The sequence below is a fragment of the Nymphaea colorata genome, chromosome 12 (assembly GCF_008831285.2).
Source record: "Nymphaea colorata isolate Beijing-Zhang1983 chromosome 12, ASM883128v2, whole genome shotgun sequence".
NCBI lineage: Eukaryota > Viridiplantae > Streptophyta > Magnoliopsida > Nymphaeales > Nymphaeaceae > Nymphaea > Nymphaea colorata.
The window spans coordinates 12,777,970-12,850,058 of record NC_045149.1 but is presented as its reverse complement, the minus strand read 5'-3'; the positions used below and the strand labels follow the sequence as shown (position 1 = coordinate 12,850,058).

Sequence of the window (72,089 nt, the reverse complement as noted above, 5' to 3'; positions counted from 1 at the left end):
TTTATGATAAGCTGAGAGTTGTCGAAGGCATGCACCCTTTTAACTTGAAAACTCTATAAAGAACGAAGTCCTTGTATGACAGCTTTATATTTAGTCATGTTATGAGTACATGAAAAGTCGAGTTTCAAAGAATATGAGATCATTTCATCTTCTAGAGTGATAAGTAGGATGCCTATGCTTACTCCTATCACATTCCTGGATTCATCAAAGTACATCTTCCATATTGGAACTGTTTCCAATCTTAGTACATGTTCGTTTGAAAACTCATCATTCATTTTGATTTCTTCGTATTGGGGAAAGTCTGTTAACTGATCTGCAATTGCTTGTCCTTTGATTGACTTCTGAGACACATATTCAAGATCATATTGCATTAGCAGAACTTGCTATTTGGCGATGTGTCCACTAAGGAAGGGCTGTTCCAAGATGTATTTAAGAGGATTTAGCTTGGAGAGTATCTTGACCTCGCAAGTTAATAAATAATGTCTCAGCTTCTGACACATCCAAACCAATGCTAGACATGTTTTTTCTATTGGAGAGTACTTCTTTTCGTACTGAACAAAAGTTTTGCTAATGTAATGAACTGCATGCTCGATGTGAATTCCTTCTTCATATTGTGCTAAAAAGCCGCCACATGCTAATTTATTTACTGTAATGTAAAGCAGCAATGGTCTACCTAGCTTCGGGGGTCTTAAGATTGGTGGATTTAGAAGGTATCTCTTGATCTTTTCAAATGATTATTGGCATTCAAAACCCCATTCAAATTTGACACATTTTCTCAATAGTTGGTTGAACGGTTCGCATCTCATGGCCAGATTGGAAATGAATCGTTTGATGGACTGGATTCGCCCTTGCAAACTTCGCAGCTCTTTGATATTGGTAGGTGGTGCCATATCGATGATAGCTTTAGCGTTGGTAAGATCCATCTCGATCTCCCTTTTACTGACCATGAAACCCAAAAATTTGCCTGATCCAATCCCAAACACGCATTTGTGAGGATTCAAATGAAGCTTGTACTGTAAGAGCCTCTCAAACACTTGAGAGAGGGTCTCAATATGGTCTTCTCTTGTCTTAGACTTAATCAATATGTCATCGATATATGCATCCATGATTTTGTGCATCTGATCATGGAAGATAGCAGCCATGACTCATTGATAAGTTGCTCCAGCATTTTTCAACCCAAACGGCATTACCGTACAATAGAAAGTGCCCCAAGGTGTAGTAAAAGCGGTCTTATGTTGATCATTGACTGCTAATTTGATTTGGTTATATCCCGAATATCCATCCATAAAAGAGAACATGGCATTGTTGTACTGTCCACCAACAAATCAATGTTCGGAAGTGGATAATCATCTTTTGGCGTGGTTTTGTTCAAGTCTCGAAAGTCGATGCATAATCTGACTTTGCCATTTTTCTTGGAAACCACCACGATATTAGCCAACCACTCTAGATAATCGATGACATGAATGAATTTTGCCCTTAGTAGCTCTTCTAATCCTTCTTTTATAGGCCCTTCTAGTCGATGATCAAGCTTGCGTACCTTTCGCTTAACTGGCTTGCAACTAGGACTTAAGGGCAGATAATGTTAAACTAACTTGGAGGTCTAATCCTGACATATCTTCATAGGTCCATGTGAAAGCTTCTTGGTTACTCATAAGAAAGTCCACCAATCTTTTCTTCTCATCCACTGACAAACTGGTGCCAATTTGAAGGATTTTAGGATTCTCACTAGTTCCAATATTAATTTCTTCAATTGGATCATTAACCAAGGACGATGGATGTTCTTGTTTCTGAATCTGAGTGAATTCTGGTAATTCTGACTCGGGTACTGCCATAGATTCCATTTCACCGACTGCTTGTTTGATAAATGCTTTCTAGGGAGACTTCCGAGGAAAAAGATAAATTGAGACATGTTGAGTTCTGATATCATGCAAAGAAGATAAAGGAAAGAACTAAACGAAATTAAAATTGACAACAAAAGATTACTTGCATTGCATATAAAAAAAAAGTTCTTAGTTCATAAAAGGGGGTCCTCTCATGAGACCAGACAAAAACAAGTTTAAGATTACAAAATTCATGTGAGGATTTGAAACAAAAGTGAATACTATCAGCCCACAAGATCTTCTTCAAATTTATTCATGACATCCCTCCCAGTCCTCTGGTTTTCATCTCAAAAGGGATACTGATCGGCTGCAAGATGCCATCCTCATTCTTTCCGAGGCCAGTGAATGGACGATAGCTACATTTCAGAAGCAACTGAAATCCCTTAGAGTTTTTCATGAAATGAACATACAAGGGTGTTTTTGGTAACTTACACGATTGGTTAAAATAGTATGGACATTCATCGATGATTCATCTATCTTCATTTTCTGCATCAATTCTTCCAAAGGTCTGTCCTTTGTTGTTCTTATGCTAGGTACATCCACTGAATCAATTGGCCTAGGGAGCATTAGTTGCACTAACCTTTCGGCCAGATCCTCAGCATGTATGGTGATGACTGATTGGTCAAAATTCCATTTGAGGCATTGATAAAGAGTGGACGGGATTCCTCGTACTTGGTGGATCCAAGGTCGTCTCAAAAGCAAGTTATACGATGGTGGAACATCCACCACATGGAATACGATGCAATGACTGGTGTTTTCAATGTTCATGTTCATGTCGAGGGTACCTTTGCTGTTCATGCCTCGGCCATCGTATCCGTAGATTTTGATATCATTAGAGTGGTATTTGTCTTCATGAAACCCCAATGCTTTGGCCGTGAGATCAGGACAAATGTTTAAGCCACTTCCTCCATCGATCAATACATATGACACAGTCATCCGATTGACTGGCCCTTAAAGGCTTGAATCCATCCTCCTTCAGCCATACGTTCTTCCAAAGGGAGGATCTCTCCCAAGTAGCACGAATCTTCGTCTGGAGAGTCGTTTGAAGATTCGTCATCACCGTCTTGGTGGATAAAAGTCTTTGGGATTATGAAAAGTTTTTTGGGTGAACTTTCTTTCTTACCATTCATCATAGTAATAAAATCCAGAGGTTTCATACCTCGATATGTCATCATGACTTTGTGTGAACTGCTTCCATCACAAGGTCGGATGTGCTCCTACGAATGATATGGAGGTGGAATGCTTGTGGTGATCATGGCCACTGCCGCCTTCCTGTGGTCAGGAAATAGATTCCTCAACACTTCAGGGATGCTTTCATCACCAATCTTGAGATCCTTGTTGATGAAATCTTGGATAATGTTTTTGAGGACAAAGCAATCCTCAGTGTCATGATAAGGGGCACGATGAAACTTACATAGTTTTTCTTTATCTCCTCCCAATAATTTCAGAGGCTCTGATACTTTTGGCAAGGCGATAGTTCCTTTGGCAAGTAGGTATTCCAGGATCTTCTCACGGGATTGACTGAGAGGAGTGAATTTCTTGTCATAACCCCAGCGTGAGTGTTTGTTTTCCCTTTCATCATTGCCTTTGAGAAACTGCGTATTCTTCTTGAGACTGACTTCCTTGTCATGCTTGTAGTTGTTACTGTTGTCCTTTCGAATGCCGACATTAGCTATAAAGTGTACAGGCAACTGTGTTCCTCCTCCTTTCTTACCCTCTTCCTTGTACTTAGGAACAATGATTTTATCCAAATCACCTTCCTCAATTCCTTCCTCTATTGAATTTGCTTGTTCAATCAATTCAACAAAGGTCTTGATCGGGGCATTGCGGATGAGACTTTTGAAGGGCTGGGCATGATTTTTCTTGATGAGTGACAATGCTTGTGTTTCAGAAATGGGCTCCTTCATTTTGTTACATTGAATTCTCCATTTTCGGATGAACTCTCGAGCCTTTTCTCCTTGTTTCTAATGGATACTGCAAATGGTACTGAGGGTTGGAGCCATGGGAGCATTTTGCTCAAATCCTTTGACAAACATGTTAATCAATTTGTCAAATTCCTTTAGTTCGATCGGGTTGACATTTTCTTTGTACCATTGTGTGGTGATGCCTTCAAGACTTCTTAGAAAATAGCAAAACAAAGCTCTGTTGTTTGTCTGGATTTTGTAGTAATAATTGAAGAAGGTTGAAAGATGAACGTGTAGGTACGTGGTTCCATCATATCTGACAAACTCTTTCGACAAACCTTTCACATCTTTGTCCCCTTCAATACCAAGATAGTAGTCCTCACATGAGTATGAGTGTTTTCCTTTTCCTCTAAGTTTAAGATTATTCATTATTTTCTCCATTTCATAAAACCTGTGTTTAGTCGAACTTTCATCATCACTTGATTTGACTAATTCCGGCTTTGTCTTTTTCTTCTTACCCTTGATCTCCTTTACTTTCTCCTAAGAACTCTCATTGTTAGAGCTACTGCTGGGGATATGCTTCTTTCTCTTTTTGCGTTTTCTGGTAGGCTTTCTATTTCTTTTGAATTTCTCTTCTGAACTTCAAGTGGTGATAGGGCTAGGTGAGCTGCTTTCCACCATAATTTCTTTTCCCTTCTTGTTTCTCTTTGTTGTCTTTTTCTTTTTTATAGGAAGCAGTTGGGGTTTTTCCACCTCACTAGTTGCTGAATCTGAACCCAGATGATCTTCATCCCGATCTGTAGGAGAAGATTTGTTGTTTTTCTTCTTTCTCTTTTGCTTGGTAGCTTTTTCAATTTTTGATTCTAGAGTAACTATCAGGGCCCTTGTTCTTCTTGTTCCATCAAGAATCGCTCCATGAATAACTGGAACATATGGTAGCCTTCTGGCTCGATTGCTGATAGGCCAATTGTTTCTGGCCTATGTTCAAAAGATGAAGCTTCATTCTGAGCAGCTTGCTTAGTTTGTGCTTTGGTCTCAACCATCTTGTTGGCTTTCAAGTATTCACCTTATGAGATAGGAAAATGAAGAGTCATTGGAAGGAAATGGTGACAAAATGAAAGTTTATATTGCATGAAGAGTTTTAAAAGTTACAACCAAAGAAAACAAAGATGACAACGACTGAAGACGACATAAGGAGTACAAAGTTGACAACATAAACTTTTAAGGAATGATGGATGATGGTCGGTTGGCATCCTACCACCCGGCATATTCCTTCTTGACCACTGGGTCTGAGAACCAAGTGTATGATATCTACATCTTATATTCTTGTCAAGCTACTGCAAATAATGCCGCCCATTGAGAAAAACTGAGGTCGAATTTTGGAATATCTCTGATTGGTGCTTGCAAAGAAACTATCTTCTATCTTTGAGAGAATTGTCTCATGCATCTATTAGCACAATAATCAACTATGAAATAAGGGCCCAAGAGTGTGGCACACCCATGATGATAGTGAGTGTATCGTGGCGGGCCCTGACGACGATCACAATAGTCCCAAATGATCTCATCTCCATCCAACTGCTCGATCCGACGACGGTATTGTTTTAAGATTGTCAATGCTCCATCAGTGTTTTTAAATAGACTGGCTTGGGATCCCGCGTGCTTAAGAAACCACAATTCCAAAGCATATGTGCATCCTTCTATGAAGTAGGTATCTCGAATGGTGAAGCGGGTGAGTCTTCGGTAGAGAAAGATTAAGGCTGTCATTGCTACTGACAAGTGTCGGGTCCCACTATCTCCCCATATTCGGAAAAGTTGAGCAATATGAACAGCTAGGAGGTCACCTTTATCAATGAAAAGGGTCACTCCTACTGTGCAAAGCATCATACAATGTTTAATTCTTCCTATGGCTTTTCGAGGTAAAGTGGAATGTTCAACATATGCTCCAAATTCTTCATATAAGTTTTTCAAGTTGATGCTTTAGCTCTCATGGTTTCCTACTAGAGGCCAATTTTTTCGTCCAGTAAAGTGAGCTCTAAGGTCATTTGCATCAACCTTGGTCGGGTTCATGTGAAATTGTTTCTCTAATGGTTCATTTGGGGTCACAAGTTGGGGTGGGGAGGTCTAGTATTTCAGCAAATTCATTTTATAATACCATCATTTCTCCCCATGAAAACCAAAAGGAGGAGGTCCTTGGGTTTCATCGCTCGGTAATTGCATGCACCAAATTTCCATCTACTGATTACATTTCTCCGGCTGCCACTGTCTCTAGCCCGCATTCTTCAAAGTTGGAAGGAAACATCTGAGAGAAGGTGAGATGCCAAGACTGATACCATTCGGGAGCCAAAGGTTTAGACTCAAGAGAGATGCAAGTAGACCGTTTGGGTCCTTCCCCAAAGAAGATGTGATCATAAGGAAGGTAACACCACGTTGGAAAGAATACATCTTGAATGATGACTCTAAAGGGTAGATATTAGATTAGAAAAATATTGACTAGGTTGACAAGGAAAAAATGACATAGAGGTACATAATGAGGTTGTAAAACATCACACAAGGTTTTATGCACATCCACATGTCATTTGAAATGATTTTTGTAGAAAAATGGGTATAGGGACCTAATTGAGATAATTTTGTGTCACAATAATCCAATGTCAAGTTATGCTTATGTACTTTAGCCAAATGGCTTAGTACTAGCATAGATTCTTCATTAAGCAACTAAGTGTAGGGTTCATCAACTTCTTCTTGATCGCTTGTCGAAATACCACAAATTACCACTCATGGTACTAACGAATGGGCTTTTCCGCCTAAGGTGTGGTCCAGTTGTAAGGCTTAGTCTTATGCTACCGCCTAAGACCAAGCCCTGCAACATGATGACCGAGACAAATAGGTCTTGGAGGTTTTGAAATATGAGAAATCATACAAAATCAGTTGTCTCTAATGCAATGTTGCTTAAGATGATGATTAAAATAAATAGAAGAGCAAACATTGTCTTCAAACAAATCTTAAATTGAGGAGAGTTGTATTTGATCCTAGATTTAAGTGAACATGATTTATCCTCTTCAATTAGTCTTATATGCAAGAAAGTCAATACAATCACCAAGAAATGTAATGAAATGTCGATGGGGTTAAGGCCAAAGTAGGGGACATGCTTTATCATTGGCAATATATGAGATGTTCAAGTTAGAGGAAATACATCAACTATAATCATAGCCAAACGATGATGGGTCCCATAACGGTCGCCATCGCTTCGCATCCCCAAAATTTTTGGTATTTGGAGTGCTCTAGAAAATTGAGTTTTTATTTTGAAAATGAAAGAAAGGGACTCACCCGCTGGTATGAGGATCGACCGCTCCCGGCACTTTTACCGGGGGTAATCAACCCAAGGGCTATGTTTATTATTGATGTATTTCACTTTGGCTTGAATATCTTTCTCATTCTATATGCGGTATAGAATAATATTAGAAGTTTAATGTTTCAAACTTTTGAAAAGGTTCTTGAGGAATCATTTTGAGAATGTGAAATATCTTAGGGAAAACTAGAATTGGAAAATCTTTGTAAATACCATTTGGAAAGCTTGAGAAATCATTTGAAATTACTTTAGTGTTCTCTTAAGATTTTAAGTAGGTTTGAGATTTTGCTTTAATTCGGTTACTACCTAGTTAGAGCTCCATCTCATCTTGCTTAAATTCTTTTAGAGAGGTGCTTGTGATCATAGGTGATATTAAGCGATTGTGGATGCATAAATGCATTGATCCTACATGATTGGAATAAAACATTCCTACCACAACATTCATTTAAAACATTCATACCATAACATACATTTAAGATTTTTGTTTTAATAACTATCATATATAAAAAGATTTTTTTTTATAAAATGGATTGGGTTGTAGACCATCAAGCATGAATCCAATATTGGTTCATTACTTGATTTTTGGTCTTAGTGAAGTCGGTAAATGAAAATGATCTTAAACCATGGGAGAAAATATTTGAAAGGATGGAGAAAATGAACTATTCCCATAGGAAGAAAGAGTGATAGAGAAAGAGATTTCAAAGATCTTTAAATGGCCTTTGAAATAGGAGGAGATAAATATTCTCTATACGTATGTATACATATTTGTATAAGCCTTTGAAAATGAAGTCTTAACTTAAGTAGAAGGGAAAAAGGAAGCTTTTAAAAGAAAGAAAAAAAGAAAGGGAGACAGAAAGAGATGCACATACATGTGTACATACCATCACATATATACATACATTGAAGTTTGTAAAAACGACATTGATTTGAATAGAAAGAGAGATTTTAGAAGAAAAGAAATGGATATATATATATATATATATATATATATATATATATATATATATATATATATATATATATATATATATATATATATATATATATAAGAGATTTGTAGATGAAGGCATTTGAATTGAAAAGAAAAATAGAAGATTCTAGAGAGAGAAAGTAGGACATTGATATATATATATATATATATGCAAAGAGCCTGAGCTAAGTCTCCAAAGCCATATTAGAGATGGTATTTGCTTTCAAAATTTTTTTGTAAAATATGATTTATATATAAACATAGAATGTTATTACTTAGTTTGTTACAAGGGAATATGCTTCTTCCACCGTTGAGTATGGAAAAAGATCGAACCACACGATAAGATGCTCAATAGGGTTCTTAATAAGATGATTAATAGGAAAACTAACGCCAAATGACATGAAATTGCACATTAACATGTATATATTCGTGAGGATTTTTCCTAGGTTGGACAAGTTCTAACCTCAAAAATTAATATGAAGATAAAATAAAGAACCCCAAACCACACTTTCATTCTCACCATTCATTCATGTATAAATGAAAAACCAGACAACTATGTATGAATAATATATAGACAATATGTAAGAAAGGAGAGAGAGAGAGAGAGAGAGAGAGAGAGAGAGAGAGAAAGGTACAATTAGGAGTAAGGGCATGATGTAACTATGAAATGACATACCATCTCATCTTCCCATGCTCTCGGTGCACTTGAGCTTGTCCTCTTGGCTCTAAACTAGAGATTGAGGGTTATCTCATATGCCCATGGGGAAATGAAGAAGAAGGAAGAATGAAGAAGCAAAACAAGACTATTTTCGAGAAATGAAATAACATGATTCAAGCATGAAAATAAAAGTTCATCTCATCTTTTTAAGCTCCCGGTGCACTCGAGCATAGTCTCTTGACTATAAAATAGAGAATGAGTGCTATCTCCTTTAGCCATAGGGAGAGGAAGAAGAGAGAAAAATATGAGGAATCAAAAGAACAACAAGAATGTATTCAAGAAATGAAATAACATAATTCATGCATGAAAATAAAAGATCATCTCATCTTCTCATGCTCCCGGTGTACTCGAGCATAGCCTCTTGACTCTAAAATAGAAATTGAAGGTTATCTCCTTTGGCCATGAAGAGAGGAATATAGGAGGAAAATAACAACAACAAGAATATATTTAAGAAAAGAAAGAACACGATTTATCAAGAAATGAAAGAACATCTCATACTCCCGGTGCACTCGAGCATAGGCTCTTGACTCTAAAATAGAGAATGAGAGCTATCTCATATGGCCATGGGGAGATGAAGAAGAGAGGAAAGAAAGTAATAAAAATAAGACTATATTCAAGAAAAGAAAGAGCATGATTTAATCATAAAATGAAATATTATTTCACCATTTCATGCTCCCGGTGCACTTAAGAACAGCTTCTTGATTCTAAAATTGAGATTGAAGGCTAGCTTTTATGGTCATGGGGAGATGAAGAAGCGAGATAACAATGACAACAAGAATATATTCATGAAAAAAAGAACAACAACAACAAGAATATGTTCAAGAAAGGAAAGGGGAATAACAACAAGAATATATTCATGAAGAGAAAGAACAACAATAAGAAGAATATATTCAAGAAAAAAAAGAACAATAATAACAAGAATATATTCATGAAGAGAAAGAACAACAACAACAAAATTATATTCAGGAAAGGAAAGAACATGACTTAATCATAAAATAAAATATCATCTCATCTTCTCATGCTTCTGGTGCACTCGAGCATAACCTCTTGAATTTAAAATAGAGAGTGGGAGCTATCTCATATGGCCATAGGGAGATGAAGAAGAGAGAAAAGAAAATATGAGAGAAATGAGAGGGAAGATGATTACATACCAATAATGAGAAATGACTTAGGGAACATAAACTACCATGCTTGAAATGATCTTAGACTCACCTTGAATGAATCTCCAAGATGATGAAGAGGAGGCCTCCAAGAAATCTTTGGTGCTCCCTTGAAGAGTTGTGGCTTGCTCCAAGTTGGAGAAGAAGAGAGAAATGAAAAGAGGAAGAGAGAGAAGGGGAGAGAGAGAGAGAGAGAGCTAAGGGAAAAACTCTAAGTCTACAAGTGAGAATATATTAAGGTTTCTCCAAGGACTAGCTCATGCCCAAGAGGGGGGTTGTGGGGGTATTGATAGGGAGTTTTGGAGCCAAAACTCAAAATTTGATTTTTTTTGAATTTCACAACATTTTCATCCGAATTTCACATAATTTTGAATTATTTTGATTTTTTTTAGAAAAGAAATAGGAATTGACTTAATATGATTGGCCATTAGGCCTGCAAATCACTTTTTGAGGTGTAGGCAGGGCTAATGCCCACCTAAAATGGTAAAAAATGCCCTTAACGGACCAAATTTTGAAGAAAACTGGGGCGTGCACAGAAAGCAAGCCCCGGCCACACGTGCCAATGGTCGCTCGCATGACCGCACGGTCGGGCACCACAGGCACGCCGTCCGACCGTGCTGTCACGCGCGGTTGCGCGGTGGAGCAACGCGCGCAGGCGCGCGCTGTCGTGAGCGATCGCGACTGCGACTGCGTGATGCTTGGGTTTTTTAATAAAATTTAATAAAATCTAATAGAATAAGAATATTGTTTAAACATTCATTTTTTTTATTTAAAATATGTAAAATAAAAGTTGTTTGTTAAAAATGGGCAGTCGACTCCATTTTGAGTGTCACACCCTGACATTTTGACACTCAAACATTTTTTTTTTCTAAACATCAAACATTGAGGTGCGACTACACAACAGTTCAAAAGAGATGAGCCAAACAATTCAAAACAATGGGGCGAACTTTCATTTACATAATCATTTCAATTCATACAAAATCACATCTATGTATAACAAAAATGCCCCAGACTATATAATTGATGCCTAACAAAAATAAGACATCAATAAAACCAAAATAAGACGCGCCAGCACTACAAAAGACATATCCCAAAACCTCCCCGGTAGGACGTGAGTTAAGCCATCTGCTCAACCTGCTGCCTCGGATCTACCAAAACCTGAAAAAGAAACAACTGAAGGCTTAGCCTTCGCAGTATGGCAACAAGCCAGGAAAATACCAAACCCTCTTTGATAGGGCTCAAATCAGAAAACAATTATCAAAATCATTCATAATCGTGTCGTGTCAGAGCACGACACGTACAAGCCACTCAATGGCCACAGTACACAGTTTCAATCACATGCTTTCACATCAATCACATGCACATCAGTCACGTACAATCATATACATTACATTTTCATTGACTTTAGTGAATTGATAGTTCCTGTGGTGCAACACAGGCACGTGCACACCATGGGCGGCCTACAGCCGAGAGACAACCCCCGTGGTGGCCCATAACAGTATGGATCCAGTTCATCCACTGCAGCGGTAGAGCACTCATCCATGGATGTGTGAAGTCCAAGGAGAGATACTCAGCCTTCCCTAGGACACCCAGGTTGGGAAGGCGGGAGCCCAACGCTCCAGGCACAACACACAACAGTACCCTGGGGCCTTGCACCGCCTGCGCTCCGACAGGCGAGACCAGTGGCGAGAACGGGACGTCTCCCAAACACGCAGCCACATCCCACTGGCCTCTCATCTCTTAATCATTCATTATTATCATTAGAAGAATGTATTCACAGATTGACTAGCTAGCTCATGAGGTTGGTACACTTCACGAGTGCACCCACACCTCCAAATGCCTCCACACGAGGTCTACTCATAACACTAACAGTCATAGCTAGCCATCATACAATATGGGTACAATTACCCTTCAATCCATTCATTTGCATTATTGCCCACAACAATGAATATGCAACAAAACACAACATTCGTATCAATTATCACATCAATCATATCTTTGAAAAACTTAGCCAAACCACAGAGAGTAGTCTCGATCTGCGATTGACTCGTAGCTGTCATATGCAGTTATCATTCTATGATGCTTTCTAATGCATAATTGGGGTCGAGGAGACACTCGACTCGATACCCCGCCTCATCTGTCCTAAACAGATATCAATTCTAGCATGCACATGCAAATGCGTAACCTTTTCAATACAACTACTAATAACCTTTCAAAACAATTCATATCGTATATCAACGCATGAACAAACATACATATACTCATTCACAAGACAATCAATCAAGTCAATTCACAATCCTAGGATCCCATGATCCTAGGAGCACACAATCACCCATTTGCCTAAGCATGGATTTGCCTGGAATGTCGCCATACCTGTGGCGCGCTCACAAAACTCTTCAAAATTCCTCGAGCTGCGAACTCAAGGTCGATGGGACGATCCCGGTATACCTGCAAACATAAACAAAAGGTAAGGCTTCTACTAGATACCTAACCAATTCAAACAAATACAAAACAAAATCCTTGTGGCACGTGTCATTGCCTCAAGAGGGTGTCGACGGGTAGTGTCGACCAACAAGCTCTCCAAAAGACCTCCTCCTTACGTCTCGACGTTGCCACCAACATCAATACCCAAAGTCATCAATCCATCCACCACTAATGCCTTTCTCGCAACTTTCTTTAATCAAGGCGTCAACCCCGATGGCACCTCCAACTTAAGTACCCTTTCCTTACTTAACTCCAAGACGCACCCGTTCACAAAAACGTGTGCTACAAGCTCACTAAAAAAGTCATAAATCTTCCCCACAACCACACAATCTCTACCATGCTTCCCTATTACCTCGAAAATCAACATCATGCTTAAATGATCATTATAGGCATTAATCAACGCTTTCCAACATAATCCTAAACTTTCCCCCAAAAACAAAATCGTTAACATGCGTCCCAAAACATCAATTCTAAGCCCTAGTATGCTCAAACAATAATTATACTAGCTCTAATAGGTAATATTCATTAATTTGAGCTTAATTAGGCCTTGCTCACCCCAATCTAAGCGTCTAAACTACTGCAACCCTTCAAGCAGCCACTTCATGCGTCCGGTCAAGTGCCAATGCCCAAGATTGCTTGTTGCCACTGCTCACCACATGCCCTACCTACTGGTAAGAGAGGAAAAAGCGTCCCCAACTGCAATCCGACCCAAAAAGCCATAAATGAATCAACAATCGTCCAAATGAAGTTCAAAACAGAATCTATCATTAGGAGAGACCCACGGTAGTAGTGGGAAAAGCTGAAATGAAAGAGATAAAGGGGCGCTGACAGAGAGGGGATACAACAAGAGAGGGAGGGTTCGGATAAAAAAGGGGTAAAACGGCAGATGGAAGGGGAAATCAAGCGGGGCAATGGAAGAGATGGTGAAGAGGAGACGGATGGGACGAGGAGGGGGCTTTAGCAGAGAGGGAGAGGAAGAAAACGTGCGACAGGGGGGTGCTGTCGAAGGAGGGAGAGGCTGCGTGGGAGGGAGGAGAAGAAGTAGACAGAGAGGGCGAGAGAGAGAGAGCTTACCACGCTGCCGCCGTCGCCATCGCCGCTGCTGTCATCACCGTCGCCGCTGCTCCACCCACAGTCCTCGATCTTCACTGTACTGGTCGTAGCAGGCGAAGAGGGGAAACGACGGAGGAAAGGGGAAACGAGGAAGGGGAGACGGGCTGCGGCGTCGGGCTCCTCACGCGTGTGGGGCTCGGGTCCGGGTCTGGACCCTGACCTGACCCGTTCTGCCAAATCAAAAGCCGAACGTTACATTGAGCGACTCCGAACTCGCTCCAAATCCGATTTTGGTTTAATCGGTTGTCGACTCGTTCGAGCATGCGACTTGGATTTAAAAACACATTTTGGCGTGAGAAATGAGTTTTTAAAACGAAGGGAAGGTTTGTGCACGCGCAATGCTCAAATTTTGTCGTTTTGAACTCGATAAATTTTGGGTCTGAAATGCTCGATTTGGATCTAAATTTGTGTTTTGGATCTGATTTGGATCTTCAAGAATTTTGAAAAATTTGGGGTGATTACAGCGGGCCTAGGAGGGTAGTCTGCCTCTTGGTGTGATCAAACTGTTAGTCAATTCTATTTGTTGAGAAATTTGACCTTATTAGCGTAGTTGAGCTATTTTTAAGGTATTAATGTAAAAAATTAATAATTACGCTTATAACAAAGATTATAATGCCCTTTGGCCCTCATTCCTCTATAGATAACCCTCAATTTTCCTCCTTTTAACACATTGTCAATAGCCCCTTGGAGTCCTCTCTCTCATCCTCTGACCTTCTTCCTCTCATCTTTCAACTTCTATTTCTCTCTTCATCATTTACCCATTCCCAACCTTGGACTTCTTCTTCTTCAATTTCTATCATGGAGGAGCGCGAGGGGCGCTCATGGGAGGCCATTGGAGACTTTCTTCCACTTGTCAGAGTCCTTATTTGGAGGCATTATTGCCTGGTGGAAATGAAGGAGCCATCTCTTCTCCTCAAGGTATGTAGTTATCTCTTTTTCTTTTTAGATTTGTCTTCTTTGTCCATTCCACAGCAAGCCAATGAAGGTCTAGGGATATCTTCGAGTTAAGTATATTCTTTAAAGCTTCCAGAGCATGGCTGAGGCAAGTATATTTATATAATATCTCTTTCTCTATGTTTTAAGCATAGCCTTATCAATTCTCTTTTAATCTTGTTCTCTCTCTTCTTAATCTATCTTTTTTTTCTCTTTCGTTATATTTCTATTTCTCTATTTTCCCCTTTTTCATCTCTCTTTCTTTATTTTTCTATCTATTTTCATTTTTTCAGTTTCTCTCTTTATCTCTCTTAAAATCTTTATTTTAAATGCCTTTCTCTCTTTAACTCTCTTTAATATCTCCCTCTTTTCAAACTTTCAATCTATCATATCCAATATTTTTCTCTCATTTAATTTCTATTTTTCTTATTTTAGCATCTCCCTTTCTATCTCTTTCTCTCTGTTTTATTTCTCTCTCCCTCTCTCTCTCTCTTTGTATCTATTTTTCTTTCTTTTCTATTTTCTCACTCTCTTTTTCTCTATTTGTTTTTCTCTTTTTTAATCTCCCACTCTTCAAATTCTCTCTCTCTCCTTGGTTTCTCTTTCTCTCTGTCCCTTTTAATCTCTATCTCTCTTTTCCTTGGTTGCACTTTGGTTGGCTTTCTTTTATAGCAACGTTGGTATATTTTCTTTTTACCTGACTCGACCTACTTGATGCAGCGCTAAGAGTATTGCTTTCATGCGGCAAGAGTCATTGGCCACTCCTTATCTCTTTCTCTCTATCATTTGATTATCTTGATGCTTGAATATGGATGATTTCATGATATGCAATTCATTGGTGAGGACTTGGGGGAGAGATGTTCTTTTTTATTTTTGTTATCTTTTAAGTTGAGGCATACTCAACCTAGAAAAACACCAACTACGCTTGATGTACATGTTAATTTACATTAAGCCTGTCATTTCAAATTTTAGAATGCAAATCCATTCTCCACCCCTTCCAATCTTTCATTTATTTCTAACCTTCTTATGGCCCATCTAAACTTTCAATACATCCGTGAGTAACTAGCTGGATGAGGATTCCCCCATCAATCTTTCAAAAAAGTTTTCTTTTTTTATTTATCCATAAATGTAAATTAGCATAGAAATGATTTATCTCTTTGTTACACATATAGAAAAATCATTTTAACATTAAGACACTATTCAGTTAAGGGATTCACGAATGTTCACAACTACATCTCTATGAAACTTAAGTAAGATAAGGTCCACACCTAATATGAGATTAATCAAATTAGGGCAAAATCTTGAAACTTCCTTAAGATTCATGGGGAACATTTTCACAAATCATGCTATTTTTCTCCTTTCAAATACCACATCTTTACTATTTTCCAATATACTACTTTGATTTTCAAAACAATTGTAATATTGCAAAGTTTCATTAACCCTATCATGAATAAGAGCTAATAATTATCATCCCTATAATTTAAGATCTTACTTTTCAAAACAACACTTGAAAATCTTAATTTTCTAGACATGACAATTGAAGGTATGCTTCGCAAAACAAGCAATTTACAAATATGGTCTCCAATCATATTGTTTCAAATAAGATGAAAACTTTGATTTTCAAAACTATTTTCAAGTATAAAATCCTATTTGAGTTCTAATGACAGTATTGGGAAAGGTCAAATCATTTTGAACTATCTCTCTTTCAAACTATATAACATTTCTACATTTCAAACCGTTCTCTCCATGACTGCTATCAATCGGGGTGCTTCATTAAAATACTCATAAATCTATAGTTTTACCCCGATGGCACTATATTTCAGATCAAACCATATTTAAATATTTTCAAAATCTTCCTTAATCTTTTGAAAAGTTTGTTTTAACTTGAGCGCACATGCCTATATGCTTCGAGGTAACAATTAAAAATGTTGGAATGCACAAAACAAAAAGGCCAATTAGTGGTTTGGTCGTCCCTAATAAGGCTGTTGGCAATTACCACTTTTCTTGCCAACAAACAAGTTCATTTCTCTCTGTTCTCAAAAGAAAAACATTTTTTTTTCTGATGCACTGCAAAAACCAAAAACAATTCTAAGCTGAAAACAATGACCTCCATTAATTCTATATTATCTCCAAGTTAATCTAAGTTAAATGATAGGAAAATGACCACATGTTGTAAATGGGGGCCACTATTCATGTTTAACTTGTAGAGGATATCCCTCATTGATCCACATCTCCTATGTCCTACCTGCGTATGGTTTCCTTACCTATTCTTTACTTTAACTTAATTCAAATAATTTGATTAATTTAATTTCTATCATAATTTAATTAATTAATTACTAATTGTTTAGGAGTTACCTAATTAAGACACAAGGGGCCATCCAGCTGGTGCACCCTCGAAGAATCTCCAAGGTTGATGCTAATTAAGTTGGCACCTTCTAAACTAGTCAATATGAGTTAATTCATAAAAACTAAAGTAGCAATTACATTAGCTCAGTTTCTTAAACTTGAAGCCTTAAAACTCAACAAATCCACGTTCTAAATTCTCTTCCTAAGCTGGTGACCACTTGACAGAAAATCCATGAGTTGTCAGCATAGGGAAATAGATCTCTACAAAATGGTCAAAGGGTGGCTTCCTTTTCTATATAAAGTTCAATGGAGTATCCCACTTCCTAAATGAAACCCTTGATCTTCAACCCAGTGAGACTCCTAATACAGCACTAGGACAAGACTCTAGAAGTGATTCAATTGCCAAACTCAAACTTGCTTAGGTGAACCTTTCTAAATATCATCCAAATCAGCTTTCTAAAATCCTAGTTCATTGAACATATTAATTTTCATACCTAAATTAATGACACACAAGTGCAAATTGGTCCCACTATAATTTTTAGAAGGGCTGGCCATATGGCAATTCCACCAGCTAACTAAATTGCCAAGAATATACTTCTAGCTATATGGGAACTGTAACGACACGACTTTGTAACAACCCGACCCACTCTGAGCTCGGGCCCCTGGTTCGACGGATCCCAACCCGCCCCCTAGTAGTTTCGGCTCTAACCTCAAAAAGGCTACGAACTAGGACAATCATATCATGAATAACCCCCTTTATAAGCCCTTGAAGATCTCCCACAATCTTCAATATGGGACTAAATTTCTGGGACATTACAATCCACCCCCCTTAAGGCACACGTGTCCGTGTGTGTGGGACCCCATGTCCGAGTATTGAAACTGCTTTGATACCATTGTAACAACCTGACCCACTCTTGGGCTCGGACCCCTGGTTCGACGGATCCCAACCCACCCCCTAGCAGTTTCGGCTTTAGACTCAAAAAGGCTAGGAACCAGGACAATCACCTGATTAATAATCTCCTTTATAAGCCCTTGAAGATCTCTCACAATTTTCAATACGGTACTAAATTTTTTGGGTGTTACAGACTTACTCCCTCGTCGGTCATGACCCTTAGTCCAACATATCCCAACCCCATCGCAGTTTTGGTTTTTGTCTCAAAAAAGCTAGGAACCAGGATAACTTATCACTCAACAACATTTTTATAGGTCTCTCAAGATTCTTCACAATGTTAGATACGACATTAAACATTTCAAAGTGGGGGGTTACAATCCACCCTCTTTAAGGCACATGAGTCTACGCGTATTGGACCCTAAGTCCAAGTGTTGAACCCTCCCTAATAACACTACAACGGCCAACCCACTCTCACACTAGGCACAAGCCTTTGGTCCAATCGATCTCAACCCACCCCTCAGCAATCTCGGTTCCATTTCTATAGGAACCAAGACCACTAATAACTTAACAACTTCCTTTGTAAATATCTCAAGATTCTTCACAATCTTAAATACGAGACCAAACTTTTTAAATGGAGTATTACAAGCCTTTAAAACATTTAGCGGCTATTACAAACCACTAAGGAAACCAAATAAAAAAATAGAAAGTACCTAATTCACGAATTCCTAACTTTTTGTGTTCATTCACCTCTAGCATAACAAAATGCAAATGAGAGAAACTATTACTTATAGTGAAAAATGCAGGGAATACACATATGGATGCTCTAAATTAAACTTATGTATAAAAATTATAGCAAGTGATGGTGCAAAAACTTTGATAAAGAACAAACAAAGAGAAAATGAAATGGCCAACTACACCTAGTTTCAGTAGTGACCCTTCTCTGAGTATCTAAGCTATAGGTACAAGAAGCAACAACTTAATCATAAATCTAATTTTGCATTAGTAAATGTAGACTTTCAAGCACATATATTGAATTGCTAATGTTTACTTTTACTGATGTGTTGGAAAACGTTAGTAAAAGTATTAGTGGCATTGTCCACACTAATGCTTTGCAATAAATGCTAGTAAAAGTTCTAGGTTATGTTTACTTATGCCATACCAATAAAGACCTATTTTTTTGTACTGCTAGTAACACCCTAATTAACCTACTGGAATACCAAAATATGAACAGTAACATCTAGCTTAACTAGTATGTAACATGAAGAAGACAAAGATAATCAGCCTGTAGCTAAACCCCTAATGCCAACTAGCCTATAATCACAAACATAGAGTAAGACCTCTATCCTATATGCATTCAAATCAAAACCATTCATGCACAACACTTTCTAACCTATTGCATGAGAAAGACCATCCCAAGTAGAAAATACTAGGAGAAAATTGTCTGGCAGCAAGGAAGCTATTGCTGGCCAACCTTCTCCCTAATGATACATATAATATCCCAATCTAAACTACAAAATAAAATAAATTATACAAGCTTAAAACACAAGAACCCATTCTATGAAAATTAAAAAAAAAGGTCAAATTAAACTTGCAAAAAAAGAAAACTATTGCCATCTCAAACCTAGCATGTATCTTATGAAGAAGAAAGAGCCATCGGATAGGCATTGGCCATCAATAGACTCCTCTTTTGAAGCATGGTTTCAAGATCAGTATCCCTACATTTAAGACATAATAACATGGTTTCAAGATAAGTATTCCTACATTTAAGACATAATAAAAACAATATAAATTCAAGAAAAACATGCTGAAAAATATAGAAAACTTAGAAATAAAATAGTAATAATGGACCTCCAATTAGATTAGATTTTAGCCTAATGAGAGAGAGAGATAAAGGAAACATACCTTGTATCACGGCAAATATGTGAAATGATGTGGAAACCTTGATCTTCACACTTCAAGATGACATCTTAACATGTTCAACACTAGGGATGATATCCTTGGGATTCCAACAAGCTTCAGAAAGGAGGATTGTGGAGAGGAAAAAGATGGAGCACTCAGTTGTAGGAACCCTTGCTGCATCCTGCATGAATAGCACTAAAAACCCCTGGTTGCCCATGGAGCCATTCATTTTTGTTGCTAGAAATCCACAAGAACAGCAAATCAAAATGAAAAATCACAGAAGAATGGAAAACATTCTGTAAGAGAAGAAAGAAGTTGAAGATCCTCCGATATAAACCCCTGCTATGACTGTTGGATGAATACAACATCAATGAGAACAGTTTCTATTGCTAGAGAAGATGATGAAAAGAAGAATACTAGTTCCTTTTCAGCCTTCGATGACCTCCTTCAGAGGAGATTTTGGAAGATTTATTCAATAAAATTTTATACATTTTCAATAAAAATGCTGGAACTTTTCAATTTTTGTAAAATAGGAAAGACATTTCCCATTTTGCAAGACTTTAATAAAAATTCCTCTTTGGATCTCAAATTCAAGCATGGATTTGATTCTTTGATCTACCTTAGGTCCTGTTTGAGTTTTATGAATTGAATCTACATCCAATTTTGCCTGCAGTATCAATCCATAACACCAAAATAGCCATAACTCTTTCGATTAGGCATCGTTTGATATTAAACATGAAATACAAGTCCTTGACACCTCAAACAATGAAAACATGTGATTTAAATCTTTAAAATGCAGATAAGCAATTCAAATTGTGCAAAAAACGTTATGTATTTCAAGCATTTTCTTTTCATAAAACAAATTCAACCTGCTGTTACCCATAGGGTTGGGTTTTTATCTAGATTCCTATCAAAATGCATGTTCTTGAAGTGTTTCCTTTGAAAGTTCAATAGCTCCAAATACCACCATTGGGCCACAAGCAGCTTATTGGACAACCTAAAAGCAACAATGTTGTCTATTCTTTGTACCTATGCCCATTAAACACATCAACGAGAACATTGTTAAACTCTTATAGACAATACTTGAATAGCAAAAGTAACACTTGGAACGCACCAATGGGAGTAAGAAATAATAGCAACATTTTAGTAGTATCAGCTAAATGCTACTATCAGTAATTGAATTTACAAGGGAAAAGCCATCTTTTGCTCACAAGAAAGATGTGCAAGTGGCACCATAGGCAAAATACAAGGAATATTTACTTGATGCTAGTGAATATTATTGAATTTCTACAAGCAGAAACTTCAATAGCAAACTTAAACATATGTAAGTACATTAATATAAATTTGTATGAATGAGAAACAATAGTGACATTCTAAAAAGATCAATTAAGCACTACTGTCAACGACAAAAATTACAGTGACATCCAACTTTAGCTAATGATAGATCATTCATGAAAAATACTGCAACATCTCACACAAAATAGATAATTCAACAACTAAAGACAAAATCAAACAACATATTATTAGAGACATACTGCTACAAAAAGATTGTCGATGGTTTCATACCTCGTAGGAATTCTTGGTTGCATGTCTCACTACCAGCTGTTCCAGCTGTTGTCCTCTCTGATAGTTCCGATAAATGCCTTCCTCTTTTTGCCTCTTCAAACCTCAAGTTTGACATCCTCATCTTCCACATAATTCTTGTATAATGTGTTTCTTCATTCTCTTATTCTCTTTATTGCTGCATTCATTTTCCTTTTTCTCCTTTCAATTAGCATATGAAAACATGCTCTATAGTTCTCTTTGCCCATTCCATAGATGATTAAAAAATTTGTGCATCATCAATCCTTTTGCTGAGTGACTCTCTCCTTTTGTTGTTAGTGGAATGCTCTTCTATGATGTCTACGCTTTACATCTTGATGTTGTGTCTATTATATCCTCCTTTAAAAACTCTATAGCGGCATCTAATTGCTGGCTGCTACCAAGGATGGGCACCACTTCTTATCCTTATCTTGCTACCTCTCGTGCTTGGCAGATGGCATCTTGTTAGCTGGGGCTGATAATGAGGACACCTTCTCCTCTAGCTACCTCTCAACATCATTGTGATGCATCACATGCTCAGCTGCTGGCTGCCTGCTGGATTTTATTGGTGGGAAAGGGCTCTACTCCTTCAATGATATATCCGCCTCAAGTGGCAATATCTTATGGTCCATAGGTGGCAACTTGCAGCCTGTTAACAATGATGAGCACTTCTGCTCCCTTGGTCGCACCTCTGCTTCATATATGAGATTTCCGTTAGGATGTTCATCCACTATTAATACACCATCTTTCTTGTGCCTTAGAATTAATACAGTTGGGTATTTGCTATCACTAGCGGCCTTTGCTTCTCCTACTCCAATGGTGGCAATGTGATACTTTTTTTTTTTTTTTTGCTAATGACAGTGAGCATCTCTACTACTTGGCCTACTCCAATAGGAATCCTTCTTTTTTGCCACCCGTAATTTTGATGGTTGAGGATTTGCTAGCACATTGCCAGCAACATGTGCTTCACCTACCAAGAGGGTGGTAATATACACTAGCTTTCACCGGAGACTTGAACATCCCCTGTGACTGTTATAAAAAATGCTTAGCACCTTGCAGCCGTTTTTTCATCAACAATGTTCTCTTGCACAGGATCTGTTAGCTTACGCACCATTTTTTGGAGCAATCTTATTTGGCTTAGGCAACATCATCATCAGGGGCAAAGCTTGAAATTTTTTGTTGCAGGGCCGGGCTATAGTTTCAAAATTTTAATAGGCTAAAATATAATCCTTCAAAATTTTTATGTTGGCAAAACTAAAATTTTTAAAATTTACAAGTAAAATTTTTAAAATTTACAAGTAAAATTTTTATTTTCTAAAATTTTAAGGGGGTACCATGGCCCCTGCTGGCCCCCCTTGCCTCCGCCCCCTGCTCATCATCTACTTCATACTCCTTTTGACACTACCTTGAGGAAGCAACTAACACAATCAATATCGTATATTTGCAGTTGGAAGAAAAATCTCACCACATTACTGTCATAAAAGTCTTCACTGCATTCATCAGAACCTCTTCTTTGTTACGTTCGCTAGAAACGCCTGCTAGCCCAACAATCTCACCAACTACCTCTGACTATACTGCTCAGTATTGATGGTATGCTGCCTTGGAACGAAAGATTCTTAAAATGGGCCAGACAAGGAAACCACTGCGAAACGCAAGTGCCAAAAGAGATTGAGTACTGATCATGATGGGCGAAATCACCCTTAAACCATTCGTCCTCCAACCGAATTAAGAGTATTTTTTGTGTGTCTCTTGTCCCAGTCTATCAAATTATTATTTTATAATGAAATTCATTAATTTATCTTGAAACCCATAAAAGCTTACTAATTTATAACCCTTCGGTGCTTAAATTCATTAAAAGCTGATTGATTTAGTGAGCTTACTGCCAAGGAACCAGTGGTGGAGCTCCACTTCTTGGCCCTGCAAAATTATTCTAAGAAATCATATAACATTTTATCTGTTCAAGTTGTTGATCAGCTCGTATGGGTGTGGACGAGTCATGCATAGGTACTCTGGCAACCAAGCAGCTGCTATTTTCACTGTGAGAACATCTTCTTTGACCCGAAGGGTCGGTAATCACCAACATCAAAATTTGTAGAAAAATTACAGATGAATGCATGTGAAATGCAGCTAACAGCGTAATATATATATATATATATCCTAACATGTTCTTAACCAGTAATTAAATGTAAACAATGTTTTTATTCAAGTTATTTTCGTAACATAGTTTGCTTTTTTCTACTATGAAAACATTGATATTAAAATAGCCGTTCATTTTTTATTATTAAAAAACGTTATTACAGCCAAACAAGACTAAGCTAATACATGTTCTTTATCTAAGCTCTTAAGATTATATCCATAAAGTTAGGTTGTATAAAAAATGTAACAATGTTTTTATTCAAGTTATTTTCGTAACATAGTTTGCTTTTTTCTACTATGAAAACATTGATATTAAAAGAGCCGTTCATTTTTTATTATTAAAAAACTTTATTAAAGCCAAAAAAGACTAACCTAATACATGTTCTTTATCTAAGCTGTTAAGATTACATCCATAAAGTTAGGTTGTATAAAAAAATATTTTAATAGTTATTGTCAATAGATCATGATTATGTCTTTTATTTAAGTTGTTATATATATATATATATATATATATATATATATATATATATATATATATATATATATATATATAATTGTGACTCTAGTTTTTCAAAGTTACTTACCTACCTAAATAGGACCCTCCGATCCAATGTGATAGACAATTAAAAGAAAAACAAGAAAGAAAAAAGTGATAGGCCTTTTTGTCATATAAATATAAAGGAGAGAGGAAGAGAGAAAGAGAGAGAGAGAAAGATGGAGGAGGGAGGGGAAGAAGCGAGAAGGGGGATAAGAACGAGTTCACTTAGATTTTATAATGACGCTTTCAAATAAACTCAAGATCAAAAGATAACACCATTTAAGATTAGAACTAACCCAGTTTGGTGAGAGGAGAAAGAAATAGCAAAAATCAATAAATTTTTATTTTTTTTTAGATTTTGGTATCAGAGAGGGAACAAAGTCATAGGCCCATAGATTTTGTCGCTCGTTGAAGGTGTTACACTCCAAGCCAGCTCCGTACCCACCAGGCCAATGCACGCTTAGGCTTCTTAAGCCAGGGCATGTTGGCTATGGAAATCAAACCAGCGTTGGACCTTGCGTCGGCTGCTGGCTCGACCATCCATGCCAAACCCGTTGGAGCGAACGCAGTCAGTCGTTTTCTGCTAATGCATAAAAGGAAGGACGCGATTCGGATTGCAGAGAACAGGAACAGAATTTGCAGGAAAGAAGGGGATTTTTTAATCAAGAGTGCAACGTACATGAGAGAGCATGACAATGCTTCCGCTTTCATTATGTGAATCGTGACACTCATTTCTGTAAAGATGTTTCAGGCATGTGGATTTTTTAACAGCTTTCCTACATATATAGATATGTCTCTCCCTCATGCAAGTGGTTAATTATTGATCGGGCAAAGAATATCTTGAAAATTACCGTTCAGTAAGTTCAATTGGATAACTGTGATTGTCAATTGTCTGTCTGTCTCATTCGATCCATTTATATGTGGGGATGCAGAGAGACAGAGCGTGACGGAGGGAAGATGAGGGGAAAGATTTTCATGTATTTCAATGTTAAGGGTCTTTGGTCTGCCGCCGACACCGTGAAAGAATGAGAATCTGGAATAAGAGCAGGAGATCAATACCCACCCAACTGCTTCCCCTCCCCTAGAAGAAGAATTCCGGAGGCTGCAGAAGCCTCCCCACTTTGTTTCTCCGCAAGGAAGCTTCCTTCCTCTCTTCCCTCCTCGACTCTGCTTCAGGTCTGTTCGACTGAGGTAAGGCGCAAATTGTCTCCCTCTGTGTGTGTGTGCGCCATTGCCGATTCTTCTTGTTCCTCCACTAATTGATGATCGTACTACCAAGAAACAAGGAGTAAGGAAACCGACACAGATGGAATAATCACAATTTCAAGGGATGAAACCAAAACAATCGTAGCTGTGTTCTCTCAAGCAGTTCCAAGTTTCCAACTTGACATGATTATTGCCGCTGAGATTGTTAACATCAATATAGTCTGGTCACCGAGTAATTACTTCTTATTTTTTGTAACTCTTGCCTGTGGAAGTTTCCTTCGTTTTCAATTCGCTTCATAGATATCCAATTTAAGGAAAGTGGTAGCGGTGAATTGGGGGTCAAAATCAGAGGATTAGAAGGATCATTTGCTTAACACTGATAATTAGCGCAGAGCTCTTCCGCCATGGGAGGACAAATTAATATTTTATTTCAGAAGCCGGTTTTGCTTGTGTATGACCAACAGGAATTGCTGTATATCACCTTTCCCCTTTCAGTCTTCTTTTCCTTTTCATTTTAAATGATTCATTTTCGTTTGATAATGGCAGCTAAGATCACAAGTTGGGCAGATCATGAAGCCTTGAGTGTAGAGAGAGAAAGAGAGAATGGAGGATTTGGAGAGAGGTGAGGATGCAGGGAAGAAGTGCAGGATCTGCCACCTGAGCCTTCTGGAAGTAGGAGGGGGAGCGGGTGATGGACATGGTGGTGCAAAATATCAGGAGGAGGAAGGGGGGACGGCCATGGAGTTGGGATGCAAATGCAAGAACGACCTCGCCTTCGTTCACCAACACTGCGCAGAAGCGTGGTTCAAGATCAAGGGGAACAAGTGAGTCTTCCCCCTTTTCCTTCCCTCTTTCTGCTTTTTCCTTTTGTTTTGGGGCGTTGTCTTCTATCGTTTCTGCTTTTTCCAAGCACCGGTGTCTTTCACAAAGGAGGAGAAAGATAGGCAGAGACGTCATAAGGGCAAGTAAATGTAAATTACTCGTACATTTGTTCCGGAGCTGGGAGGCAGGACGCAGTTTTTTTTCCCCAAAAATAAAAAATAAAATTCTTCTTTTTATATTAAAATAATCTTTCTTAAAATATTTCAAAGAATTAAAAATTAATAAAATGATGTTAAAATAGTACCCATGTGGGACTACATGTGTGTCAGCATGTGCTGCCATGTTTTCATAGACGTGTTGACAATGGATTTGCCATGGACAGAGAGTGGCGACACAGGGAAAGATTACAGGACAGCTAAATACAGACACTAAACAGAGGAGAAATCACAACAAAATTAAAATTTGATAGATGAAATCTGACGAAACCTTTAAACCAATTAATTTTACGTAAAAACAAAACCCTCGGCCACCATGGCCAAGGGTTTTATAAGAAAATCTGAACCCTCAGCTGCCATTGTCGAGGGTTAGAGAGAGAGACATGGAGTTGAGAGAGAAAGATGATGGAAGACCTCTCGTTGGTCTGCTTGCCATCGTCGCCTTCAACATTGGCTGCTCTCTTCTTTCTACATGATTTTGTTGCTGCCACGCACCAAACTAGTGTCTTCTTCGGTGGGCAATTCCATACGGTGCCACTTCGGCCACGTCGTCCTCAAATCAATTCCTTTGCATACCATCCGGATAGCATCTTTGAGAATCGAACCGAGAATGTACTCCACATAGTCCCACCGTCTGTGCTTGAGCGAGAAAGATCCCAAGAGTAAACAGGAGAGTGCACCAAACAAAGCGGTTTCCAAACCTAGGTTTTAAAAAGCAAGGATCTAAAATCCGCTTCGGATCTAAGATTCCAGAGGCAATCAAACACAGCTCAAGGGAATGACTAAATCTCTCATAGAATCTCCTATAAAATGCAAGGATCAAATTAGTCCATATATATGTGTGTGTGTGCAATATTGTTTTTTTAGTTATATAAATAGATTTGAATTAGCCAATAGACGAGGATGCATCTCTAAACACCATAACAAAAACAAAAACAAAAACAAAAACGAATGTTTAATTACAGCATTGATGGCAATGTGCAACCTTTAGTTTTACTTAATTAGAAACATATGAGATTTACATTTGACGAACTGAGCATTCTGAATTTTGTGCACCACTTGAGAGCTTTTGGTTGCATCATTGCCTGGCCACCAATTCTTTGCCTTTAGTATCGAACCCTATTGAAGTTGGCATGTGACAGTGAATTTGAAAAAACTCCCTCAACTGAGTTGCTGTGGCGTGGTTATGGCAATTTAAACTTTGAAAAGTGGTTCATGGTCTTCATCCTGTGGCGAAGCGACGTAAGAACTTGTGTGGGCAATTGCTGCCCAAACCAGCCCCACAAAATACCTTTATTTTTGCATTGCTGCCTTCAAATATTTGACTGCTTATATATGTTGGTGCCCCTCCAAGTATGAAACTTTTGGATTAATGCCGTCATAGTCAAAATTTCTGGCTCTGCCACTGTCTTGATCTACCATGCATCTTCAAGAACCTTTGTCGCCGGCTTAATAGGCATTATCATTGTGGTTTGGAGCCACACAGAATCAGGTTTTGGCTTTTCTGTTGTACTATATTGAAATATATGTGGGGGAATTATGATTGTTTCTGGGACATGTGAATGTTTGCTGAGACTGCAGCCATGAACATAGCTGATTATGTTGGAGCATATTATATTTCCAGACTGATTACATAGGGAACTTGGTTTTGCAAGAATACAAATAGAAGTATCTTTGGCTTTTCTCCTATGTCTGAGGTTGAACTTATGTGAAATTGTGGCAGGGTCATAGAACAATCCAATGAATATATGAAGTGACAATGCTTGCTCTTGGTGTGGCAAAACAATACACTTTGCAGCTCATTTTAGCCCCCACCAGGTTTCGAAGGCGCTAATAGTGAACGCAAGAAGCTTTATAAGCGTTTAACCTTACAAAATTTGGATCTCTAAGAAAAAAACAGCAGTCTTCGGAGACAAAAAAAGCATTTTGAAATATCAAGAGTTTCATTGAAAGAGCTGCCCTCACCTCTATGACTGATGCTGCTAGACATAATGATGCCAAATATGAATGGGGAAAGGGTGAAAACCCAGCACCTTAAATAAGGAAGCAAAGCAAGGGATTATCAAAAAGAGTGTGGCCCTAGACCTAAGGAACTTGACCTGACCCATTAACGATTGAGTTCAAGAGGGAAGAAGAACACCTTCCCATCATTAGCTTTGGAGGCATATGGTGGGGGAACCGAGGAGGTGCTTACCCAAAGAAAGTCTCTCCTGGAACATGAAGGAGTTGGGGGTAAAGCAGTACAAAAATGAGCTGCAAATGGTCATCAATTCTAGGAGACCTGGGATTGCTATTATTATCGACATTTGACTCATTAGTGGTTGAATTAAAAAGTTAGTAAGAGACCCCAAATCATGAAATAATACCTAGATGGAGCACTGAAGAAATTTGGGCAGAGATCATTGGAATATGATTGAAGTATCGCTCTTAAATTTCAAAATATCATTGATGTGACCTCTTTTACTATTGTCTAAGTCTATATTTCATGCTCAGAGAATGTCAGCTGCAGAGCTCACTGATTTCATTTTCTCCCAATAATTTCCTTTGGTTTGTGTAAATGTTAAGAATGAGCAGAAGTCATTTTGCCTCTGCATAGGATGCTCAGCCTTCTTAAGATTTATCAACTACAATGAGCTTACTGAGATAAAGGGCTGATTGGCCCAATTCACTTGGTCAAACTTACAATTGGGGTATCATAATGTAAGGAGTAGGTTAGATAACTATCTTGCCAATAAGAGGTGGCTTTGACGCTTCTGCTGATGCAATGCCCAATCTTCCACTGGGTTGTGACATCAAATCACAATGCTATCATTGTTCTAATCCATGTATATGAGAGGTGATCTTCTATGTAAACTAATTTATAAATTGTTCAAAATTTCATCTCATTTTTATTGGGCTCAAGAGAAATTATCAAAGATTGTTGGGACTATTGGGTTGAGGGTTGTAACTGACTGGTAAACTAGAGGCTATGGATAATAGGCTAAAGTAATAGAGATGGCAAGGGTTGGTGGTGGGGGAGGCCCGGGGGTGATGGGAGCACCTTAATGACCAGATTTGCTTGACTATCTCCAAGTTGGAATATATTCAGGTTGAATTAGATGTAGGATCTAGCAATTTCGCCAGAAAGTAATGGCAAAGCAAGCTTAATCTTCTCTTTAAACCTAAAAAAATTTGATGAGGCAGAAAACTCAGATCAAATGAAGGGTATTCCAACACCAAGTTCTTCTTTGAAACTGCCAATGGAAGACATAAAAATAAAATTGAGGGTGTAAGGGTATTGCCTTGATCATGTAGGCACATGAATTCCTTCAAGCTTGCACCAAGTATTGTGGGTCCCTATATAATCAAGGGTGTGCAAGTGGCCAACTTTCCTCATAATGCAGTGCTGACCCATTGTCACATGGGAGGAAATTACTTTCTCCCCTCACATATAATTGTCGAAGAGATCTATTGGGCAGTTATGAAACATCACATGGATTCTTCTCCAGGGTTGAAAGGGTCCCCCAAAAGATTCTTCCAAGACAACTAGGGGCAGGTAGAAGGTGAAGTTAGTAAAGCACTACCACATTTGAAAGAGCGTGCTTCTCCATGGGTTTTCCATGTTTTTTCCTTTTTTTCTCTGTTTTTTACTGTTACATTTCTTTTCTAAGCATTTACAAATGTAATTGATTCTGTAGGCGATAATTTGGGACACTTATAAGGGTTGATCAATCCAGATGTAATCATTCCATCCTTCAACCATTTCTTTACCTAATGCTCCAAGAAGCTTACAAAAAAGTCTTCCTCATGTCTCATATGAGTTTCTAGAGATTGCCGTATAGAAATAGTATGCCCTTAAGAATTCTTCAATATAGTTCCAATTTGTCAGGCTAAGTTGTTCTAGTCAACAAACTGCTTCCTTTTGGGTTTCTTCCATACCTACATTAGGGCTGGTTCTTATTAAGACCATTTGGATTCTAAAATTATAGGGATTTATTCCGATTGTTATGTCATTTTCGAGTTCTTTAGGGATGCATTTTTTGTATGCTTCCCGTTGGGATGTAGCAAATTCTCCTAAATGGGTTTTTAGATATGCTATCATTTCTGTTACATCTTTATGTCCATGATTTGCCTTTAGATAGTCTTTTATCATGATTGCACTCTACCGGTCGATATCTTGTGGCCAAAGTTGTGATCATCTGCTGCCATGTTTAAAATTCTTCCTTGATTTTTAGGTTTGTTCGTCTTGAACAAATATTTATTATTTAATTTGGACATGTTAGGTTCAGCTGTTTTAAGATTTAACTTATCATTTTCTTGATAAGTTCATCATACTTTAGAGCAGCTTTTGATTCACCGAGTAACTTTTAATAATTTATCATATTTTATTTATATATCTTCTTGTTTTTAAGAACTTGACATAGTAAACTGATTACTAAATTGAACAATTTTGGGTACTCCTTATCTAATTGAGAAGCACCTTCATATTTTGTATATTTAAATGTAGTTTTGATTCCATTTATTTGTAACTTTTTATTTGTTGGTTCTATTAATAGTAAATCTTCTTCCATTAGGTTAACACTATATTTTCAAGATTTTTAGTCATGTCTTCTAATTGATTTCATCAAACTTTTCTGAAAGTTTGTTTATAACTATATATACTGTTGTGTTTAGAGTAAATGTCTGGTGTTTAACTAAATGTTTTTTCTTCTATCATAGGAATTCTATTCTTTGAATGTTTTGGTTAGATCATTCATTTGAGACCTTTGGTAATCCAAGTTTGAACTTAGAACTTTTAATAATTGGTTTCGTGACTATATAGAACATACTAAGGAGTCTAACATTATCCGATTAGATTTTTCTTTTTGTTCTAAGAGTTTTCCTAGAGCAATAATAAGATCTACCATTGTATTTAATTGTTTATCTTGACCATGTACTTAATGGTGATAATTATTATCAAAATGACACAAATGACTAAAATTATTAAGGTAGAGAATATATGATTTTTTAGGTAAGCTCAGATGCAAGTAATAAAGTATTTCCATCTTTTGTTATCCTTAATTTATCTTCTGGAGGCATTTAGAAATATACAAATTGCCTTGATTGTATTTCTTCTAAGTCCTTCAATGATTGACCCTCATCTTCGGATGATGTTTTGCATCGAAGTTCATAGGTGATGAACCTAATGAATTTTTGTCAAGACAGTTGTATCTTTCTAAATGCCTCTAGAAGATAAATTAAGTATAACGAGAGATGAAAAGACTTAATTACTTGAATATAAGCTTACCTAAAAAAGTCATATACTGTCTGCTTTAATAATTTTAGTCATTTGTGTCATTTTGATAATAATAATCACCATGAAGGACATGGTCGAGATAAACAATTAAATACAATGACAGATCTTATCATTGTTCAAGGAGAGCTCTTAGAACAAAAAGAAAAAACTAATCGGATAATGTTAGACTCCATAGTATGTTCTATATAGTCACAAAACAAATTATTAAAAGTTCTAAGTTTGAACTTAGATTACGAAAGGTCTCAAATAAATGATCTAACTAAAACATTCAACAATATTGGAGGAATACTGCGACAGAAGAAGAAAGATTTAATTAAACATCAGACATTCAGTCTAAACACAACACTATTATAGTTTTAAACAAACTTAACAAAAAAGTTTGATGAAATCAATCTTATCTTCAATAAATTAGAAGACATGTTTAGAATTCTTGAAACTATAATGTTAAGCTCATGGAAGCAGATTTAGTACTTATAGAACCAATTAATACAAAATTACAAATAAATGGAATCCAAACTACATCTGAATATATGAAATATGAAGGTTCTTCTCAATCAGATAAGTACGCAAAATTGTTCAATTTAGTAATCGGTTTTCTATGTCAAGTTTTTAAAAGATCAAAAGACATATAAACAAAATATGATAAACTATTAAAAGAACTCTATGAACCAAAATCTGCTCCCAAGTATGATGAACTTGTCAAGAAAATTAACAAATTAAATCTTAAAACACCTGAACCTAACATGTCAAAATTAAGTAATAAATATTTCTTCATAAAACGAAAAGATGAAAAAACAAAAAAAATCAAAAAATTCTTTTCCCTAAAGAATTAGAACTCAAATTAGATAATATCTACAACTTGTAGAATTGGAAGGCCATTTAAACGATTCTAGACAAATAGATATGAATCAAGAAATTAATTATTTAGATACCAATAATAATGTTACAGTAAAAACTCTTATGAATGAAGAAATATATAAAGAGGATACAATTTCAGAAATAAATTCCTTAGTTAAAATTTCAGTTCAAAACTATATGGAATTTCATGCAGAAAACAGTAAGCCACCCTTTTTTGAAGTAATCATGGAAGATAAGAATTATGGTTACCCCCAAGACAACCATACTCTGAAATAGAAGATATTCATAAAGACTATAAACCTAGAGGAAAACCATACCCTTTAGAAGTATCAGGTAATCGTAAACTTCAAACAGCCATTTTGGAATATTTGAAGAACATGTTAATTTAAATATATCTTCCACCACAAGTCGTTCGATGACAAAAGGAACTGTCAAGTGTTTTTCCCTTACAACTTTTAGACTTGTCTCTTAACACACATTTCTTATGAGCAACTACATATCAATCCCGAGCACCACCAGTCTACAGCCAAAGCTTTTCTTTTCTTGTCCGTATATAGTCCTTTACTTTCACATAAGACAAGGAGAGGGATTAGTCTTCCGACTTAGTTCGTAGGCCTTCAACAAGAAGGCAAACATCCTATTTATTAAGCATTAAACCTCTTTCAACATGAAACTAGCTTTAAGTCACACCGCTTATCCACGTCCTCATAGACCCAAAAGGCACATGTTCATCAATAGTTACCAATCAGTTCAGTTCTGCGACCAAGGTGAGATACTTTTAGAACCATGCTGAAACTGCCTGCGGTCCATACTTAATTTTCTTGCCCCAAGAAGGCTATATGACTGAAATTTTGCAGCATCCAAAAGGCCATCTTATAGGGCTTTTACTTCTGCTCTCTTACCTAGATGTTGCTGGATCGTGAAAAATTGACAAGTTGCCACCACAACAAAGATTCATGGTGCTTTTAAAAAAGATTTATGCTACAAGAAGCCTACTTTAATAATGAAAATGAGTTTTTTTTAAGCCATAATCTTTGTATTCATTTTGAAAATTCTATGGTTAGAGGAAAAAGAAGGGGGGTCACCAATTAGTTTGAAATCTAACTAAACTTACTTTATAGCAGTCCAAGTTTGTTATGCGATGATCTAGGATCCACGGTGATCTAGGTCAGACCTCAAAACCACATATCTGAGATCCGTGCTAATATCATATCACCTAATATCATATCACCATGGATCTCAAATGCATTGGTAGTCAAACACAACCTTAGGTGGTCCACATCCTCTAAAGACTCTGTGTTAGAATTTTGCAAGGGCTATTGTCACGTACTAATACACTCTATCTCTGAACAGTAAAAAGGTCTCGAAATATACTCTGTGAACCCAGGGGGCGGGCACAGGGAAGGGGGGCAGTGGCCTCTCTTAGAGGTGGTGGAATGAACCACTCACCCTTATAAAAAAAAAAGAAAAAAAAAAAGACAAACACACACACACACACACAACTTAATATTTAGGGGCAGGGCAAGAACTTTTTTATTAAGGGGCACTCATTCAAAAAAGATTATTAGACATGATAAAATGATTAAGGGGCATTGAACACATAATTAAGGGGCACATAGTATATAAATGAAAAAACTGTTGGACATCAACAATTCAAATTTTTTTAAAAAAAAAACGTAGAGGCTGTGTGGGCAATTGCCCACGTATCCCCACATGTGGCTTCTCCCCTGCTAATGTTTTCTCTATACTGCGGCCCAACACCACTAAGGTTTTAATCATTTCTTTTTTCTGGCTCTTGCCTCCTTTCAACATAATTCACAAGTGCATTATGCAATAGCAAGAGCCCCATGGAAAGGCTTACCTATAAAACTCAATGGATTTGCAGTGTGTGTGAGATATGTGGATCCACAGCTAGAAATATGGTCACGATCAGTGAAGAGACGGAGGTTATTGCCAACGCAAGTGTTGCCACCGACGGCACATCAGCTCCTGGTCCAGACCCAGTTCCGGCGCCACCAGATGATGCAAGACCATTTTGGGCAGGGCATAAGGTTCTCAACTTCTTGCTTGCTTGTATGGTCTTTGCTTTCATAGTTTCTTGGGTATTCCATTTCAGTCTTCCGAATTAATTTATTTACCGGCTTTGGTTTTCAACTTGTAATTATCTTGGTCTTTCTATTCAGTTCCAATCTTGAAAGATTGATGAGTTGTGGCATATGATTCCAAGTCTCATACAAAATGTCAGCGATATGTCTGACAAGCTAACCTAAAAGTTTCAGTTATTCTTAACTGCTAAATAATAAATATACATACTTACGGGTGTAATATCCACTTTTATATATATACTATAAAAAAAATCCAAGAAAACAAACTACAATGACAGTTTCCAGCATTCTGGAGCTCATTAAAGGTAACAATCTTTCCAATCTGGATCTGTGCATATGGAAGGAAAGAGAGGATTCCGATATTCTCTCCTCTCTCTCTCTCTCTCTCTCTCTCTCTCATGTTGAGGTGAAGCGGAAATCCAGATCCAACTTGCTTGTGGTCTCACGTAATGTAGACTTAGGACAACTAACAGTATCGGTGAAGCTGTTTGTCATCCATTTGGAGGTTTTGACTAAAACAATGCACATTTTATTGAATTTCACCTTTCCACGAATGAACCAACATTCAATCTTAATACTTTTGGTTTCCTGGGAGCATAGCATAGCTGGTCGGACTGGCGAGCTGGTGAAAATTAGGTCGCTAGTTCGATTCTCATGAACACTACTCTTATGGACTGCAAATAGTATATACACAAAGCTCTAGTTAATGGGTGTACTGTTTTTTTCTTGGAAAACCAAATCTATAGGGGCACCAGATTCTCACAACGCATCTTTCTTTTCAGCTAAACTAGAAGAACTTTGATGACTGTAATGCATAAACCTTAGAAACAGAATTCAAACGACATAGAGCAGTACATTCATGCAGCCAACATCAATTACTAAACTAAGTAATACCTAAACAAATCAAACAATGACCAATCTGAAGCAAAACAATGAAAGAAGAAAATGTATCCACTAAAAGGGCATGGTCCTATTAATCTAAAACTGAAAACAACCTAACTTTAAAGGTAAGTACACATTCAATCATATAATTATGCAACTATCACATGCAAGTTAAAGCATGGTGGGAGAGGCATCCCAAGGCACCAAAAGCAGGTGTTGTACCCTAAGAGATGAGGGATTGGGTGAGGAATTTGGCCGATGAGAAGAATAAGGAAGAAGTGAGTGTATATCTTCCTTGGATCGCAGTTGATCATTCGATTTTTTGCTCGAATCCGATATTTTCACAATGTCAATGTGTTCTACAGGTTTCGATTTTTTTTTTCAATGGACGGGCATTCGAAGAAATCGAATGAGCACTTCCACATTCTATGAAGCTCAATGCAACTCACGCACACAGAAAGAAAATGTGCAGACAATAGGTATGACACTATCCCACATCACGCAAGTGGTAAGTGATGAGGAGACAATAGGTATGACACTATCCCACATCACGCAAGTGGTAAGTGATGAGGATCTTCATAGTTCACACACTCAAGCATACATTATCGCTCATATGATCGTAGACACTATTGTTACTTAGGGCGCTCACATAGTATCGCTCCTATTATCGCCATAGTTTCACACACTGCATCACAACTTTATCCTGCAATGCATTGCAAACCACGGTCTTGTGTTAGGCATTGTATCACACTTTTCTAGTATGTACAATTTTAATCATTGATGCTCACACATTGCATATGAACGAATAATATGATTAGACAATAGAAGAATATGAATATGATGGGGAGAACTAGTGTTTATTGCCTATAGCCGAATGTCCACAAGAAAACCTATTGTCCAGCAATTATTCCCATGAATTGATGAACGATAATGCTGCATATGTATGTGTCAGAACTTATAAACTTTCTACGGTAGGAATGTCGTTTGGTGATGAGTACGACGCTTATATATTTTACAATTCATATGTTTGAAGATATATGTTTAGTGTTAGAAAGTGTAAAAGTGATAAAAATGCACAAGGCATTGTTGTGAGAATGTCATTTATTTATTCGAAGCAAGGTTGGAAGAAACCACATGAAAGTGTAAATAAAAATAAGACTGATACGAAATGTGGTTGTGCAACTAAATTAGTATTGAGAAGGATTTCCAATGAAAAATATTGTCTCTACACATTCACAGATTACCACAATCATCCACTGACACCTTTACACATGGGTCACGAGCTGAGGTCGCATAACAAGATGTCGGCATCCCATTCTGCTGTCACACCCTGACATTTTTATCCCCAAATATTTTTTTTTCGTTAAAAATATAAAACATCGAGGTGCGACGACACAACGATTCGAAAGGAGCTATGCAAATCAAAAGACACTGTGGCAAACATTTTATTATATAATAAATTCAATATATACAAAATTCACTTCATCTTTCTCAATAATACATGATAAAAATGTCTCAAAACAACAACATTGATGTCTAACAAAAACAAAACATTAATGAGACCAGAACATGACATGTCGGCACTACAATAGACCCAAAAATCTTTTTAGTAGCATGTAAGTTTAGCCATATGATCAATCTGTTGCTTTGGGTCCGTCAAAACCTAAAAAGGTAAACAACAGAAGGTTTAGCCTTCGTAGTATAACAACAAACTAGATAAATCTCTAACCCTTCAAGGTAAGGGCTCAAATATAAGATATAATATATTTGAAAAGCATAAACACTACCACATCATGATAGTAGGTAGCCTGAAGTCACATACTTGTCATGATAGTCCCTCATATATTTCGCATGTAGGAACCATTCAATTACCACAATTAACACACTTGATTGTCACATGTACTTCATCGTTCACATTTTTTCATTTACAATCATTTCATTTACATTAGCTTTAGTGAATTGACAATTCCTATGGGTGCAAACATAGGCACCTGTACACCACAGGCGACCTACAATTGGGAGACAACCTCTGTAGGGACCCAAAACGATATGAATCTGTTCATGTTGTAGCGGTAAAGCAATCATCTATAGATGTGTGAATTCTAAGAAAAGTTGTTTAGCTTTCCCTAAAAGACTCAGGTTGGAAAGGTGAGAGTCTAACGCTCCAAGCACACCACACAACGATATCCTGGAGACTTGCACCACATGTGCTCCAAGCATGTGAGACTAGTGGTGAAGGTTGGACATATCCCAAATACATTGTCATAATCGACTGGCCTCACATCAATTATTCTTTCTTACTTATCATTATGAGAACACATTCATAAAATGACTGGCTAGCACATGAGGTAGGTTCACTTCACGAGTGCACTGATACTTCCAAACGCCTCTACACGATGACTACACATATAGTCAATACTCTTAGTTAGCCGTCATAACTTTACGGGTACATCTACCCTTCAAATTCATTTAATTGCATCATGCCCACGACAATGTATACGAAATATATTGCAACATTCACATTATTCAAACATATCAATCACGTTTTACAAAACTTAGCTAAACCACAGAGAGTAGTATCGATTCGTAATTGGCTTGTAGTTGTCCTACGCAATTATCATTCAAGGATGCTTTCTAATGTAAAATCGAGATCGAAGAGATACTTGACTCGATACCACACTTAATCTGCCCTAAGCTGTTATAAGTGCTAGCATGTACATGCAATTGCGTAGTAACTTTAAAAACAAAACCAATTTCATAATAATTCAATCACATGCATACATTCATTCAATCCCAATTCAATCATAAGATCCAACGATTCTGAAAGACATACATTCTAAAGTTGGCCCCTGCCTGAAACGCCGTCATGCCTGTCGCGCGTCACCAAAATACCCAAAATGCTTCACATGATTATTTTTGCAGGTACACTGGGTGAACTAGCTGATAGTGCTGACATTCCATTTAAGAAGGCTTATAATTATTTACGTGAAAGTCGATGGTGGTTAGAAGAATGTTCTATTCATACCCATAGATTATAAAAACCACTTAAATGAGAGCATAATTCATGAAGGATGGTGAATTAAAAGGCAAATTTGATTACTTGGATACAACATCAAGCAAACACACATGTTTTTCAGCAGTGCAAATAAATCAATATGCCACACGTACCTTTTGAGCTTACTCAAAACTAAGGGTAAATTATAAATGCTGCAATGTTGCTTTTATTTTTAACACAACCATTAAGATCAATACGGAATTGGTCCTTTGCTTAGGTTGTAGGGGTGAACCACCATTTTCAAAGTTGTGTTTACAATGGTGCATTTTTTGTATGATCAGACCATAAAGACATTTGAGTAGTTGTTTAATGATTTCACTAAAACCATGAATGACAAGCACCCTAAAGCTGTGCTTACATGTGACGACAATGCAATAGCAGCAGCAATGCCTTACGTGTGGCCAGAGGAACATTATTATGGCATGTTTTCCAAAACCAACATAGAAAATATGCCACATGTTGAATTGAAAGACTGACTTCAAGAAGTGTTTTGCATAATGTGCACTTAAGTGTGAAGACGGTGCATGAGAACAAATGATTCATTTCCATGACCATGAAGAGAATGTTTTGTCTTAAAATGTTGTATGAAGACAAAGAAAAGTGGGCATCGGCATATGGAAAACAATAGTTTTGTGCAAGCATGACAAGCACGCAAGACTTGAGACCATGCTTGTTGTACTCAAAAGCAAGTCTATTCTTCTAACCTAGGAGTAGGTAGAAGAAAGCTCTCAGCTGAGTGGTGGAGTTCCGTTCTACAAACCCAGAAAAGAAGAGGATAGCATTCATGTGACTGGATAGATCAAGTCGGTTGCATAATCAGGGATCTGTTATAAATTTCCAAAATGCATAATAACTGTTTTATTTTCTACATGTTTAGCGAGGGATATACGTCATCCCTATGCAGCTGCACGTATACCTGTCTTTAAAATATGAAGTCATCAAATTACGCTCTTGCATTTCCTTCTTCTCTAATACGTTCAGTTCCTCAAAGACGTTTTTCCTACGAAGCCAACGACGCCCTCAAAGTTTTTCTTGTCCAAATTAAAATGCAGAAAGGCTAAACTTGCTTCTCTCGTCTTCACACTTGGCCACTTGAGCCTCCGCACTTCCCGGCGTGATCAACGGAGCAATCACAGCCCTCCGTTTGACCGCAGAGGGAGAAAGATGGACGGAAGTCGTTCCTACCACTCCTACACCGGACGCCGTCCTCATGTTCCTCGATGGCTCTCGCTGTGCTATCGTCATGTGCAAGATGATGACTTGCTTGTAGTCGGTCTTTGGACCCACACTGGGTCCCCGACTCCCCATCCCGGTCTGCGGACCCGGTCTTGTATGCATCAGTGTGGGCTTCCCACCTAAATCGCATTTCCATTCAATCGAATTCATCGTGTACCTGATTTGACATAAGTTGAATCTTTCTTTATGAAATTCGTGGCCCGACCTTTGAAATTGAAACGGGATGCAACTGGAGTAATTATATCGCATCCCTTAGACTTGGATTTGAGTTAAGTCACAAAAACCATATATGTGGAGTAATAAGATTGAGAACCATTTTCTTTTATATGATTTGACTAATGGGTAGGGCGCTGGGGCACTACAACAAAATGGAGGCTGGATGCACACACCCATTAGTTTAGCACCAATGTGGTTATAATGCAGGATTCTATATAGGGGCCGAGATAGAAATTTTTCATGAATTAAAGTTTCTAAATTTTAACTAGAGCCAAAAATATCATTTTTCAAAATTTTCATATAAAAGAAGTGATTTTTTTAATTTATAAGTAAATTAAAAAAAATTGAGGTGGGGCCAAAACCCATGCGAAACCTACCTTGGCTCCGCCCCCGACTCTATACATTAACTAATAAAAAAAGAATTCTTCTTATGAAGACAAAAAAAGGAAATGTAGTGAAAAAAAATATAAGTTAAAAAAAGACATTTCTTTCTCAAAATTTCTCAATTCCCCTTTTCTTTGTTTAGGGTGCATGTTTGTGGCGTGCAACTCAATCACCGAATCCATTTGTGCGGAGTTTAGACTCGAGACCTTTAAGTTGAATGACCCGAAGAACTTGATGTCCCGATGGCTTGCTTGGCATAATGGACCAGAGATCTGTTGACCCTATTCTAAAATAAATATAGGTAAATGCATAGTCAAGGAGTCATCGGGAAACAGGTTCTCGCCAATGAACTTTCCGATCATTGTGTTCTAACAACGACGACTTTTCTTTACGACCTTTGAAATCGTTCTACATGTTGTGCAAAAATTTATGCGCATATATCGGACTTCGCAAATCGTTTCCACAAGCTGAGATTTATTAAATATCTATTCTTATCAAAGTTCGATAAACAAAAAAGGGAACGAAAAAATAATTACAAAATACGAAGATTTTTAAATGCTTCACAGCACATGGAAGAATTATATATATATATATATATATATCCAATCATTTTGTTTCTATATTTTGGAATGCTAAAAACTGTTGCAAATAATGCATTGCATAGCTACAAGCTGTAGCCAATGAATTATTGCTGCAATAATGCATCATTTGTGCCAATTTTTGAGCATCACAACAGTAAAAACACTCATCCTACAATGGACATTGGCGTTATATATATATATATATATATATATATATATATAGAGAGAGAGAGAGAGAGAGAGAGAGAGAGAGAGAGTGAGAAGGAGAGAGAGAGAACACAAGGCTTTAGTTGTTTGGTCAACCTGTTCATCGCAATCTCAATGCACTCGAGCTATCAGTTCGACAAAATGTAGAAGCTAAAATGAATAAAAAACGTGGTACACCAAAGTAGTGTAAACAAACCCCAATCGTCTTCCTTGTTTCGCTTTCTCAACGGCCCCGGCCCCAACCTTAGACAACTGCGCTAATAACGGTGAGCATCAACCTTTTTAGGGTCAACTATCTATCAAATAACGACCAACCTAGCGTGAGCGAGCACAGTACAAACTTCCCATAACCTACGTTGCCTTACAAACGTCCATCAAAGTAGTCCATGCGTCATGCGAAAAGTATATTGCAACATTCCTTTCATTAAACGCCCTTTGAAATATGAGAAGCATATAGAAAAGCTACATTTACTAGAGGCTTCAGATTAACTTCAGTTATGACTTATGAGCAAAGTAAAGAAGAGAGAGAGAGAGGTACGGGTGAAAAAAAGGAGATAAGAATCAGTTCACTTGGTCTCTACTAGTGGTGGAACAAAAAAATTTTCATATGGGAGGCAAATTTTCTAAATTTTGACAAGGACCGAAATATCATTTTTCAAAATTTTTATACAAAAGAAGTGAAATTTTTAAAGATTTACATGTAAATTTTTCTTTTTTTATTTTGAGGTGAGCCCTACCTTGCCTCCTTCCCTGGCCTCCAGGGGTGATATTTCTAATCCCAACATCAACACTCCTCAATTTCATTAGAGGGATTTGCCCCAAGGTCTTTCTTTGTCAACATAAAAGCTATTCATGCAGAACTTTTTTTTGGATCTACGTAAGGCCCTCGGGTTTGGGCGCAGTGGGCTATACCGATGCCTCCGAGTTCATCAAGGGAGTTTTATAGGATATGGTCATGGGCGAAGGCAAACTAAAAGCAGTAGCGCTGAGGTCTCCCTGAGCTGCTGGTCAAGGCCCTTATAAGAGTGAGCCAACTTGGGCTGGGTAGGACCACGTTGAATTTGCCTTTTCACCAGACTGGTTGGGTGTAGGGGTGGAGCCAAGGGGCCGCCGCATGGGCCCTGGCTCCACCTCATAATTTAAAAAAAAAAAATTACATGGAAATTTTAGAAAATTTTACTTGTTTTATGTAAAAATTTTGAAAATTTTATATTTCAACCTTTGTCAGAATTTAGAGACTTTAATTTGGCTCTCTTCGTGAACAATTTCTGACTCTACTCCTGCCAAGATGGGCTGTGCAAGGCTCACCAGGGAGAAACTGAGATTTAATAGTTCGCTAGGATATATTGGTAAATGAGGGTGTGCCAGTTGGCCGTTGAAGTAAGTGCTAATGCTGCTCTGCGACCTACCAAGTGATAGCCACCAACCAAAGTCATAAATGGCCGGCCAAGAACATTTCCGATGCTCTCGAAGAATGTCTACCAAAGTAGACTTTACCTTTCACTTTTACCGAGCGAGTGACGGTATTTGTAGTATAGTAGCAAGACAACAATATTGTCTGTAGTAACTCGTTATGTTGTCATTTCATTTAAGTTTGTCAATCAGTGACTTCTGCACTATTTAAATTAATCTTGCCAAAATGTCTTTAATATTGTGTTGTTGGGACATTGACAGGAGCAAAAGCGGAGCAAGATTTTTTTTGTCATTGGGCAGTGGTACGAAAGCCAGCCAGAATTTTTTTTTTCTATGAAGCACTAAGTATATAGTGGTTAACAAATTTTTAATTAATCTGGAAGCAGTAACCCAGGTCTCGTAGAGTAGCCCCATCTAACTGGAGCTTGAACTCGATGAAACATAACATACGGCCCATGGTAACCCACGTATGTCCGGCCCTAAACACAAGTTAAATAATTAAGAAGCACAATACATATGAATAAATGAATTATAGAAAACCACTACTATGAAAATAACTAACATTTGTGTGGCTGTGTGGGCATTTGATTGTGATTCCTGCCACCAATCACCATGAATGTTGAATGTTGATGACGGAGAATATTTCAGAAAAAAATGGAATTGATAGTTTTTTCCCTTTTTGATGTGGGTTTGCAAGGCCTTCTTAGTAAGACACGTTTCTGTCAAAAAAAAGACCATCGTTTGCTTGCATATAAGGTCATCTCCGACTTGGGTTCTTTGAAGAAATCGACAAAGAGTTACCGGTCGTGGGGGTAAGAGCATGTAAGGAATTCACTAAATATACGTTAAACGAGAAAGTGGCATGTACAAAACCTAACGGGAATATTTTTCCAGGTCAACACCTGGACATTCTAGTCGATATGGTTAGGTCCAACATTGATAGTGCTTTCTAAGTAGGGTGTACACTAGTCGAGTCTAACATGACTCAACGGCGGCTCGAGTTTCAGCTTGAGCTCAACTCGTTTAAGCTTTTTACAAACTCTTCATTTTACTTAATCCCTTTCTTCAATTTTAAATATGAAAATTAAAAAAAAAAACATAAGTTATATTAAACGAGCTTAGTTGAGTTTCATCGAGTCGAGTTCATACAACACAAACTCGACTCTTTTATAGGCTTGAGTTTTCAATTAAACTCACTCGAGTCAAGTTTAACGGAATGAATTCAAGTTGAGCTAGAGTTGGATGGACTCTTTGTACATCCCTATCGCAAAAGGAAACCTGTCTCCTACCCTCAATGAATGCCTTTAACCCACTTTGGTCCACGGCCTTTGCTGTAGTAAAAAAGTTGGGGCTCAAAACAAATTAAATTTTTATTTATTTTTACATAAATGTCTCAAAATTATTTACTTACCCATTGAAAAAGGAGAATTTTTAAAACAGTGCCATGGCCAAAAAATTTCTACTTCCTCCACTCAAGCCGCCCGTCCCTGAAGTTCAATTCTAAGAACACTCAATTTTGAACTACTCCATGCAAAATTTTCCGCCTTCCCTTTTTTTTGTCTAAAGCGTCGGCTAATGGCCTTTGAAGTCGTTCCAAGGACACGTTAACCAAGCAATCTTCTGGTCATTAAGTTGGAAAAACTGACATTTCATATTCCCAACTTGTTTGTTTGCATATATATGGTCAAATCTTTCTCAATGTAGGAGGAACCGATTTTGTACTGTTACGGACTTGACCATGTTAAGTCCATGTCTTGACGTGATCACCGTCACTTCTTTAATGTAAAGGAAACGTCATGATAAAGGCCCTTGATGCACTGTGTCTCTCATCAAAACAAGCATGGTTTTGCCACCACTGACCATGAATCGATCCGGTTAATTAGAAATATTTATACCGAAATAATACAGGACCGATTAATCCAAACCGTGGAACATGGTAATACAGCTAGCGTAATGGTTATGCAATCTCAATATCCCATAGAAGTATAGTATTCATTTATGCTTCTCATTTTTATATCATTATTTCAATAGAGGTTTTACGCTTCCGATTGTTGAATATGCTACTATCAAACAAAGCCTAGCTACGTCTGCCAGTGTCCTCTAAAACATGAATGAGCTAGTTACCGCAATACCTTTTTTTTTTTCACTTTTATTGGTTTACTGAAAAAACTAATATTAAAAAAAATAAAAACAAAAATGCATGTTTCCCAAACAAGGGAAGTTTGCTTGACAAATGTCAGCGCTAGCACTAGTAAAGTAAAGTTATAGCAAGTGATAAGCAAGAGGTGAAAGCCAACCCCCTTTTCTCCTCTGCCCTTAAGTTCTTAGATTCAAACAGATTAAACCTTGCCTATGATGTCGGAGATTTTAAAACCTTAGGTTTTAAAAGCTCATGGTTGATGTACTTCCTTAGCCTTCTCTCTCTCTCTCTCTCCCTTTGTGTGCTCCTCTTTGACATCCATGGATTTAGCACTTCTTCATCTGCGCTTCTTAAATGTACAATTTGATAAACCTCACATTTATGCAGCAAATTTGATATTCAAAGGTAATCAAAATCAACGTAAAGGTCCAAAGCTGCTTTGTCATGACCTAGGTAGTCTTAAGGTACATCCCTTAACTTGAGTGTTGCACATGCCACTGTTTGTAGTCCACCAAAATACTATCTATACAAATCAAATTGAGAATACATTATATGTGTGTCCGTCAAACCTACCATCTATGTCTCAAAAGATGTGAAGTTAAAACAATATAAGAAAATTAGAAACTGGATGATTCCCTTTGAGTTTATGGCCAAAAAAATGAATAATTAGGCTCCTAAATAAAAATTTCTCAAACCCTTAAAGCCAGAAACAAAAAGGCAGAGAGACAAAAAGGGTCTAGGCATTCTGGTCAAATAATCAACCGTTCCAGAAGTTTGGAACACACATAAATTCAATGCCAAACTCTAAGAATTTTTGACGTTCCTCCAAAATCAGTTGAAGAATTATTCTTTGATACGTAAAAGTTGAAGGGGGGGACTTGCCCTAACTTTTTTCTCTATAAATAGGCCCCTCCGAGTCCCCACTCCCCAGCTAACAGCGCCACCAGTGTTTTGGCCTTTCAACAGAATCCCACCTGTTCTTTACAACTTCTCCCCAAGAGTCCACCGCCATGGCTTCGTTTTCCTCTTCTTCCTCCTATTACGCTTTGTCGACATGGAGTTGCCTGGTTGGGCTCCTTGTGCTGGTGGCAGCTCACCATGTAGATGGTAAGAAATGCGAAGCCCTTTTTTTTCATATAGAAAACTAAGCATATAGATATGCACATGCATACCCCCACATGATATTTCTTTGGAAGGGAATTTTATTGGTTCAGTAACAATAGTTTGGAAGAGTGCATTATTGCTTATGCTTAGACACTTTATATTTTCTTTTACCGTTATAACTTATAAGTTTGATGATCACACTAGAAATGTAAGTCACATGGGTACTCCGGTAAGTTCCATGTACCCATGCCGTTGTCTTCATACATAAAGTGGGTACTTGAATACATTTGAGTAAAGCTGATCCAAACTACTAAACTTTATTTTATTTTATTTTTTAATTAGTTTTCATTCTATTTATTAGTGTTATTGTTCATTAAGATAGATTGTTTTTATTTTACAGTGTTTGTTTATTTAAATGTTACATTCATTTTTTTTTGTGAAATTTTGCATCTATATTATGTCATATCCCCATGCCTACATTTTTTAAAGTTATTGTGCATATATATCCTTTCCAACTATCTATATATGTGTTCAAATTATTTTACACGTAATTACAATGCTTTTTTTTTTGTTTATATGTATATTTTTGTGTGTACGCTTTGAGAGGGTGATGCAAGAAAACTCATTTCTTCTTTGATGGTGCTTGTCATTTTGTCGTGTATTTAACTTTTATCGTGTATATATATGTATATATATATAAGGTCTTTATTAACATTTTATTTCCGATTTCCGATTCACCGGGATCCAGCCCGTCGCTCTTCCTTTTTTACCGTTATAATTCTTTAAATTCAGCTGAGTAAAAATGAAAGTGAAAGGCCAGCAACGTCCTACTTTTTCAATTTGCAGGGTACGTAGCGTGTCCGAATCTAAACAAGGACACGTGTGCGTTCGCGGTTTCATCATCAGGCAAGCGGTGCGTGCTAGAGAAGCTGTCGCTGGACGGTGGGGAGTCGAACCACGTGTGTCGGACTTCGGAGATAAGAGCAGGAGGATCGAGGGGCTGGATTGAAAGCAACGAATGCATCGACGGTTGTGGTGTGTCCAGGGACACCCTGGGCGTCTCCTCTGATGCGCTCCTCGAGTCCCGGTTCGTGCGCACGCTTTGTTCCCCGCGGTGCTACAAGAGCTGCCCCAACATAGTGGACCTTTTCTTCAACCTTGCAGCTGGGGAAGGTAATCTTTTCGTTCCAAAGAAAAACTCAAACTTAACTAACTACTTTTAAAGCATCCAAAAACTTTTTAAATCTATATGATCTCCTCTTCTCATTCGGCACCTCCTACAAATATAGGCAGACCAAATCAAAATTTCTAAATTTCAACACGAACTGAAATATTATTTCTTAAAATTTTATTATACGACAAACAAAATTTTCTAAATAAATATATAAAAAAAAATTTGAAGTAAGACCAGGATCCATGTGGGCCCCCTTCCCTCTGTCCCTAGCTACAAGGAAGGGTTATCGTAATTTTCAAATCTTTTGGGACAAATTAAATTTCTAAATTTTTTAAAATTTAGGAGAGAGGGGGAGGTGTGGGGAAATGTAGGACAGAGGGAAGAGGCACGTGCCAGCCCTTGCATCAGTTCTCTTTTGGCTTTGCCACGAGCTATGAGTTTCTTATTAAGAGGGTCAAACTGTAATTTTGAAATTTTAATAGGAACTGAAATATAATTTTTTAATTTTTTTAATTTTTTTTATAAACTTTCATATAGGATTAAATAAAACACATTGATAACGTCTGACCATAGAACCCATGCATGGTATGAATATGTTTAGTTGGTGGACCACATTTATGAAAACACAGTATCAAACACCCTCGTTGGGTTATTATCTGTCACGCTTGACAAGTTGGAGTCTTAACACTGACAAGCATGAAAAAACGGAAAACGTAGATGTGTGTGAATGTATGTGGGTGCGCACATGTTTATGTGTTTATATGAATTTGTTTCCCCTTACTTCTTTTCTCCTGGACATTGTTGTGGTATATACATAGGTGTTTTCCTGCCGAAGCTGTGTGAGGCACATAAGACCAACGGCCGCCGTGCCGTGGCGGAGATCCGAAGCTCAGGCCAGGCCGCCCCATCTCCGACAGTCGCACCGGTTCATCACCGCAAGCTTGTTGAGGTTGCAGCACCTGCACCTGCTGTGGCCATCCTCCCTTGAGCCTACCTTGGTCAGATGGTCGCATGCACCAGCATGCATTGCTTCTTCCATGTTATACAAGAGCAACGTGTAGTGTAGTGATTTAGCCAATGAAGTCCCTATAGGCGTCCGATCCGGTGGATCATGAGATGGTACTTGTAATAGTCATCAGTAGGCTATTAGCAAAAAAAAAAATGTTATACGTTTTTTTTTTTTTTTCCCTTTTAACAGGGAGTTGATAAAATATTAAAATGAGGAGTCGTGTGCCAGTTTATGTTAATAGTTTGAGACACCATGTCCAATTTAATGCGAGCTTGTCTTTGTTTATGAGTTGTTATACTGGCCAGCAGGTCAGTTTTTTTTAATGTTTACTTAAGTGAAACCATCTTTGACATAAAACCACCAAAAGGGCTATTTTGGTTTGCTTTAGGGCTTAGGTGGGCCTACATTATATTATTCAACTCAAGTATCACACTTACTACCATTGTAGCCACTATTAAAAAAAAACCAGTTTCTTTTGATGCATGAAGAATGTCAATATAAAAATAAGAATATCATCAGTAGATGTTTTATTGATGTTGACATGAAGCCACGCATCACATGAAATGAAACCTTTTCTGATGTTATGCTGCATGTCAGTAAATGTCGGTAATTCTATGGTATAAAACCAAGTCTATACTGAAAAAATATTGCATCAGTAAATCCTTCTTATTTTGACGTTTTATTTTTTGTCAGAAAATCAGCAGCATTTTTGTGACATTTCATCGGCGTCAGTGATTACCAAACATTTATTGACGATACGCTTCCTTCATTGAATACTAACCTATACTGACCAAATATTTGCATCTGTAAATGTTCTTTTTTCTAACACTTAAAGACGTCACTAAATGTTTATGTCAACTTTTTTTTATAGCATATCGAGTATTACGACCTTCCAAATTTGGATACATACAAAACAATACGTAAGCATGAGAACTATTGACATATGACAAGTTCTTCTCCACTTACATCTTTTGATTGGATCGAACATGTTTTCCAATGTGCCTACATCATTTGATTGTATCAAATTTGTTCATCTCAATGGTTACTCGAACAAGCTATGCAACAACAAAGATCCATTGAGCTGCTGAATAGATACATCTGCATGTCAACTGACAATAGTGAAGCAGATGCACACTTATTTGGTGGCTTGAAAATGAAAAGATAAAAAATATCGGATAAGATTGTGGTTGCCTAAGAACAAACCTCATAGCTATATTAGTTAAATCTATTTTCTATATTAACATTGCCCTTCAGCTAGCATTAAGAGCATGTATATGAAGAAACATAAGTAACATGATTAATAGGTTCATTCACAAAAGTTCATAGTATATAAATTACTACATACAATATCATCATCAATTTATGTTGCCCCATGAAATGCCCTCATAGAAGCCACCTGTCATGGAAACTAGAATTTGCAAAATAAAATAGAGTTCAACTTAAAAGAAAAGTAACATACACAACAATGCAAGAGTCGATTCCTAATTAAGTAGGTGTTCAACACCATCAACAATACTAAAACTATAAAATAGTTAAAGACATTGCTAGAGTGCACACATCAAATTTACAATGTACTTGATAGTTTAGTTTCACATTCAAGTTTTCATAAGACACCCAAAAAAGAATGATCCAATGCACATTAGTTGAAACTAAGGGTGCTCAACTCAAACCTGCATAGAAGGGAAAGATATGTCATAAAACTAACAATCTATTATAATAACAAATTAAAGCATGCAAATTGTGTATGACTTAACTAAATGAACCTGATGCTGCGTTATCCAAGATTTGCTGTAGTTCAGACTTCAAAGTTGTCATCTCTTCACACCTCTTCATGATTTTTCCTTTCTAGAATGGATACTTTGTCTCAAGTTTTTCATTGGATTGGACAAGCTCAGTTTTGTTTGGACCAGCATCAGAAAATTGTGAGGCACTAACACCAAGCCCCAGCGTCACTACAAGAATTATGGAATATATCCACACATTAAAAGCAAGCATTGGTATTCGTGTGAACTTTCTTCAATTCAACTTACAAATGTGTTTTTAAATTTACTTTGTTCAACACATATTTAGAATGCGTAAGGAAAAGCGTGGACAACACATATTTTAGCAACAAAATTGCAAATTACGTTAGAAAATATTTGGGTGTAAGCCCACTTTCTAAGTGGTGCTGTGTTAGAAAAGCATAGGGTTATTGGGGCTTTACAAATGCAATTAACAATGTTAGGGAATACCTTTCATTACAATGCATCATATCACTGCATTTCCACACACAGTTTTCTCCCGCGTTAGGGGAACCCCACCCACGAAATTTATAATCTCCTGCTGTTTTTCCATCTTGTTCTCCTTCCTTCTCTCGTGCAAATGTAATTTCTTCTCACACTGGTGATCGCCTCCAGCGTTTGGTGATTGCCTCTAGAAGTTCGACTTTTGGTCGTTCCTAATAAAGCAAAAGAGTAATTGGTAATCGCCTCTAGAAGCTCAAGGTGTAATTTTTCATCTTTTAGCTTTGAGTTGTTGTTTTCCTCTTTCTTTGTGTTTGTTTGTTTGTGCTCCTCTTTCATCTTTGTTTTTCACCTAATGATCCGTAGGAGGTGGAGATTTTTCATCTCTTTCATCGTCTTATTCATCCATTTTTCTCTCTATTTCCTTTTCTCAAAATCTGAAAACATAGAAGTGGCCATCGTTCTCTTTCCTAAGCGACAAAACAGTGGTTCCGAAAGGTAAGCTCTTTTGGACATCATTCATATTGATGATATGCTCTTTCAACTGCATGAGTGGTTTTGGAAGGCAATCAACTCTGCTTGAGTTATCCAATCTATTGTTGTTTTTGTCTTATTTTCTTTAACTGTAACCGGACACATAAAAAAAAGGAACATGAGACATTTAAGAGGTTAATTAATGTAAATAAAAAAGTAAACGAGAGATGCTCACTTCTTACTTTCCCTCTGCAAAACCTAGAAGAAGGGGAAATGTTGGTGCACAGCATGCCTAATAGAAAAAAGAGAGCACATATTCAAAGGTCTTGACTAGCTCCCTATATTAATTGTCTAATGCTGCCAACCTTCAAATCATTCGCCCTCCTTCATTGATTTATAGAGAAAAAGACTTTCAACCAACAAACATTTAGAATTTTCTTCATCGTTTTATACTCTTTTTTTCTTTCATAATTCATTTTTCTCATATATAAGTATAATCTAAGATGTAGTTGAATTTCTCTTTTCTTTTTTCTTTTTTTGCTTTCATTTCTTTCATATGTAATCTTATAGATGAGATCTGTATAGTTTGTTTAATAGAAACCAGCCTTTGAATCACTAGATCCTATAAAACATTTTTTTAAACAAGAGAGAAAGGCTAGCTATAAATGCATGCGTATATCAAAAGTTAAACTTTATAACTCAGCATGCAGAAGTTTAAACATTAACCATCTGAGTAGGAGTCTAATTGGTTATAGAGTTGATGAGATGAGATGAATTATTACGTATGCTGTTATTTTTCTGAAGCAACTATTCCACTGAGTGCCAAGCCCACTGAATGGAGATTAATGAGGTCCATCTTTGGAGACGGTTCACATGTTAATCTTTTTTTTTGGTTAATGTTTTTTTTTTTTGTCTTTGTCAATCACACATCGAATTAACTTAAAACAGGGGAAGAAGAAAAAAAAAGGCTGGTAGGCTTCTCTAGAGTCTTCAACAAGACGAGCAGGGCTTTCATTTGTTGTCGCATCCCTGGCAGCAAGGACAGCTTGGACTTGAACTTTGAGAAGGAAAGAATTGCTGAATCAAGCCTGCTGGGATAGCCACCCACTTTTATTTCAATCACAGTGTTTATAAAACAATTAGCCTCCCATAGAACAGACCTAACATCAAAGCTTACTGCAGAAACTTGACGCTTGTTACTGCACTGGGGAAGGAAAGCATAACACTATGTAGAAATGGGGGCCTTTTATGGCAAACTATTACAGTATCAAAGAAACATACAGTTGGCATGCTTCCCAGCTCCCAAGGAAAAGGCACGTATGGTAGCATATCAGGCCAAAGTCAATAATAGTAAGATGGAGAAATATGATATGCACATTACTTCATGGTTTGGAATTACATGTATCCCTTCACAAGTCTTCTATTCTAAGCTGCAAAGGCGGTTCTGGTGGAAGTTTTGCTGTAATAAATTTCAGAAATTTTTGAGACCCAATGATTCTTGAGCACATCCATCATTTCCAACAAGATTTGTTGGACCTAACCACAACATCAGAGAAATTATCTTGATCGATCTTTTATATCATTCTTAATAACAGCCGTGACTCACAGGCCATGAAGCCATTCACCACTCAGTAAGCTTGCTCAGCATATTGCTGTTCTTTTGAAGGAAACTATCACAACATGTCTGCCATTCCTCCAGTTTTATTACCCTGACAGGTTTCAAAGTATCTTGATGAACAGTCTTAATATGAGCTTCCCATATCTTCCAAATCACAATATTGAAACATAATCTCTAAAATTTCTGATATTTATCTGTTATTAATATGCCTGATATTGCTCATCTTTTATTACCCTGATATAACTCTGTAGTTGCCGCTTCACACCAATTTATCTTCACCAGATGAGAGGATAGCTTGGTAGCTCTCAAAAGTCTTTGAATGTATCTACACTTTTCTAAGAGAACAACTAGTTGTTCTTCTTTAAGCACATGCAATGTGATGTGATCTTATTCAGTTGTAAAAAGAACTTGAAAAAACATGACTTCCCCTGTAAATCAAAGGATGCAGTTATTAGAAAGAGACAAAATAAGCTAGCTAGATGGTACTGAATGTAACAGGCCACAATTGTCAGCTTGTTCTTGTTTAAGCACATGCAATGTGATGTAACCATATTCAGTAAAGAGAACTTGAAAAACCATGACTTGCCCTGTAAAGAAAATGTAGTCATGCCTCAAACATACTTTAAGTGCATGCATATCTATTATGTTATCTTTGATGTTGAAAGAAGGCTCCACACTCAATTACATGAAGAAGAAACATGGACATGCATGCACTAGCTAATGCTTTAAACAAGAAGATATATGAAGCTGCTATTCTAATTTATTTGTCACATCCAACTCCATAAGAGATAACTCACTAGAGGTTTTGCAAGGAAGAAGCCGAGCAGTGATGGGCATTATGTTCATGTATATATAGGATTGTCCATGAATATGGATAATCTCAGACCCTCAGTGCTTGCTCAATTTTCTTAGAGGGGCTGATCAGGAATGGGATTTTTTGCAAGTCCAACAACAAGCTGCGGGGTTCACTTAGCAGGCTTATGTACTACAACCACTATTGAACTCCATTTGCAGCATTTCCCTGTTTGTGATGCCTTTATCGTAACAATATTCTTATTTAGGAGCTCCTACCTTTGAAAGACCTATAGGAAGGTGATCATGATATAGTACTTTAAGTTGCTCACAGCTTGACCAATCATAGCCTCAGGCCAAAGTTCTAGCAGTTTAAAAAATATGAGACTTTGTACAGTTCCACTAGTAATGTCCTTTGAAGTAGTTGAAAAGCACGCTGACGATTGTGGCCTGTTACATTCAATTACCATCCTAGCTAGCTTATTTTGTTAGACCCTAGACTCTTTCTAATAACTGCATCCTTTGATTTACAGGGAAAGTCATGTTTTTTCAAGTTTTTTTTAGTACTGAATAAGGTCACATCACATTGCATGTGCTTCAAGAAGAACAACCTGACAATTGTGGCATGTTACATTTAATTACCATCCTAGCTAGCTTATTTTGTTAGACCTTATACCCTTTCTAATAACTGCATCCTTTGATTTCTGTCGAGGAAAAAAGAGAGGCAAAAGAGGGAAAAATGGCTGTGGCTTGATTTGTCTTGGGAGACCAATCAAATTCACCTTATCAAGTTGAGTTCTTGTAACGAGTAGTAAAGCCTGTTGCTTGAAGAGCTAAACCCTGACACCATGTCCTAACCTGTCTCATGTCATATACAATTCTCCAGTTCACCCTACATAATATTTGCTTAGTTATGAGCCTTCCTGATGATGTTGCAGGGAGTATCATACCCCTCCTTACCAAGGTGTAACAAGACAAGGCAAGTGGATTTATACTATTCAAGTTGACGAATTTGAGTTAGAAAGCTAATTACTTGCATTAAGTTTCTTATTTGATTTTCCCCAACCACCAATTGACATTATCTATGCAGCTTGAGGTTTGAGAGGTGTTTTATAGGCATGGTAGACTTGGGAAATGTTTGCAAGCAAAATAATCCTTTTAGGCAATGTTATCTGTATCGTACGATACGGACGCGTATCGTACGATACGTATCGTCCGTATCAACGTTTTCGATATGTTACACTTATTAAATACGATACGCGTCCGTATCGTACGCGTATCGTACGTATCGTGCGATACGGTGGGCGTATCGCACGATACGTGCGATACACCCCCGTATCGCACGATACGTGCGATACACCCCCGTATCGCACGATACGGGAGTAAAATTTAAAAAGGGGCCATCGGGCCCCTTTTTGCTTCTTATTCTCAAACCGACGCTCCTCTCTCTCTCTCTTCTTGTTTCTCAACACTGCGAGGGACGTGGGAGGGAGAGATTTTCTCCATTGCATCAAGATTTGCCGGTGAAGAAGCTTCATTTCTCGTTGTGGGGAGTCTTGGGACGGTGGGAAGCTTGGAGAAAGAGGGTTTTTTGGTTTTTAACACCAAAAAGGTAAAAAATAACTCATTTTTGCCGTTGAATCGTTCATTTCTCTTATTTCCTACATTTATTTGTATGTTTTTACTTGTTTTGTGAAGATATAATGTCGGATCCTGCATGGCAGTGGTGTACAAGGGTGAATCCCAAAGATAGATTAAGAGTTAAGTGCAATTATTGTAAGCAAATCATATCAGGAGGGATTTCTCGCTTTAAACACCATTGACGATGCTTTTTGTTTTGAGTTTTGAAAACTATGTCAATATGTTCTGAGTTTTGACTTCTGAACTTATGAATTGTGATGTAATTGAATACTCTTAGGTTGTTTAGTATGTTATTTTGTTTTTTGAATGTTTGATTTCTTATTTTGGAATGTCTTGTTCATATGCATAGCTCACAGGTCATACTTCATATACATGAATGATGAACGTTCCTTTAAATACATTTTTCTTGAATTTTTCTTATTTTTACTAGTTTTTTCGGATTTTTTTAGAATTTTTCTGATTTTTTTCTATTTTTTATAAATTTTTAATATTTTTTACAAATTAAAAAATTAATTTTACGATACGTTACGATACATTTACGATACGTTATGATACGGCGTATAGGTCGGCCCGACCGATACATGATACGATACAGCAGTGATAACATTGCTTTTAGGTGTATAAATATAGCTTTGTAGCCTTTCTGTTAGCCCCCTATTTTTGACATTTCTCATTCGATCTCAAAATGCGGATGTTGTTCAACAATTGATCAAGCTCCTTAAGTGCAGACAATGAGATAAGCTGATGATAGGCACACCGTCATAAACTGGGTTTGAAGTTGAAGCACTGCAAAGGGTCAAAGCCTCCTTGTTGAACAGATAAAAGCAAGTGGGATTCTAAATAAATTGCTCCATTTCTAACAATATCTGATGAGTCGATGTACCAAGCTATTACAGTTGGGAGCTTCTCCTTATAGAATAAATTGTCTTACATGTCAATCCAGCTTTCAGCATGTTGTATTGAAAAACAGGGCACCCATTTGGGAAGCTGCAGTTAAAAAAAAAACCTTAAAAAATTAGTAACACATCTTTTGCATTGGTAATAGTCCATTACTAACGCACAAATTTTGTTACTATTGACTCAAAATTTCGTTACTAACTAATGCATGATAGTTTTGTAAGTGAAGGCTTTTGTAGCGAGACTTTTAGTAACATGTTTCTAACACAAACTTTGTGTTAGTATACGTCTTTACTAACACGCTAGGTTCATTAGTAAAGGCTTCTTTTCTTGTAGTATGTGCACTGTTTTATATTTATCCTCTTCAATTACTTGAGAAAGCACATCACTAGTTCTAAGTTGATTGATCGCTCCCTCAGGCAAGAGAGCCATCTTTATCTTGAGTTGTTCCTAACAAACACAAAAAAAAAGGAAAAGAAAAGAAAGAATGTGTATACATACGTATGGCCTTCAGCGAATGCAACTGTAAAACACCTACAATAACTTCATTAGTCTCCAAGTCAGAATAATTCTGATTTTGGCTGGATCAAGTGGCAATGAAAACTTCATCGCATGACAGCTCTGGTCCATTATCTCCCAACTATAAAAGGGAGTTGTTTTTATAAACATATCATTTCTTTAACGTATAAAACAATGAACACATATCATGGATAATTTATTGTGCACGCTTGAAATCGCCGAAGCTATCAGTACCTGTAGTGTGTTGGTACTTCTAATGTGCATGCACTTCAATATTTATTTCGCTGATTTCTTATAAAAACAGAAAATTGGACATGAATACATATGTGAAAACGAATCAATTTTGATAATATGAAAGAAATACCATGGACTTCAGTTCTGCAGATATGTTGATGATCTCCTTGACCCTTCTTAAAAGGAAAGAAAGAGAAGATGGGTGGATGAATGCACCTTTTTGCACTCACTCTCTCTCTCTCTCTCTCTCTCTCTCTCACACACACACACACAGACACACACATAGGTGACTCGATGCGGAGGTCCCCGCATTGTCTTATTCTTGATTGACAAAAGACATGTAGTGTTTAATGATCTGCCTTTGTTAGGCAATGTGTACATGGTTGGGTGGTGCTCACTCCTGCATCAGCAGTGACCAATAGAAAGAGATGACTTGGTCAAATACAGTGGTGGAGTCGAAACAAAATAGTGGGGCACTCATTCACAGATTTCCATATCCAAAGGGGAAATCAAATGTAAATATGAAATTAAATAATCATTGAGTGACTGGTGTGGGCAACTGCCCACACCAGCCTACATGAATTTGTTTCCCCTTACTTCTTTTTCTTCGACATTATTGTGATATGTACACAAGTGTATTCCTGCCGAAGCTGTGTGAGGGAGACCAATGGCCGTCGTGCTGTGGTGGAGATCCAAAGCGCAGGCCAGGCCGTGCCATTTGCAACAGTTGAGCTGGTTCATCACCAGCATGCTCGTTGAGGTTGCAGAACCCGCACCTGCTGTGGCCTTCTTTCTTCAGCCTACCTTGGTCAGATGGTCGCATGCACCAGCATGCTCTGCTTGTTCCATGTTATACAAGAGCATCAACATGTAGTTTAGTAATTTAGCCCATGAAGTCTTTATAGGTGTCCGATCTGGTGGATCATGTGATGGTACTTGTAATAGTCATCAGTAGGCCGTTATCAAAAAGAAAGTTCTATGTTTCTTTTTTTATTTTCCCCTTTTAAGTGGGAGTTGATAAAATATTAAAGTGTGGAGTCACGTGAATGTTATGTTAATAGTTTGGGACAGTACTGTGTTCAATTTAAGATGAGCTTGTCTTTGTTCATGAGTTCTAATACTGGCCAGTGGGTTAGTTTTTTTTTTAATGTTTACTTAAAGAGAAAACATTTTTGACATAAAACCTCCAAGGCTGTTCTGCTTTGATTTAGGGCCTTGGTGGCCCTATAATATATCATTCAACTCAAGTATCATGTTTGCTATTAGTTGCAGACCAGAGGAATAACACACCGGAGCATGACAGCAACCATGGGATTCAGACCTTGAATAGCTTAAGTATGAGTTGCATTGCGGCCCGGTTGTGCTATGCCCCATGAAGTTGACCAACAAATCAGTTTACTTTCTTAGAGAAACATATAACTTTTTTAAAATGGGATTTCATTTTCAAACCTATCCAAAAGCAAACTTTTGGCTTCAGAGGCGTTAACAGAAGACTCCAGTTCAGCCTATTTAAAGTCTAGCAATATAACCAATATTCACTACAATTCCAAGTTTATCCGAAAGAAAACTTTTGGGATCAGAAATTTCAGAGGCATTAACAGGAGATTCAAGTTCAGCCGAGATAAACTCTAATATACGGTAATATAACCAACATTCAGTAGGGACTTGATCACAGCAATATAAGAACTGAGTAAAGTTGGTATAAGATAGTTGGAGATTTTGATTTATATGACCACCAGGAGACAGCGAAGCCAAGCGGTTCTTCTAGTCACACGTTGTGGGTTTGGTTGTGCTTGCAACCTGACCTAAACCCAATGTGGTCCTCACCCACAATTCATAGCAGAAATGTATTGGTGATTCCAACCATTACTCTATCCATTTGTCGAACAAGACAACTAGTTGAAAGGAGGAAGGGACATTATTTCAATTGATATAATGAAAAATCATTGTCTTTCTATGTAGAACCCTAGGCAGATCTCCAACAAAAAAAAAAAAAAATAGCAAAAGATTTATCCCAATGTAGAGATTTGATCATGTTTTACAATCATATATAGCTTCAATATATACTTGTTCATTTGGGATCATTTTTCTGACAAGTAAAGGTCAACAATGATATTGGATTATTTGAATTAATATTTTCACAATAAAAAAGGGATTTCCACAACAATTTTACATGTTGGCTGTCCACCAGCATGGTTTTAATTACTCTAATCTTGCGCTACTACTATTTTTTTTTTAAAAAAAAAAAGAGGCATAGAAAGTGCACACCTAAGACAGGGTAGTATCAAACAATTGCATTCTTTATAATTAATGCACATAAGCTCTTTGTTTTGAGCTCTTGATTCTATAAATTTTTTAACTGGCCTTTTATAGTATAAAAATTTCCAATCCATTAATCATGTTGTCACAACATATGTAGATGTGCAAGTATGTATTAAATAATCCAAATTACCAAATGAAATGGCGTCTTAATATTTAATGCTATAAAACAAAAGTTAGCAATTGTGACTACAACAATTGGTGGATGTTAAATACATTTAGAAGACATTTTCTGCTAGGTAAATGGTTAGAAATGCTTCATTCATAGCCAATCCACATTATTCAAACATAAGCATATATGTTTACGTAACCGTAAAAATATGTTCGTAGCTTATCCGATAACTAATAAGAAAATAGTTAATTCAAAAAAAAAGTTAAGAACAAATTTTCAATCAAAATGGCCAAATAAAAGTATGCAAATAGAAATTTTCAAATGAAAATGCCTAGACCATCACAAATGAATGTTGATAGGAAAAATGAGTTACAAATTCGGAGAAGAAAGCATTGAAGAACAGGAGAGAGAGAGATGAGTCAATGGTTGCGGCATTAGCGGACTAGTGGTACTGGTTACAAAGGGGCTGAAGAAGGCTCTTATGACCCATCAGCGGGACTTTTTGGCGATCTCCAATGGATGTGCAATGGGTCAACACATAGGCAACAACCCAATGACAATGGATGACGACAAAGTCACCAGCCAAATTGAGTCTAATCTATCAATGGTTGTTGATAGAAAGCTAGAGGATGGCTGTTGATAGAGGGCACCCTCAGCTAGAGAAGGAAACCCTTATCTTCGGCCCAAAAGAGAGAGAGAGAGAGTGTGTGTGTGTGTGAGAGAGAGAGAGAGAGAGCACTTTGGAGGGAGAGTAGATTCTTTATGTGAAATGAAACAATGGTTGGAAATAAAGAAAAGGAATCTCATATCAGTCTACTTGTCTCTTTGCAGTTGGATCCCCTAGTTTCGAAAGACTCCAAATTTCGCTTGAGAATCTAAATAACTGAGTGGCAAATCCAAGCATACGAAGGATCAATAATCCATTGGACCTTCTATGGTAGAATATTTTAACGCTTGCTAGACTTTTGTAGAAAAAGAATGTTGATATATTGACAAGAATGCAACAAAATTAAGCATTGGATTCCTGTAACAAGTGTCTAATTTTTATCATGACCATAACCGATCTGTTGATGGGTTTGGTTGTTTCGGGTCTGGGTCTGGACCCGATCCGCTTTGTAATGTTGTTGGTAAAATGCAAGTATAAGAGAGAGTTTGTCTGATCCTTAGTGGGCACCAGTCCTCCTCACCCGTGGTTTATTCCCTCTAATTGAGGGGTTTTCCACATTACATCATGTTCTTCTCTTGTTTTTATTTTTAGATGGTATCAGGAGTTTATTTTTAGATGGTATCAGGAGCCAATAGATGGTATTGAAGCTTGGTTCTCATTTTTTCTTTGTGCTCGTGTGGGAGGAAGGTTCGTGTTTTTTTTTTTCACTATTCAGATTGCACTGGATATCTCTCGTCACTGTTTGGGTGAGGATTCCTTGTCGCCCATTCCAGCTGACTGCCCTGAAATTTCGGCCGCGTTTTGTGCCGCCCTCTCCTCTCTGCTGACCGCTGTGAAGTTCGGACATCTCTTGGTTTTTTGTCTGACGTGCTGCTCGTCTGACGCTCTCACGCCCGATGTTCTCCATCACCCGACGTTGTTGCCCCTGTCCTCTGCTCCATCGCCCAACGCTGTCGCCCATGTTCTCTTTCGTCCGACGCTCTCACACCTAACGGTTCCATTGCAGTCGGTGTTGCCCCGTGGAGCCCTACCATCGACCGCCTGAGGGTCGCCCGCCTGTCGTGTCGTGCTCTGCTCCCCGTCGATCGCCTGCTTCTTCGGCACTGTCCCTTGCTCCCTGCGTCGTCAGTGTTTCCTGTGGAGGCTGTCATTTGCTTGCCAGCTGCCACTGCTCTTTCCCCTCTCGACTCTTTCTGGTTTGTTGTGGAATCCTAGCATCGCTTGACCGTGCCGCTGCTCTCTCCACCGGGTTTCTGCACCGCCGCTTGGACTCTGGCCAGGTTGTCACCTCTCCCACGATCGCTTGTTCTCTGCCATCGTTCGTGGGGTGTTGTCGCTCAGCATCTGTCGTCGCCTGAGCTTCCTCTGCCTTTGTTGTGAGGTTTGTGCATCGTTCGTGAACCCTTTGCCACCCAGCATCGCTGCCTTGTGCCACCTGTTCTGGTTAGCGCTGCCGTGAAGTTTCGGCATCGCTTGACCCTTTTTCTTTCCTTTGGCTGGCGTCCGGTTTTGCCCGATCCAAGTAGCCTTCCTGTCCTTATTTCAGCAGTGACTGGCCACTGTCCGATTGATCAACATTGCCTCTCACTTTCTGGTCGTGATTGGTTGTGGAGCTCTGCCGTGCATAGCTCATGTCTGCAGCTGCTCTTATACCCGTGCAGATTTCTTATATGGGAGAGTGGATTGTTGACAGTAGGGCTACCCACCACATGACTGGCGATCCTAAGGTCTTTCATGGGTATAAGCTTTCGTCAGGAAATGAACATATGTCTCTTGCAAATGGTTTCTTTATTTCTGTGGCCGGAAAAGGAAGTATCTCACTTTTGAACAAGTTCTTAGTTCATAACGCTCTACATGTTCCTCATCTTCCCTTGCACCTCTTATCAGTTAGCAAGATTACCAAAGAGTTGAATTGCAAACTTATTTTTTTGTTGATTGTTGTGTTCTGCAGGACTTGGTGACTAGGAAAAGAGGTATATCGTTTACCTATGCATGCCGCTACAGCTCTCATGATGGCCTCCAACAAACAAAGAAAAGTAGGGAGGACTCCCTTTAGTTGATACTGCGTTGGCATGAGCGCCTTGAATACCTTCTTTTTGGAATTCTTAGACAGTTGTTTCCTGATTTATGTTCTAGGTTAGATATGACTATGGTGTTTTGTGATGTCTGTCACCTGGCTAAACATGTTAGGGCTTCATACTCTGTTTCTATCCATCATTCTAATGAGGTGTTTGCCTTGATTCATTCTGATGGGGGGTCTTCGGGAATTCCTTCTTATCATGGTTTTCAGTATTTTATCACATTTATAGATGATTGTTCTCGTAACACCTTTGTTTACTTATTCAAATACTGTAGTGAAGTACCTAATGTCATAGACTTTCATTGCTCTTGTGGAAACTCAATTTGGGACCTCTGTTACCTTTCGGTCTCACAATGCTCGTGAATATATGTGTCAGTCTGTTGATAGCTTCTTTCGAGAAAGGGGAATTGTTCATGAGACTTCCTATATTTATACTCCTCCTCAAAATGGAGTTGTTGAACGAAAGAATCGTCAATTATTGAATATGACTCGAGCTCTTCTTTTTCATTGTCATGTTCCAAAAAAGTGTTGGGGGGATGTTGTGTTGACCAGTGCGTGTCTAATTAACCATAAGCCTAGTCGTGTGTTGAATGGGCAGACGCCTCATTCTATATTACCGAGGAGTCGTGAACCTTTCTCTCTTCCACCTAGAGTTTTTGGCTGTGTCTGTTTTATTCACAATTGCAGTCCTAATATTAAAAAGTTTGATCCAAGGTTGATTAAGGAAATTTTTCTAGGTTATTCCCTCACTCAAAAAGGATATAAGTATCGAGACTCTTTGACTGGTCGTGCCTATGTTACCAAAGATGTCACCTTCCTGAAACACGCTTCCTATTTTGGTGAGAATTCTCTTCAGGGAGAGAGGTCTATAATGAGAGAAGAGTATTCTCCCAATCAAGAGATTCAGTTTATAGATTTTCTGGAATACAAGAAGGAAGAGATTCAGGTTACTAACCCTCTGGAGCACAATAAGGATGATAGATGTTCAACTATAGATAAGGAGGGACATGACCGTTTGTTTGAGCAGGTTTACTTTAGGTGGAGGTTGCCTGTGGCAGGACCCACTAATGAAGCTGACGAAGTGATGCCTTCTGGTGACAAGAATGCTACTCCCAATCCTAATGCTATTCCTTTCCTAGATGACCCAAATTGTGCTCAAGAGATGTCAGTTGAAGGTACTCAGGCAGAGCCTGAAAGTGAAGAATTACTCATTGCTTTCAGAAAGTGTGTCAAGTCATGTACTCAACACCCTATTGGTAACTTCATGTCATATTCTAAACTGAGCAAGGAATACAATTATTTTGTTTCATCTTTTTCTTTGGCTGTGACTCTCAGGACTGTTGCTGAGGCTCAGAGAGATCCCAAATGGACTTGTAAGAAGAGATAGAAGCCTTGAATAGAAACAAGACATGGAAGGTGGTAAAGATTCATGAAGCAGCTCATCTAGTAGGATCCAAGTGGGTTTAAACCATTAAATATAAGCCATATGGGAGTGTAGACAGATATAAAGTTCGACTTGTTGCCAAGGGGTTCAGTCAGAAATATGGAATTGACTACTTGGAAACTTTTGCTCCTGTTGCCAAGATGAAAACTGTCAGAGTCATTATCTCTTTAGCAGTGACAAATGAGTGAAAGATGTACCAACTTGATGTCAAGAACGCTTTTCTCAATGAATACCTTGAAGAGGAAGTGTATATGTGTATGCCTCTAGGATATGAAGAACTTGAAAATGTTGCAAACTAAGGAAAGCTCTGTATGGACTTAAGCAATCCCCTCGAGCATGGTTTGAACGACTTAGACTTGTAATGAGACAATATGGATATCATCGAGAGAATGGAGATCATACATTCTTTGTGAGGAGAAATGAGCAAAAAGTTACTCTTTTGTTGGTATATGTTGATGATATGATTGTTACAGGTGATGATGAAGATGAAATAACCAAGTTAAAGAAGCTGTTGGCGATCGAGTTCGATCTCAAGGACTTTAGTAAGCTAAAATATTTCCTTGGCATTGAAATTGCTAGGTCTGGTACTAGCTTTGTGCTAAATCAATGGAAGTACACTTTAGATTTGTGAAAGGAGACCAAAAAACTAGGGTGTAGACCTGCCTCTACTCCTCTTGATGCAAGGCACAAGCTGGGTCTTAGAGATGGGGAGCCTCTCTGTGAAGAGGCCAAGGGAAGATATCAACGTCTAGTTGGTAAGTTGATTTATCTTACTATCACTAGACTTGATATTATTTTTGCTGTGAATGTGATGAGTTAATTTGTACATGCTCCCACAGAGGCTCACTTGAAGGCTGTCGACAGGATCTTGTGCTACTTGAAGATGAATCCTGGCAAGGGTTTCCTATATGTTAAGCAAGACACTCTAGAGATTGAAGGTTACTCAGATGCAAACTGGGCAGACTGTATTGATACTAGGAAGTCCATCTCAGGCTAGTGTATCTATTTGGGAGGGAATCTCGTAGCGTAGAGGAGTAAGAGACAAGACGTTTTGATCTCGTTCTAGTGCTAAAGCACAATACAGAGCAATTGCTATGGGAGTTTATGAGCTACTGTGGCTGAAAGTATTGTTAACTGATATTTGACCAATGAAGATGTATTGCGATAACAAGTCAGCAATCAACTTGGCAAACAACCTTGTGTTATATGATAGAACAAAGCATGTTAAGATTGACCGTCATTTAATTCGAGAGAGAATTGATACTAAAGAACTTGTTCTTCCTTACATGAAATCTGAAGACCAGACAGCTAATGTTCTGACCAAAGCCTTGTCTTCAACTTCATTTGAAAGAAATGTATCCAAGTTGGGCATGTTTGATCTGTAGGCCCAACTTGAGGGGGAGTGTTGATGGGTTTGGCTGTTTCGGGTCTGGGTCTGGACCCGATCCGCTTTGTAATGTTGTTGGGTTCTATTTATACCCATGTAATCCCTCTTTTCAGTGAAAATGCAAGTCTAAGAGAGAGAATGTTTGGCTGCTAGTAGGCACTAGTCCTCCTCACCCATGGTTTTTTCGCTCTAGTTGAGGGGTTTTCCACATTACATCGCGTTCTTCTATTGTTTTTGTTTCTACATGATCTAATAGAACTTGAATCATCATTGTACTAAGCAAAATCAGAACCACAACGAATCATATTCATGTTGCACCTACTATCATTTTAAAATATATAATGTTAAATTACCTATATGTATATATATATATATAGGATCAAGTGCATTATGTGTACATGTGTGTGCATGCACAAAGGGAAGAGAAGGAAGGAGACCTTTCTTCCTCTATCTTCATCACCAAGGGAAGTCGTAGTTCTAGATCAAGCTAAGGCTAATCCTCAATGGAAGTTGTGGCATGGTTAGTTCTCATTATTGCCAAAAGAATGTACTATTGTGTTGTTTGATAAAATATTTATAGAAATATCAAATAATACTTTCCTTTTTTTGTGTCCTAAGTCTTTTTTTATGGAAAATGCAATGATTTTTACATAAGATTAGGTGTTCTAGAAAAAGTTGGGGTTTTGAAAATGTTAGAACACAAGTTTCGGACTTTTGTGAGGTTCTACTTGAAAACTAAGGTTCCTATTAATTTTTATGCCACTACATGACTTCTTGTACCATCTTTTCCTTGTGATACATAGGAGTATTATTGGTTGAAATTTCTTTTATTTCCTTCCCTAAATTTATCCACTCATACATATGGGAGAGATTCATGAAAATAACAATAGTATATTTGCTATCGATTTTAGATCACCATGTTTTTCCATGTATGTGTGTGTGTGTATGTGGGTACACACACAACAAATAAGAGATTTATGATGTTGTGTGTTGGATGTTGCCGATTGCTCAAAAATTCAAAATAAGAAATAGTCATCATATGAGCATTGTTGATGGTTTATCATATAGTAATGGTTTATTGTGTTCTTAGCCTTGATTCATGGTGTTTTCAATAATGGATTTTTAATGTTTAGCCATCTAACATCCAATACATGGAAACATAGTGTGTGAGTGTGTGTATACATATATAAGATTAACTTCTAATCACATATATAGGGCTTCATTATGAACAAGGTGCAGTCCTTCAGTCATAGAATTGTAAATCATTCAAGAGTTTCAATTGAAGAATTATAATCACTTGTACATAACCATATGAATGTAATGTAAGTCATTCATTCATATAATTGCAAATCATTTAATGAGATTAACTTGTAATTTTATGTATATAGCACCTGGTGAATGATTGTAATCACACATACATAACATGTACAAGATGTGGGTCCTTCATCCATAAAATTGTGAATTGTTTAATAAGATTAACTTGTAATCACATGTATCCAACATCATTTGAATGATTGTAATCATCTGATAATATGAAGGAGATATAAGTTCTTCATTCATAAAATTGTAGATCATGCGATGAGATTTACTTTAATCACATGCATAAAACTTCATTTGAAGGATCATAATCATATGTACATGATGATACAATTAAGATGTGATCCTTCATTTATAAAACTATAAATTGTTGAACCAGACTTACTTGTAATCACATATATCAAAATATCATTTAAAGGTTTGTAATCTTATGAATGTAACAATATGAAGGAAATATAAGTGTTTACATTGCATAATTTGATATATCAACACAGTGGTGATAGTTACATGTTGTTATGTTTGTATGCATGTCATTGCATTATTTAATTTAGGCATTTAATTCAATAAAGATAACATTGTAGGAAGGTGTGTTAAGTTCCTCATGATATATTGTTATATGTGTTGACATGTTGTTATGGGTTTCCTGTCTGGGTCTGGGTCTGGACCCGGACCAGTATGTTATCCTGATAAGGCTCTTCTTAAGTCTGTGTAATCCCTAATTTTGGGTGTGTGAATGAAAATGCAAGAGAGAGTGTGTCTGGATCTGGGCAACAATCCTCCTCATCTGTGGTTTTTTCCCTCTAGTTGAGGGTTTTCCACATTACATCCGTCTCCGTTCATTGTTCCACTCGGTTTTACTGTTTCAACACAGTATCAGGGCTAAGTTGGTTCTGATTTTTTCATTGTGCTCGTGTTGAAGGAGGGATCATGCGTCACTGTTCTATTTGGACGGAGAATCCCTTGACACCATTTGGGTGAAGGATCCTCTATCGCCCTCTTCTGCTGCCATGAAGTTCTGGTGGAAATTTTGATCACCGATTGCTGCTGCTCTTTCCCTATTGTTGTTCCTCATGTGCGACAGCTTTCTCTGACCGTTCGTGGAGTTCCAGCATCATCCGCTATTGCCTGTTCGTCGTCGCTTGAGGTGCACCGCATCAACGCTGAGAGCTCTGTCTGCCGTCATCCGTCTCTGTTGACTCTTGCTCCTAACGTTGTCGCCCGACGGTGCTCTCTTTGTCACAGGCATCTCTGTTGCCGCTGCTCTGTCATCGCCGCCCACTCCTCAGCGTCGCCGCCCGCTCCTCTGTGTCGGCCGTGTTGTTTCTCTCGACCGATGCTCTCTGCTGCTCACTCGATGCTTCTCTGCCGCTGCTCCCTCTCTTCGTTGTTTGGTCAAATTGTCTCGGAGAGGAAGACGCCTGCTGCGTCACTGCCTGCGCTTCCAGTATTCAGCACGACTCCCTTCTTCGACAAAGCGACTATGGCCTGCTGTGTTGCCTGTGCCTCCGGCGTAGATCCAACATCCATTTTTGTTCAACGCCTCCTGCGTTGCTCGTTCCATTCAGACGATTAGGACCGTCGAGCGCCATTGCCCAACATTACTCCCGTCCATTGCTTTTTCTTCTTCTTCTTCTTCTTCTTCTTCTTCTTCTTCTTCTAGACTTCTTCCTCACGACATCAGCTGGTCGCCCACCGCCACCCTGCTTGTTGTTGTTTCTGCATGGCTGCTTTTGTTTGCAGTGTATCTCTGGTTCTTGCTGCTGTGCTGAAACTTGGTCATGGCAGAATCGTTTTCTTCTACTGTCAATACAGACTAGGCTGATGTTGGGGCCTCTAGAACTAAAAATATTCTAGTTCATGTTACTACTATTCACCTGACCAAGGAAAATTATCTTCAATGGTCTACGGCTATCACAATGGGGATTGCTGGTTGGGGCCGAATTGCTTATGTAAACGAGAGGAAGACTGAACCGGCTGAGACGAGTATTGCTTGGGACACATGGTTTCTTGAGAACAACCAAGTTAAGACTTGGATTTTCAACTCTATGTCCTTTGATATCCAACCCCTCATTCTTCGCAAGAGCACTACGAGGGATATGTGGGTTATTTTGGAACAGATGTATGGCCAAAAAAAGAAGGACATGCAAATGTATCAATTGATGAAAGATGTTTATGCTCTAGAACAGGGTGAACTCTTTGTAACAAATTTTTATGCGGCCTTGAAATCCAAGTGGGAAGAACTTGACTACTATTCAGATGATACTTGGAATTGCCCCCAAGACCAAGTACGTCATTTAGCCAAGGAGTGGAAAAATATGGTGTTTCTATTCTTAGCAGGACTAAATGATGATTCTGAAGAACTACTTAGTATTGAAAAACATTATAACCTTTATAGATGATTACTCAAGGAGTACCTTTGTATACTTGCTGAAAGACTGTAGCGAAGTGCCTCATGTCATAGAAACCTTCTTCTTTCTTGTGGAGACCCAATATAGAGGATCTGTTAAGACCTTTCAACCTGGCAATGCTCGTGAATATATGTGTCAATCTGTAGAAGATTTTTTTCACAAAAGGGAGATTGTTCATGAGACGTCCTGCAGTTATACCCCTCCACAAAATGGGGTAGCTGAGAGGAAAGATTGTTAGTTGCTTAATGTCACCAGAACCCTCTTGTTGCAAAAGAATCTTCCAAAACAATATTGGGTTGATATTGTTCTCACTATTGTCTATTTGATTAATTGTATGTCGAGTCGTGTGCTAAATGGGTGGACTCCCCATTCTATGCTTCCAGAGAGTTGTCAACCTTTTCTCCTCCCACCTCGTGTCTTTGGATGTGTTTGCTTTATTCATGATCATAGCCCTAATGTTAAAAAACTTGATCCAAGGTCGATTATGGGTGTTTTTGTTGGGTATTATCCTACTCAAAAGGGGTATAAATGTCTTGATCCTACCGTTGGTCGTGTGTATGTTACCAAGGATGTCACCTTCTTGGAATATGTTTATTATTTTGGTGAGAATTCTCTTTAGGGGGCAAATTCTATGTCAATGGAAGAGTATTCTTTGAGTCAAGAGATTTAGTTCACAGATTTTCTAGAATATAAGCGGGAGGAGAGTCAAGTAGTTGTATATGTACTTGAGTATGAGAGGGATGAAGGGTGTTCTACTGGGACTGAGGAGAAACGTAATCACTTGTTTGGGCAGGTTTACTCTAGGCAAAGAGTACGTACAGATGATGTGATTGATTGTCAGAATTCTACTCCCAATCCCAATGCTACACCTTCCTTGGATGACCCAAGTCGTGCTCAGGAGAAACTAGTTGAAAGAGACATTCAGACAGCAGCAGAAAATGAAGAGCTTCCCATTGCCCTCAGAAAGGGTGTCAGGTCATGTGCTCAACACCCTATTGGTAATTTCGTATCATATTCTAAACTGAGCAAGGACTACAAATGTTTTGTATCATCTCTTTTTTTTTTTTGCTGTGATTCCCATGATTGTTACTGAGGCTCAGAGTGATCCCAAGTAGAGTCATGCAATGCAAGAAGTGATGGAGGCCCTGAGTAGAAACAGGACATGGGAAGTGGTAAAGGTCCCTGAAGCGGTTCATCTAGTTGGATCCAAATGGGTCTACACCATCAAGTACAAACAAGATGAGAGTGTTGAGAGGTACAAAGCTCGCCTTGTTGCCAAAGGGTTTAGTCAGAAATATGGAATTGACTATTTGGAGACTTTTGCTCCTATTGCTAAGATGAAGACTGTTAGAGTGATCATTTCTTTACTAGTGATGAAGAATTGGAGGATGTACCAAGTTGATGTTAAGAATGTTTTTCTCAATGAAGATCTTGCAGAGGAGGTGTATATATGTTTGCCCCCAGGATATGAGGAGCCGAAAAAATGCTGCAAATTGAAGAAAGCTTTATATGGGCTCAAGCAATCTCTCCGAGTGTGGTTTGAACGTCTTAGACTTGTAATGAGACAACATTGCTACAATCAAGGAAATAGAGATCATACTCTATTTGTGTAGAGGAAGGAGGGTAAGGCACTCTTTTGTTAGTCTATTTTGATGATATGATTATTACATGCGATGATGAAGATGAAATAACAAGATTAAAGGAGTTACTACCTGCCGAATTTGATCTCAAGGACCTTGGCAAACTAAGATATTTTCTTGGTATTGAAATTGCTAGATCAGGTATGACCCTTGTGCTGAATAAAAAAAAGAATACTTTGGATTTACTGAAGGAGACAAGAAAACGAGGGTGTAGACCTGCTTCTATTCCTCTAAATGCTGGACACAAGCTCAGTATTATGGATGGAGAACCTCTTTGTGAAGAGGCTAAGGGGAGGTATCAACGTGTGGTCGAAAAGTTAATCTATCTCACTCTCACTAGACCTGATATCACATTTGCTGTAAATGTGTTGAGTTAGTTCATGCATGCTCCTACAAATGATCACTTGAAGGCTGTTGACAGGATCTTGTGCTACTTGGATTATTTCTTCCGAACAATGTACTTTCCTTAGAGGTCGACACATCCAAAATAAGATTATTATTGCTCATGAAATTATTCAAGGCCTTAATAATATCTAGTTCCCTTCAGTGGCCTTAAAGACAGGCCTCTACAAAGCTGATGGATGTCTTAACTGCGATTTTTTTGCCTTTTTACTATTATACCTTTGATTCCACCCTAGGTGGGTGCGTTATATTATGACATGTGTTTCTACCATGCGGTTCTCAGTGCCAATTAATAGAGATTGTAGGAAATTCTTTAAACCCTCAAGAGGTATTTGGTAAGGAGACCTTATTCTCTTTACCTATTCATTTTGGCTATGGAGATTTTTCAACATTGCATCCACAAAGGCAAGATTATTCCCCCTTCAATTTCTTATCAGGCGAAAGATCCAGTAGTATTCTCTATGTGGATGATATCCTTTGTTTCTTGACTATTGTTGCATCTTCTATGAGAAGCTTGGGTCAAGTTTTCAATGAGTTCTCTAATGCTTTTGGTCTGACTGTTAATACTTCTAAGTCTAACATCATTTTCTTTCATTTGGATGATAATGGAGTAGATAGTTTGAAAGCATTACTTGGTTGGAATTGCTCAATGTTATCCTCAAGCTATTTGGGCCTCCTGCATTTTTACAAGCAACACGATAGATAGGCTTTGCGATGACCTTCTTAGGAAAATCTTCAAGTGCCTAGTTAGGTGGAAAAGCAAATTGTTGTTATATTCAGGGCAGTTATGCCTCCTGAAATCTGTTATGTCTCACATTGTGAACTATTGAATTTTTGTCATCCTCTCCCACCACATGCTTTGAAGTCTATTGAGAATTTTGTGGCGAATTTCTTATGGCAAATTGTTGATGGGAGGAAAGTTGTTTTTTGGTTAGATAAATGGGATTCTTTGGTGCTGATTGAGGAGGTTCCTCTTGAGCTAATTGGGCAGGTGGTTCATGAGCCTAAAGTAACTGTTCTCCAAGTGAGTGAATCCTTTAATATGTTGTGATGGGATGACCAGCTCAAGTGTTTTATCTTTGATAAGGTCCTTGGGTGTCCTCTAGACTTGACCTGGTAGGCAGGTCTAATCGCCTCCTTTGCTATGGTAAGGATGTAACTAATCTGAGTATAGTGGACATTTGGGATACACTACATCAGGCAGCTGCCCCCCCCCCCCCCTCCCCCATGATGTTGGAGAGAATGTATTTTATCCTCTTCTTGTCATCCTAGATATGCTTGGCCTCTTTTTGTCCCATGTGAAGAGTGTACGCCTACCTAGGATAGGCTGAAAAATCTTGGTTACCATTTCCCAAATTGATGCCTGCTTTGCAAAAGTCAAGAGGAGGACCAAAGATACATATTTTTTGGATGCCAAATATCTGCTAATGTTTGGTCTGCAATTGTAAAAAAATTTAATATTACAAGAACTCTCTACCTATTTGTGGCTCAAGAGATCAAGAAATGGTAGTCTGCATCTTTCAAAAAGGGCTGGATTGGTAAATGCTGGAAACTGATATTGTTAGTTGTTTGCTAGAAGCTATGGTATTTAAGAAATGAGACTTATCATAATGACAACTCCTACTCTATCTCTCAGGTCATAAGGGCAGCTTGGTGTACTTGTGCAGAAAACTTATTGACAGTGGATTGGAAATAACATGTTAGAGAAGTCCCGTTGTAGATGAAACACTGGGTCATCATGGTGCAACATCTTCTAAATGTGGATTATGATCACTTTGTCCATGTTCTCTCCCTGCAGTCCCTTATGCAAGTGAGGGTTGGTACTGCCTATCATAGGGGTTCATTGGATACTTTACAATTTTTGACTTCATTTCAGATGCCGCAGACCTAATCTGTCCTGAGATAATTCTTTTGGGAAAGCTCTTGGATAATGTCTTCTTTCACTCTAGTGAAATTGGAATCTTCTCGAACAACTCTAGCTAGAAGAGAATGCTACATAGAGCCTTGGAGGGCTGTTCCCAAATCCTGAGGAAGTTTCCCTCAATCCTTAGAGCTGCTACCCAAATAACAATCAATGAAGGAGACATCCCTGTGGAGCTGAACAGATGATTAGTCTGATGCAAGGAGCTGATTG

At 37.9% G+C, this 72,089-nt stretch overlaps 2 protein-coding genes across 2 annotated transcripts; both read left to right on the top strand.

Moving 5' to 3' along the window:
- Positions 1-24,832: 24,832 nt before the first annotated feature.
- Positions 24,833-34,491, top strand: LOC116265405 (uncharacterized). The gene is made up of 3 exons (XM_031645986.2): positions 24,833-25,091; positions 25,653-25,930; positions 34,162-34,491. Exons 2-3 carry the CDS (start codon positions 25,710-25,712, stop codon positions 34,403-34,405), a joined length of 465 nt encoding a protein of 154 aa, XP_031501846.1. The 5' UTR covers positions 24,833-25,091; positions 25,653-25,709; the 3' UTR covers positions 34,406-34,491.
- Positions 34,492-45,438: 10,947 nt separating this feature from the next.
- Positions 45,439-48,067, top strand: LOC116266130 (uncharacterized). Its single transcript, XM_031647231.2, has 3 exons — positions 45,439-45,602; positions 46,446-46,772; positions 47,592-48,067. Exons 1-3 carry the CDS (start codon positions 45,506-45,508, stop codon positions 47,759-47,761), a joined length of 594 nt encoding a protein of 197 aa, XP_031503091.1. The 5' UTR covers positions 45,439-45,505; the 3' UTR covers positions 47,762-48,067.
- The last annotated feature ends 24,022 nt before the right edge of the window (positions 48,068-72,089 follow it).

Coding starts and splice junctions, on each gene's coding strand:
- LOC116266130 (XM_031647231.2), top strand. CDS start 45,506: ATGGCTTCGTTTTCCTCTTCTTCCTCCTATTACGCTTTGTCGACATGG. Junction 45,603..46,445: donor GGCAGCTCACCATGTAGATG/GTAAGAAATGCG, acceptor TTCAATTTGCAG/GGTACGTAGCGTGTCCGAAT. Junction 46,773..47,591: donor CAACCTTGCAGCTGGGGAAG/GTAATCTTTTCG, acceptor GTATATACATAG/GTGTTTTCCTGCCGAAGCTG.
- LOC116265405 (XM_031645986.2), top strand. CDS start 25,710: ATGGAGGATTTGGAGAGAGGTGAGGATGCAGGGAAGAAGTGCAGGATC. Junction 25,931..34,161: donor TTCAAGATCAAGGGGAACAA/GTGAGTCTTCCC, acceptor ATGGATTTGCAG/TGTGTGTGAGATATGTGGAT.